This window comes from Xyrauchen texanus, chromosome 2, assembly GCF_025860055.1.
Source record: "Xyrauchen texanus isolate HMW12.3.18 chromosome 2, RBS_HiC_50CHRs, whole genome shotgun sequence".
Taxonomy (NCBI): Eukaryota; Metazoa; Chordata; class Actinopteri; order Cypriniformes; family Catostomidae; genus Xyrauchen; species Xyrauchen texanus.
Genome location: NC_068277.1, coordinates 10017286 through 10078233, shown reverse-complemented (window position 1 = coordinate 10078233; position 60948 = coordinate 10017286). Strand labels below are relative to the sequence as shown.

At 39.9% G+C, this 60948-nt stretch overlaps 2 protein-coding genes across 2 annotated transcripts; one reads left to right on the top strand and one right to left on the bottom strand.

Annotated features, from left to right (window-relative positions):
- The first annotated feature begins 975 nt into the window (after nt 1-975).
- Nucleotides 976-15997, top strand: LOC127660136 (RNA polymerase-associated protein CTR9 homolog). The gene is made up of 23 exons (XM_052150232.1): nt 976-1124; nt 1633-1731; nt 2426-2665; nt 2779-2896; nt 3395-3484; nt 3579-3835; nt 3918-4025; nt 7598-7834; nt 7921-8010; nt 8103-8231; nt 8502-8685; nt 8774-8862; nt 8945-9130; nt 9213-9300; nt 9494-9642; nt 9874-9990; nt 10574-10719; nt 10822-10893; nt 11145-11424; nt 14676-14824; nt 14954-15044; nt 15132-15244; nt 15324-15997. The coding sequence occupies exons 1-23, from the start codon at nt 1080-1082 to the stop codon at nt 15727-15729; spliced, it is 3483 nt and encodes a 1160-aa protein (XP_052006192.1). The 5' UTR covers nt 976-1079; the 3' UTR covers nt 15730-15997.
- A 192-nt stretch (nt 15998-16189) lies between these two features.
- LOC127660229 (eukaryotic translation initiation factor 4 gamma 2-like) lies at nt 16190-40145 on the bottom strand. Its single transcript, XM_052150359.1, has 19 exons — nt 40038-40145; nt 30760-30885; nt 30542-30644; nt 30285-30416; nt 30112-30178; nt 29873-30024; nt 28978-29088; nt 28714-28896; nt 24602-24740; nt 24365-24501; nt 24170-24277; nt 23420-23545; nt 23215-23319; nt 22920-23135; nt 22568-22826; nt 20535-20739; nt 19576-19784; nt 17944-18065; nt 16190-17851 (listed from the first exon to the last, which is right to left on the bottom strand). The coding sequence occupies exons 6-19, from the start codon at nt 29954-29956 to the stop codon at nt 17786-17788; spliced, it is 2070 nt and encodes a 689-aa protein (XP_052006319.1). The 5' UTR covers nt 29957-30024; nt 30112-30178; nt 30285-30416; nt 30542-30644; nt 30760-30885; nt 40038-40145; the 3' UTR covers nt 16190-17785.
- Nucleotides 40146-60948: the final 20803 nt, after the last annotated feature.

Genomic DNA, 60948 nt, shown 5'->3' with positions numbered 1-60948 from the left:
TGTGGCAATGTACATCTGTGGTGAGTTGATGATAATGACAAAGCAACCTGATAAAAATACAAATAAAGCATTCAGGAAAACATGATATCATGACTTCACCTTTACTGCACTCAAGCATCTGGCAAGGCTCCACATAGTAGGTTCCAGAATCCACTTCAAGTCTCGGGACTCTGCATCCATGATGTTGTGATATAAAGTGGAGATGGAGCTCAGTGTCCTCCTCTGACTCTGATGACTGAAGAGATTACTTTGCATTTTATTGTCATTTGTTTCATTTAATATTTAGTCCTTTCAGATGGAAAACATTTATACATATAAATGATGCGATTCAAAGTGCATTTGAACAGCGTTGAAACACTTTCATATGATGTGTTACATTCATAGGAGCAGTTTCATAGAGCAAATTTAGTTCAAAGTAAATCTGAAGTAAATTTGGAGCAGAAGGAATAGAAATAAACCTTGTGTAAATTATCAGCTTTACGCTAAGCTAAAATGCTATTTCTAGCCATTTTACATTTACATTTTACTAGGCACGCTCATTTTTTTTTTATCAAGAAAATTCACGTTAGATCATAATACATTTTTTCTTGTAAGATCTTTGATATTAGGGCAAATATTATAATTTTTTTTTTAATTTATTTATAATTTACAATTTATAATTGTTCTATAGTCTACAGTATTTAACACAATTAAATCAGAAGTAACAGTAATTAAATGACTGAAAAATGAAGAGTAATCCCTTACTTTACTCTTTTCAAGGCAAAGGTAATTTAATTACAGTAATTAATTACTTAGCAATGCATTACACAAATCACTGACAGGGAATTAATATGATTGTGGAAAATATTTAATTTGTACTGTCACCAATAAACACCGTCCTCAATTTGACGTCACAATACATTTATGTGACACCTCTACGGTGCAGTTTTTAGGACTTTTAATTTGAAGCCCTGCGAAGTGTATGTTGTTGTTCATGTTCAGTGTGTGTGAGGCAGATGCTGCTTTTGAACATCGTCACTGGACACCAGCTAATACAAACGAAAAACTGCGACATTGGATTTGAGGTTTGAGTCGCCACCATGTCTCGGGGCTCCATTGAAATCCCACTGCGGGACACAGATGAGGTACCGGCTCGTTTTGTCTGTGTGTGGTGCTCAGTATGGTTTTACAGTTTCTAGCTAACGTCTGCTAACATGCTATCACTCGCGCGGTATTGATACGTATACATAAAACAAACTAAACGAAAGTGAGTGACAGAAATGCTTCTGTGAACCATGAACAACCCAGTTAAATCACAAAGGGAATCTCTCTAAACATGGTTCACGTGATAAACTAGCGTGGAATTAGTTTTGTTGATGTCAGCTCACCTGTCCTGCCAAGAAACATCACACACGTTTCTCATTTGTCGCCTGCTGTCAAAGTGAATTTATGAAATGCACAGCAATACAGCATGCAGCAGCAATTGCTGGCAATATAGAGGAGGCAAATGCAATGCATATAGTCTGTATGAGAATAATTTTTTATTTGCTATTTAACAAGATCCTTCTATTGAACTTTTTAGCCAATGACTGGCTTTGCATTTTGGCTCATTTCTCATGGTTTGTACTTTCTCTGAATGTGCTTCTGTTTCAGGTTATCGAGCTTGATTTTGACCAGCTTCCTGAAGGAGATGAGGTCATCAGTATCCTCAAACAGGAACATACACAGCTGCACATATGGATTGCACTGGCTGTAAGTGATATATAAACTTGTGCATAGTAATATTCAGAGTCCAAAATTAACTCGTTGCCACATCCTCCAGTGGATTTTTTTCTTCCCTGACGGCACAGGCATAATCCAGGACGTCAGTGCCAAGATTCTTCGGGCTCAAATTGTGAAAGAGTGGTTTAGGTTGCACGAGGAATCATTTTCACACATGAATTGGCCACCACAGATTCCTGACCCTTAACCCCATTGAAGTCTTTGGGATGTGCTGGAGAAGACTTTACAGAGCGGTTCGACTCAATGCCGTCAATACCACGTCATGCCATTGTTTCGACAACCTCAAGCAACGTCACAACATTTATTTCCATCCAGAGTTGCATTTATTTTTGGTCAAGATGTTGTATTGATGAAGGGAGAGTCGAACAGCTCCGTAAGGTCCTCTCCAGCACATCCCAAAGACTTTCAATGGGGTTAAGGGTCAGGACTCTGTGGTGGACAATTTGTGTGTGTAAATGATTCCTCATGCAACCTAAACCACTCTTTCTCAATTTGAGCCCGATGAATCTTGGCATTGTCGTCCTGGAATATGCCCGTGCCGTCAGGGAAGAAAACATCCATTGATGGGATAACCTGGTCATTCAGTACATTCATGTAATATTTGAGCTAATTATTTGTTTCTTATGCACAAAAATCTTAAGTATTTGATAATGTTTCTTTTCAGTTGGAGTACTACAAACAAGGAAAGACAGAAGATTTTGTCAAATTGCTGGAGGCGGCACGTATCGATGGAAACCTGGATTACAGAGATCACGAGAAGGACCAGATGACCTGTCTGGACACTCTAGCTGCTTACTATGTCCAGCAGGCTCGTAAAGAGAAGAACAAAGATGCAAAGAAGGACCTCATCAACCAGTCCACACTCCTGTACACCATGGCAGACAAGATCATCATGTATGATCAGGTAAATGACTATTAGAGTTTGTAATGCCTCAAAAATATAACTTCAAACTCTACTCACAGAGATCTTTTTAACTGACTGATGTTCCCTATTATGATTATTTCAAATTTTCACAGAACCATCTGCTGGGAAGAGCTTGCTTTTGTCTCCTGGAAGGAGATAAGATGGATCAAGCAGATGCTCAGTTCCAGTTTGTACTTAACCAGTCAACAAACAACATACCTGCACTCTTGGGTAAACAAAATGAGACATCACTTAGTACAACTTATTTAAAGTCAATGTGAAATCAAAATGGACACCCAGTCACTTTTACTCTCTACTTTCTCTACTTGTTGAACAAAGTCATCAAGTATGGAGCATATGGAAGTGAACGAGAACAATTCATTCAAAAAGACTGATTTGTTTATGAACAAAACATCACTACTGCCCACAGTGTAGAAAGCTCACAGCTGACTGGGGCTAGCAAGTGTTACGCTGCGTGAAGAATATTAATGGACCATATGACATTTCAGCAGCGGCGCTCATCATTTAGCAGGTGCGACACTGCTGATTATGTCAGGAGAACACTGAAGTGTTTGTCATTGGTTTATGTCACAATGCTCTTGAGGAACTTGACATTTAGCATGTACTGTGCATCCTGGTTCTCAGACCTTTTATGTTGACTTTTCAGACCTATATATTAATGGATATTGTCTTTAATGTTTGACTTATTATGTCCATGCTGCACAACAGGTAAAGCGTGTATCTCTTTCAACAAAAAGGATTACAGAGGGGCTCTGGCTTACTACAAAAAAGCCCTTCGCACTAACCCTGGCTGTCCAGGTGAGCTTGCCCAATGTGTTGAAAATAGTTAATTTTTTCCTTTCATTAATGAAGACTTGCTGAGCTAATTTCTGTGTAAATGTTCTCATTGTAGCTGAGGTGAGACTTGGCATGGGCCACTGCTTTGTAAAACTCAACAAACTGGAGAAAGCTCGCTTGGCTTTTGGCCGAGCCCTGGAGCTGAATTCCAAATGTGTGGGAGCGTTGGTGGGATTGGCTGTGCTAGAACTTAACAATAAAGAAGCGGACTCCATCAAGAATGGAGTGCAGCTGCTGTCCAGAGCCTACACCATTGACCCTAGCAACCCTATGGTGCTCAATCATCTCGCCAATCATTTTTTCTTCAAAAAGGTAAATCTAGATCCAAATTCTGATTAAGAGCCACTATTTAGAATTGGAGCCCTTGTTCTTTATCTATATATTTGTTTTTCAGGACTATAGCAAAGTGCAGCATCTGGCTCTTCATGCTTTTCACAACACAGAGGTGGAAGCTATGCAAGCGGAGAGCTGCTATCAGTTAGCTCGTTCCTTCCATGTCCAGGTAAGAGAGAGAGATATCTCTTGGTTGAAACAGTTGTCTCAATGGCTGATGCTGATATCTAGAGCTGTGGTTCTCAACTTGGTTTGCTTCGGGACCCAGATTTTGCATTGGACATCAAGTGGTGACCCAACATAATCAAAAAAGTAATTTGTATTTAATGTAGCATGGGTCACTTTTTTTGTTTTATAATGATTTTATTAAAAAAAAATTAAGTATAAGGGCATATGTCAAGTGACATAATTTTTTTGTTGATGTCATAAGTCTTTGAGGTCCACACTTTAAAGCCATACATATATTTACAGTGCAATCACAATTATGCATACATGTCTCCTCATTACCGCAGTTAGGTCAGTGTAGGCAGTCTTTCTAAAAAATATTAATAATTTATAGTATTTGGTATGAAAAAATTGTAGCCTAAACACATTTAGAAACTTAACCTACAACTACCACAGTTAAAATACCACAGTTACTGTTACTACTGTACAATCTGGTTACATTTTAGCAAGGAGGATGATGATGATGATGTGTGATTTTGTAAAACATTTATGCACATGGCACAATGTTGTATCTTTTCCTCAGTGCTATTTAACATGTATGGCCTGTCTACTTTTTATGAGGTTTGACTTCCTCCATTGGGCTTAAAACTAGAATATTCTTTCTAGAATTCAAATGGGTCGCGTCACTTTTGTGATCTGTACTGCAACGTCGAGGGAAGCCTGGTTGATGACGCGCAAGAGATATAGTGGGTTAGAGTAGATCGGATCTTTAATGTGAGTGGTTCTTTGATGGTTTGTGCTGTACACTCTCAAAAACAGGCTTCAATTGCACCATGAAAATATTGTGTTCAGATGAAAACATGTAAAGCCCTGAGAGCAAGGTTACAATTAAATATGACCTGGTGGCCCGAAATTTCGCTTTGGCGACTGCCAAGTTGTTTTGATGGAGGGACCACACTGTCATTGTTCTTTCCTTACTGTCCCACCAGTTTAGAAACTATGATCTAGAGAGTATGGTGGCCGATATAAGAGTGATATATATATATATATATATATATATATATATATATATATATAAAATATGTGGTTGAGGAATGATGTACATTTAGGCATTTACATTTAGTCATTTATCAGACAATTTTATCCAAAGCAACTTACAAATGAGACATATAGCAAGCTATTTTTCATGCAAAGTTTAACAACATCTACAGTATAGGAATGCCAAGTTCTCACAGTGGCTGGAGTAGTAAAGATGCCAGCACAGAAGAAAGAGACAGACAAGGATTTTTTTAAAAACATTTTTTTACGTTAAGTGCAATTTAGTGTGGGTTGGTTAAGTGCTCATGGAACCGATGTTTTTTTCAGCTGGTTCTTGAATGTTGAGAAGGTAACAGCAGATTGTGCGGAGGTTGGAAGTTCATTCCACTACAGAGGAGCAGAGAAAGTGAACGATCATGAAATAGACTCTGTGATGGGACCACCAGGCATTGCTCATTCATAGATTGCATAGAGCGAGTTGGAGCATAGACCTAAAGAATTGAATTGAAGTAAGAGGGTGCGGTTACATTGGCTGTCCTGAAAGCCAGAGTCAAAGCTTTAAATTTTATGCGGGCAGCTACAGGTAGCCAGTAAAGTGAAATCAGGGGTGGGGTGACATGAGCTTTTTTGTTTGATTTGAAGACCAGATGCGCTGCTGCATTCTGGATTATCTGCGGTGGCTTAATTGTTTTGGCTGGAAGGCCAGCCAACAGAGCATTACAATAGTCCAGTCTTGAAATGACCAGAGCTTGGACCAGGAGCTGTGTAGCATATTCAGACAGGAAAGGTCTGATTTTCCTGATGTTGTAAAGCACAAATCTTCAAGACCGGGCGATTGATGAGATTTATGCAGTGAAATTATTCTGGTCATCTACCAACACTCCCAGGTTCTGGGCGGTTCTGGTTGGTGTCAGTGCGTTTGAACCAAGATGAAAAAGGGAGGTTGTGGTTACCGATGGGTTGGCTGGGATAAGGAGGAGTTCTGTCTTCGCAAGTTTGAGCAGAAGGTGTCGTTCCTTCATCCAGATACGAGCTGAAACGGTAGGGTCATCAGGCTGGAACCACAGGTTAAGCTGTGTATCATCTGCGTAGCATTGGTAGGAAAAGCCATGTGCCTCAATGACTGGTCCGAGGGATGATGTGTAGATCGAGAAGTGGAGGGGTCCAAGCACTGATACTTGAGGAACCCCAGTTGTCAGCTGGTGTGTCTTGAACATCTCTCCTCTCCAGGAGACCTTGAACTATCTGCCAGTGAGATATTGACTCAGACAATCCAAGCTCAGTTACTGTGATGCCAAGGTCAGAGAGGGTGGACAGGAGGATCTTGTGGTTCACTGTGTCAAAGGCAGCAGACAAGTCAAGGAGGATGAGGATGGATGATTTGGAGATTTGGAAGAGAGTAGCTGTGGGTGTTAGGTGCAGAGAACTGGCTGTTGATGCTCACTACCTTTCAGTAAAAAACGTGGCAAAGTCATCAGCAGTCAGAGAATAATTAGAATGTGGTGGAGGAGGATGGAGAAGAGATGAGAGTTGAAAATTGTTTTCATGAATCTGAAGTGTTACTGATCTTGTTCTGATAGTAATCAATTTTAGCACCAGAAACTCGAGTGGATAAAGAGGAGAGAAGTGATTGATACTTACACAGGTCAGTGCCACTTTCTCTCTGCAGCCCACAGCATGGTTTGGTGATCACAATGTGTCTCCGAAGTCAGGGGCTTGAGGGTGTGGAATGTGCTGGCCTGGAGGTTAGAGGACGGACACTATCAAGGCAAGAATTGAATGTTGAGAAAAGAGCATTTGTAGCTTCATTTAAATCAAGTGTAGAAAAATGGTTAGTGGAGGGAAGGGATGCAGAGACTATGGAAGAGAAGTGAGCGGGTTAGAGAGAGCGATGGTTGTGGCGGAAGGAGACCATAGGTGTAGTAAGGGGTACAGAAGAAGGGAGAGTAACAGAAAACGGGATGAAGAAATGGTCAGAGATTTGTAGCGGGGTAATAAGGGGATTATTGGTGATACAATTACATGTAAGGAGGAGATCTAGCTGTTTCCATGCTCTGAGTTGCTGGGGTGTGCATTCTTGTAAGGTCAAATGAGGTCAGAAGAGCTTTAAAGTCAGCCGGCAGTTCCACTGACTGGCAGAGCCACAGTCCAACAGAGATGGAGAGGCAGTGCTATGTGACCTAAAGTGCTCTGGAGTGCATAGTCTACAGCGTGTGCATGTAGATTTTCACCTACATGAAACAACAGGAATGCACTGAAAACATATTACTAAAATAAATAGGCATGAAATATTCCAGAGAGCTGCATAATATGTAAGATATTAAGTATATAACAAATAGAATTTCGTGATGGCATACAAGATTTACACACAATTTATTTATTCAATAAGATATTGATGATATATTTGATGATAGCCAAAGTGGACTTAGACGAAGCATAGGCCGAATCGACCTGGCTGATATATTGTTCATTATATTGAAATTCCCTGTACTCCGTGTAATTCCAATATCAATAACCAGCACATGTCGCTTTGTTTAGGAGGACTACGACCAAGCCTTCCAGTACTACTATCAGGCCACTCAGTTTGCCTCATCTACTTTTGTACTGCCCTTTTTTGGTCTGGGCCAGATGTATGTGTATCGTAGAGACAAGGAGAATGCTGCACAGTGCTTTGAAAAGGTCCTGAAAGCATATCCTAATAATTATGAAACCATGAAAATCCTTGGGTCACTTTATGCCACATCGGATGACCAGGAGAAGAGAGACATTGCTAAAGTAAGACATAGTAAATAAAAAATTTCAGATAGGATTTTTATTTTTTTACATTGATTACATTGTGGATTGATGTTTTGATGTCATAGGAACATCTGAAAAAAGTCACAGTACAGTATTCTGATGATGTGGAAGCCTGGATTGAGCTTGCCCAAATTTTGGAACAAACAGACATTCAGGTAACAGTGGCGTTTCAGCATATGCCTCTTTGAGACAATGTTGGAGGTGTTTTGATTTGCACAGCTAACCCCAACGCCCATGTCTCCTGCAGGGTGCTCTGTCTGCATATGGCACCGCCACTCGCATCCTCCAGGAGAAGGTTCAAGCTGATGTTCCTCCTGAGATCCTCAATAATTTAGGGGCTTTACACTTCAGATTGGGAAACCTAGGCGAGGCAAAGGTACAGTGGAATTATTAAAGACAACCAAGCAAAATTGGGCCATATTTACTTTCTTCATTCACTTTTCTGGTGTTTCTTCAAAGTTGTATCATTGCTGTGCCTCTGAAACAGCTTTCCTTTTTGGCTGGTGTCACCTTGGCTGTTAAATAGTGAAATAAGTCACATTATGGACAAAGTGTGTTGTGAATGTAGGGTTTTCTCTCAAATTTAATGGAACTGAATGTATTTGTTAATTAATCATTTACATACACATCATCCTTTTCCTTGTAGAAATACTTCCTGGCTTCTTTGGAGAGGGCCAAAGCTGAGGGCGAGCATGATGAGCACTACTACAACGCCATCTCTGTCACAACCTCCTATAACCTGGCTAGACTATATGAGGCCATGTGCGAGTTCCATGAGGCTGAGAAACTCTACAAGAACATCCTGAGAGAGCATCCCAATTATGTGGACTGTATGCATCATCAGGATATTAATTTTGTGGTTATGTGGACTTTTGCCTAGAAACGTTGTTAATTTGCTTTTATATTAATTGGTTACAGGTTATTTGCGTCTTGGTGCAATGGCACGTGACAAGGGAAATTTTTATGAAGCTTCTGATTGGTTTAAAGAAGCCCTTCAGATCAATCAGGTGGATAGTTCTTGCATCACAGCTATCTTAACATTTATTTTAATTCTCCTAGAGCCTTTTTAATAAAATATGTGTTTTATAGGATCACCCTGATGCCTGGTCACTGATTGGTAACCTCCATCTGGCCAAGCAAGAATGGGGTCCCGGCCAGAAGAAGTTTGAACGCATCCTTAAGCAGCCCTCCACTCAAAATGACACCTACTCTATGCTGGCGCTCGGTAACGTGTGGCTTCAAACGCTGCATCAGCCAACTAGAGATCGCGAAAAGGTTAGTTGAAAAAAGCAATGTTGATAGTGTGACACACTATGCTCAGAATTGGTTGTCTGATCTGTTCTTTTGCTTTTTGCAGGAAAAGCGGCACCAGGATCGAGCACTGGCGATCTACAAACAAGTCCTGAGGAATGATGCCAAAAATCTATATGCTGCCAATGGCATAGGTGCCTAACCTACTGATTAACTAGTCTCTCTTAGTCAGACTCTCATAGTCTTAACCCAAGAATAAACTCTTGCCATTTTTGTGTGCAATATGCATCATATGCATAATCGGAGGCCAGTAGTACTGATTGTCTATCACAATGGTTCGGATAAATTTTTTAGAACATCTCCATTTCTCTCTTCTGTCCGCCACAGGTGCTGTATTGGCACATAAGGGCTATTTCCGAGAGGCAAGAGATGTCTTTGCTCAGGTCAGAGAGGCCACAGCAGAGATCAGTGATGTATGGCTGAACCTTGCACATATCTATGTGGAGCAGAAGCAGTACATCAGTGCTGTGCAGATGGTGAGACATTGAACAAACATAAAAAGTCCAACTTTATATTAGGTGTCTTTAGGTACTATGTACTAATATTAAACTACATACAATACATGTTGTTCGGCAAAATGTTCACAAGATGTCGCACATTTGCTGCCACTGAGGTTGAAGTTTAGGTGTAGGATTAGGGTTTCCACTGAACATGCAAGGTTTTGTGTTGGATCACAACTCACGTTAGTTTATTCTGTGTCTCTCCAGTATGAAAACTGCTTGAAAAAATTCTACAAACATCAGAACACAGAGGTGCTGTTGTATCTGGCCCGAGCACTCTTTAAATGTGGCAAGCTACAGGATTGTAAACAGACTCTTCTGAGGGTGAGTACATTTTAATGCAACTGTCGTGTTTTTTGTCTGCGGACGGAAACGCCTTGTTGATGAGAGAGGTCAACGGAGAATGGTCAGACTGGTTCGAACTGACAGAAAGGCTACAGTAACTGAGATAACCCGCCTGTACAATTGTATTGAGCAGAGTAGCATCTCAAAATGCACATCACGTCAAACCTTGAGGCGTATGGGTTGCAACAGCGGAAGATCACTTGGGGTTTTGGTGAGCCTTTGCCCATTGCAGCCTCAGCTTTTTGTTCTTAGCTGACAGAAATGGAACCCGACGTGGTCTTCTAATGTTGTCCAGTAGAAAATAAGGGGTCTTGCAGAGTCCATTCCTCTGTGGGTTGGCGCTTTTTTGGCGGCACGAGGAGGACGTGCTATGGGAGTACCATTTTAGGCAGGTGGTCATAATGCTCATAAGTGTATACATATACACATATATACAAATGTCAGAAAATTATTATCCATGATATTTATTTTAGTCTGTTGACAGCCTAAATTATAAATGTTTAAGCCTGTTTCACATTCTCTGATGATTTTCTTTTCTTTTGGTCTCTTCGTGAATTCTCAGGCTCGTCATGTAGCTCCCAGTGACACAGTGCTGATGTTTAATGTGGCACTTGTGCTGCAGAGGTTGGCCACACTTGTTTTGAAGGATGAAAAGAGTAATCTGAAGGCTGTACTTAGTGCAGTGAAAGAGCTGGAGTTGGCTCACAGGTGAGTGAGCTTCGTGACCCTACTGTTGACATAGAGCCTATAAAGCACAGGCCCTGAAGCTCTCAAATGTGTCTTTTATAACTTCATGTTATTGCTTTGCAGGTCTTTCAGCTACCTCAGTAAGGCTGGAGACAAAATGAGATTTGACCTTGCACTGGCCGCAAGTGAAGCCAGGTTAGTAATCTCAAGATATGTAATCTTCATTCTGAAGTTTCCTTTTAAAGTGTGTCCTTACCATTGCCATGTGTGATGTAACAGGAAACTTGTCACGAATAATCTTTCAATCCACACTGAAAATGAAAAAGCTGTGCGAAAGAACTGCACTTCTCAAGCCTGTTCACGTGGTCTTTAAGCAGCAGTCCTGCACACATAATGCATAATTGTAGAAATACAGTAAACTCATCTGTACATGTTTGCTTTCTCAGGCAGTGCTCTGACTTGCTAAGCCAGGCTCAGTACCATGTGGCCCGAGCTCGTAAACAAGACGAGGAGGAGAAGGAGAACCGTGCTAAACAGGAGCAGGAGAGAGACATTTTGCGACAGCAGATGAGGAAAGAACAAGAGGAGAAGAAGAACAGGGAGGCTGAGGAGCAGAAGAAGCTTCTCGAGCAGAGAGCTCAGTATGTGGAGAAGACCAAGAACCTTCTCTCCTTTGCAGAAGGAATGAAAGAATCAAAGGAGAAGAAGAAAGGAGGCAGTGGAAGAGTGAGTCTGAGATTACATTTGAATGTCACTGAGCTCCAGAATACAGGCTGTTTTAATAATTTCATTTAAAACTGGTGTAATTTCTGCACCACTAGCATCACCAAATGGAATTGCGACAATTATTTTTTTTATTTATTTTTTTTTTAACCGTTTCCTAAATCCATCTGCCATTGGTTGTTCAAATGGATAGTACCAAGTGAGTCCCAAACTCACACCATTGGTTAAGCAAATTTGCTGTTTTGGGCTAGTCCGGATGCTCAAACAGAGCAGTGTTTTGATAGTGCCAGTGTTGACACTTTTCAGGGGAATCTGCATGTTAAACTTGGATAGGAGAAGGTATTTTAACCCCCTCTAGAAGATAGAATCATGCAATAAGTTTATGCATAAATTGTAAAAGTCCCCAGATACATTAGTCACTATTTGGTACCATTTGAACTTTTCAAAGAATACCATAACATTTCTATTACTTAAAATAACAAAATAAAGCCTTAAAAATGTTGTGGTGCAAATGAGCGCCACCTAGAGGTGTTGAGAAATGTGTATTTCACATAGAATAAATAGGCAAGTCATATATCAAATGAAAGCTCTCATTCTCATGAATGTGACTGTATTTTGTCGCCCTAACACCACAGTTTGAATTATCATATTTTGATTATCAAAAGAATCTGATCTATGAAATATGATCTCTGTAAGACCACAATGTCAAATGTCTCATCTCTGCTCCGATCACCTGCTTCTGTAAACCCCAAAGTAGCCAAAACTCCATATCAGCTCTTACCTTCAGTTGTTTTCTAAAAAAGTAAGCCATTTTGTACTTGTCTGTGAGCCTGTTTGGTCAAATAATCCAATGTTATATTTCAGATGTCCAGAAAAAATTGCAGTCCACCAGAAAAAGCATGATAAACAAATTATCTGCAAAATATGTTATCAACTAATGAAAAATAATTTGTCAATGCAAAGCTAAGGATCTTGGCTTTCCAACGACCCCTAGATTCAGCTTCTAGTCCATTCAGAGGCTGAGATATTCTATGAAACAATGGGGAACATGTACAGGTGAAACTCGAAAAATTAGAATATCGTGCAAAAGTTCATTAATTTCAGTAATTCAACCTAAAAGGTGAAACTAATATATTATATAGACTCATTACAAGCAAAGTAAGATATTTCAAGCCTTTATTTGATATCATTTTGATGATTATGGCTTACAGCTTATGAAAACCCCAAATTCAGAATCTCAGAAAATTAGAATATTGTGAAAAGGTTCAGTATTGTAGGCTCAAAGTGTCACACTCTAATCAGCTAATTAATCCAAAACACCTGCAAAGGGTTCCTGAGCCTTTAAATGGTCTCTCAGTCTGGTTCAGTTGAATTCACAATCACGGGGAAGACTGCTGACCTGACAGTTGTGCAGAAAACCATCATTGACACCCTCCACAAGGAGGGAAAGCCTCAAAAGGTAATTGCAAAAGAAGTTGGATGTTCTCAAAGTGCTGTATCAAAGTGTGGAAGAAAAAGGTGCACAAGCAGCAGGGATGACCGTAGCCTGGAGAGGATTGTCAGGAAAAGGCCATTCAAATGTGTGGGGGAGCTTCACAAGGAGTGGACTGAGGCTGGAGTTACTGCATCAAGAGCCACCACACACAGACGGGTCCTGGACATGGGCTTCAAATGTCAAACGTCTTACCTGGGCTAAAGAAAAAAAGAACTGGTCTGTTGCTCAGTGGTCCAAAGTCCTCTTTTCTGATGAGAGCAAATTTTGCATCTCATTTGGAAACCAAGGTCCCAGAGTCTGGAGGAAGAATGGAGAGGCACACAATCCAAGATGCTTGAAGTCCAGTGTGAAGTTTCCACAGTCTGTGTTGGTTTGGGGAGCCATGTCATCGGCTGGTGTTGGTCCACTGTGCTATTAAGTCCAGAGTCAACGCAGCCGTCTACCGGGACATTTTAGAGCACTTCATGCTTCCTTCAGCAGACAAGCTTTATGGAGATGCTGACTTCATTTTCCAGCAGGACTTGGCACCTGCCCACACTGCCAAAAGTACCAAAACCTGGTTTAATGACCATGGTATTACTGTGCTTGATTGGCCAGCAAACTCGCCTGACCTGAACCCCATAGAGAATCTATGGGGGCATTGCCAAGAGAAAGATGAGAGACATGAGACCAAACAATGCAGAAGAGCTGAAGGCCGCTATTGAAGCATCTTGGTCTTCCATAACACCTCAGCAGTGCCACAGGCTGATAGCATCCATGCCACGCCGCATTGAGGCAGTAATTAATGCAAAGGGGGCCCAAACCAAGTACTGAGTACATATGCATGATTATACTTTTCAGAGGGCCGAAATTTCTGTATTTAAAATCCTTTTTTTTTATTGATGTCATGTAATATTCTAATTTTCTGAGATTCTGAATTTGGGGTTTTCATAAGCTGTAAGCCATAATCATTAAAATTATATCAAATAAAGGCTTGAAATATCTTACTTTGCTTGTAATGAGTCTATATAATATATTAGTTTCGCCTTTTAAGTTGAATTACTGAAATTAATGAACTTTTGCACGATCTTCTAATTTTTCGAGTTTCACCTGTATGTTATTCAAAATTGACTGGATGTCTATGGTGTGAGTGCTCAGCTGCGTTAGAGCACCACATACATTTCCTATGATTCCTAGTACTTGCTGCCATCTAGTAGAATTAAATAAAACTTTTTATAGGGAGATACAGCAAACAGAACCTGAATTACATGCTTACAAATTTAGGACAAGAGATTTTTATTTTATGAATTTGTTTTGTTCATCAAAGGATTGTAAACGTATACAGTATTATCTATGATATTTATTTTGTATGTAATAGTCCTCTGTATATGTGTAAGGTGAGCTTTTGAACTTGGGAGTGAAAAATTGCAGGTGGCAGCCAAAAAAAAGCACCTGAGTTGGGGCAGTGGTGGCTCAGTGGTTGAGGCTCAGGGTTACTGACCAGAAGGTTGGGGGTTCAAGCCCCAGCACCACCAAGATGCCACTGTTGGGCCCTTGAGCAAGGCTCTTAATTCCAGGTTGCTCCGGGGGGGATTGTCCCTGTAATAAGTGCACTGTAAGTCGCTTTGGATAAAAGCGTCTGCCAAATGCATAAATGTAAATGTAAATGAGTTAAAGAGATTAACTTTGAAAAAATTAAACTTACCATTATTATTTTTTATGCAGATGTATGTTTAAAAAGGTGTATTACATTTCATATTTTAATTCATTGTTTTACTAGCGCAAGAAAGGTGGCGACTTTGATGACTTTGTCAATGATGACTCTGATGAGGATCTGCCACTCAAGAAGAAGAAGAAGAAGAAAGCTGGGAGCGGCAGTGAAGTTGAGGATGAAGGGGGAGAGGAGAAATCCCGCAAGAAACGAAGAAGGTAAACAGTTCTAAGAACATATCTTTTGAATTATTAAAAAGCGTACACAAAAAAAGTAAAGCTAACCCTTGTTGAAAGGGATCTGGTTAAAACCTGATTTCAATCTGTTCCTCTTTGTTGTTTCCTCAGACCAGCTAAAAGAGATGATGAGGGTTCAGATGATGGAGGCTCAAGGCCCAAGAAACAACGAAAACCCAGAGAGCGCAAGAAGTTTGAGAGGGTACTGATGTTTTGAGCACAGAACTCATTTTCTTGGAGAGATTACCTTGACGATTGCTGATTGTAATTACATTTCTCTTTTTTTCAGCCTAAGCCAGAGCGCATGCCACCGTCTCTTAAAGGAAAGATCAAATCAAAAGCTATCATTTCATCCTCTGATTCCTCCTCTGATGAGGATGGCCTAAAAATAGCAGATGACCGGTAAGACATGACTCTTGAGATTGCTTGCTTTTATTTAGGTGTTTGATGTTCTTGCTAACGTTGTCATTTTTATGTCCAGAAACCCACGGGACAGCGGCTCGGGCTCTGACAATGACGAAGGCCACAGTAAACGCATTGCTTCCGACAGCGATTCCAATGAGGGGCGGAACCAGTCAGGCAGTGAGGCCGGCAGCCCTCGGCGCTCTGGAAACTCAGACGACGATGAGTCTGGCAGTGAACGACCGATGAAAAGGAGGAGACCGCAGCAGCAATCCGACTCGGAACAGTCGGATAATGAGAGCAAAAAGAGCCGCTCTGAGGAATCTGACAATGATTCACCGGCTGGATCTCCAGCCGGATCTCCAGCCGCTGTGTCAGACCGGGGGTCAGACAACGAGCGGTCTCCACAGAGGTCTGATAATGATTCTGAGCCCGAGGGGTCCAATAATGAAGCTTCTAACAGAGGCTCTGATGATAGTGACTGAATTGACTAAATCGCCTGTCTGTCATATCTGTTGAGGAAAGAAGCCTTCGTACTTTGTCATCGCATAAATAGTTATGTGTCTTCATGCATATGTTTCTCAGATTCTCCAGAATTTTTTTTTTTAATGTTTGGTCTTTTGAGTATGAAATGTTCAAAGCCTCTTTTGCTCAAGTTTTTGTTGACGACATATATTGAGCGCTGTAGCCTTAAGGGACTATCACAAGCTGTCATGAGTTGATGTACATTATAAAATACCTTTGAATAAAAAGTATTTTGAAAAAGTTCTCTTCTGGAGTATGTACCGAATCCTCGCCTGTTTATGTGCTTTACGCTTTAGCGTTTTTTTTTTCCAGCTCTTCATATGAACATTGTTGAATGCTTTTAGTAGTGTTCTCAAACAGTTTAAAATATTACTAAACATCGGTGATCCTCAAAGAAATTCCTTAACAATAGGTTTGTGGACAGAACATCACACCTTATTTCCCTTTATTTGGAAATTTTGCATGGCATGAACAATACAATAAATAGCCAACCTTCAATGGAAAGGTCCAAATACAAATAAAAACACAATTAGATGTAAATATTGAGACATCCCATGGCTTGAGTAAATTGACAAACATTTTTCTTTACAAAGAATAGTTTGTTCATTGGTGAATGTAAGGAACATTTTATTATAAGTATATTATTGGTTAATATTACAAAGTCCAGATTATGGTTGTCAATTTATTGCTAGCCAGTTTACTTTAAACAAAACAAAAACAAATTTTAAGTTGCAACTTAAATACAAGTAACATATGAATGCACTTAATGGCTTGTTTTAAACATTAAGACCAGTTTAAAAAGATGCATTTTGACCATCAAAACCATTTGATTGAAATTATAAAAAAATAAAATTGCACAACATTAACAATGCACTAATACTGTTAATACGCTTTTCAAAATTGTTTAATGTTCAATTAGACTGATACAGGTTGTCATTTTGCACATTATCATCCAATAAAAAAAATGGCCAAGTTAAATTTCATTCATTTTGTAAATTTAAAAAAGGTACTAGAAAATAAAACAAGCACTGTTCATTCTTCAAGGTTCAAAATCTAAATTGGTAGAGAATCATCTGGCAATAAATACATAAATGTTTACTAATTACTAATACTCCCCATATATGCATGCCCAAGCACACATTAAATAAAGGCCAAATAAATGCTGGTGTGTAACTTTATTGAAAGCAACAGTGGTACACTGAACATTCGGCGCTCTTACACCTTTACAGTAACACTTTTAAATAGCAAGTCATGGTACAGGATGCCACACGAGTGAGTCACCATTTGTCCTAGCCATTGATAAAGCGCTGTTTTCCCCTCATGATTCAATAAATATCTAGAATATCCATATTAGACATAATGGGAAAGCACACTGTTAGGTTAATAAAAAGGATCTGTAAATTGAACATCCATACCAATTTTTCATCATGTTTCAACTTTATTTTACCAATTAAAAATGTAAAAAAAAAAAATTCTGTTTGGATCAAATCGTTGCATCTAAACAGGCCATGTTTGCCATTCCCTGAACATGCTGTAAAGAAAATAAAATTCAAGTATCAGCTCATCAAATCAAGGTGTGGGACATACACGGGTTGCAAAAGGCAGCATCATTTCATCTCTCCCACATGTCTTTGTTCATCGTTACAAAAAGACAGGAGGGAAATTTTAAAATACTGAATTTAGAGCATGAAGTCTTACAATCAGATAATGAGCGGAAAAGTAAACAATTTTTTCCCTGTTTCACAGACTCGAGCACCTCTGGAGTAGTCGTTTTGAAGGACCCGATTACACTACTACTGCAACAGTGAGATATAAACAAAAGCAACAACTAAAAATGTAAATGGTAACCAATGATTACAATTGAGGATTCTCTGTAACAAACAAAAATATTTTGCAGCAACTTAATGACACGGAGCAAAAAGTGCATTTCTATAGTTTTGTGCTGAAATGAACAGCAAAAGGAAAGGCCCTTGCAAATACATGTTGTTAAAAGCAAAATATATATATATTGGTTCTTTAGTCGGCTTCTTCCTCAGACTCCTCCTCTTCTGCCGTCTCAAGCCAGGTGAGCCACTGGTTGACCTAAATAATGAACAACAAAATTCTCACGTAAATGGCTTGTCTTCCAAGGAATCTCTGTTTACTGCATTAAAACGCATCACTGTGCATATTACCTGGAACAAGGCTTTTCCTTTCCCTGGAAATTCCTGGGTAATGTCTTCTTTCCATGCTAGGAAGGCCTCCTCTTCAATTATCTCCATATCGTAAAAGTGAACAAAGTAGCGTAGTAACATTCCTAAAGGGAATATTAAAAAAGGAAAACAAGCATTTTCTCCAATTAATTCCATTTTTTCCTCAGTAAACAAACTTCAGGGTTCCCACATCCTTTGACTTTTCTGTGACTTCTCCAAAAATTACAAAAGACTGGAAAAGGACTTAAATACATTTTAATGAGATTGCACTCACAAAAGAGAACTTTCTAGCAAATGAAATAGTCTTTAGGAGGTATTTAAGAGCATTACTAGAAAAACATGCACTATAGAAATGTCCAAGACCAAATATCTTATTAACCCTTTAAGGTCAGATTGGCAGAGATCAAAATATGAATAACTACAGTCTTGACAAAACACAAAATAGGTATAGTTTGGAAGCTTAGAAGCTCAAATTACAATGCATGTAGGCATTTTGACAATTTGAAGACAAATAAAAAAGTGTTCCATTTTGATTATTAATAACTTTGAACTGTACATATTATTGTAATCGGTAAACTCAAACTCAAAAAGCCACGTGTCATATTGTTGGAAAGCTCTCAAAGAGTAGAATGGAATACAACCAGCCTATTTGTTTTATTCACAGACAAAAATATAACAAGTAATAACCAGGTATATGTCTTTTATATTGTTTCATGTGAACACATGTTGCTTATATGCCGCATTTCCACTTATAACATAATGAAAAATAAACGGAACAAAAGATCACATTCCATTACTTAAAGGCGGAAATTAGCTTTCAAATGTGCCCAAACAAGCTATTAGGATGCAAAGATCATTAGATAATTCACACAAAGCACAATGTGCACACAGCATCTGGTAATATGGCTGAAAACACGTTAGCCTTCCGGGATCAGATGACATCAACGGAAATATAGCATTATAGAATGCTATACCAAATGGATTGGGTTCAGATTGGTGCAAAAAGTCATCCATATTTGGGCAGAGAGACGTGATTGATGACTGTATATATATCCACCATGGTGTCAAGATGGCTCCAACTACATAACACAGACTCAAATGATGACTTGAATGGCACAGAATTAATCTAATTCTAAGAGATCTCATTACTAAAATAATGTCTACATGATATGCAATCCCTAAGTCTCAGAAGTTATCATAATCTATCATTATTTAATTTTTATACTTTTTCTTGAAAATATACCAAACATTTGACCCTTTTTGTTGTTGTTTTGAAACAAGGCTTAAAAGTTTGTGTATGTCACTGAAACATAAAATCTTTAAAAACTCTGAGCTTAATTGGTTAATTTCCATGACTTTTACAAGCCTGGAGAGAAAAAAAAAAAAAAAAAACACAATTTTAAAATTCCCTTCTTAGTAACTAAAACTCTAGCATTCACATCCCTTTTGAACAATGACTTTCCATAATTGATCTCTTATTTTTGGGAGAAGGACTTTTTAGATCATTTTACAGATAATGAACACCGATGTTGATATTAACATCTTTTCCATGACTGTGGGAACCCAGAAGCTCAGATAGGATTCGTCATTGTTACTGCAATTTTTTAGACATACCTTTGGGAAAATCATGGGCATTGCAATGGACTTGCAGCGCATACAGCGAACTGACTTGCAGTTCCACGTGATCATGCAGGAACTTTTGCATCACCGGTTTGAAGGCGAGCAGCAACTGATTCTCCTGGTCGAGCTGTTCTTTCGTTGGCGCAGATAATTGGTCTTCTTCCTCAGTGGAATACATCTCTTGGAAAATGTACTGCAAAAAGCTACAATTGTTTGGGAGAAATGGTGTAGGTTAGAAGGAATGTGTATATCTTTCATCTGCAAAAAACTATGTTGTTTTGTTTTTTTTTTTAGAATATCTCAGCTCTGTAAGCCCAAACAATGCAAGTGAATAGTGATCTCAACTTTTAATATAAAAAGCATAATAATAATCCATATGACTCCAGTGGTTCAATCCATGCCTTCTGAAGAAATCCAGTTGGTTTTGGGTGAGAATAGACCAAAATGTAACAAATGTTTTGTTGTACATCTTGCATTGCAGTCTCTAGCACAATCATGATTTCAAGCTCGATTACACGATTCTTGGTGATTGACGCATGCGCAAAGTGGCTCTAGGAAATGTAATAGAGCTTGAAATCTGGCCATTGCAGTCTCCAGTCTCGATCATGATTTCTAGTAATAAATTAGTTACTTTTTGGGCTGTTCTCACCCAAAACCCAATTGGATCGCTTCAGAAGACATGGATTAAACCACTGGAGTCATATGGACTTCTTTAAACCTCTAAAAAGCCCATAAAAGGCAGCATAAATGTTTGTCACCATTCACTTGCATTGTATGGACATACAGAACTGAGATATTCTTCTAACAATCTTTGTTCGAAAAAGTCACATATCTGGGATGGAATGACGGTACGTAAATGAGAGAATTTAAAATTGGTTTAACTATTCCTTTATGAGTTGGACATGTGAAAGCACTTGTTTTGAATGTTGCAGACAGCCGTTCCACAACCATACCTGGTTACCAGGATGTTAACAAAACCCTTATCGGTGTGCAGTTTTGGAGAAATGTTGTCCTTGATCCACTTGTAGATGGTTTGTGGGGCTGGATCAGCTTTAATCTGCTTCAGCAGTTCCTTCTCCAGCTTCATAAGGGGAAATAAAAAGCTCAGGCCCTTCCCCTCCAGAATCTCCAACATGCGGTCCTTATTCTGATCAATTTCTGTGGGCAAAAGGCAGGGATATGGCAAGTGAACATTTGTCCATACATAAATAATATTAAAAAAAAAAATTAACACCTGATAGCAACTTTTCCTACAGGTTATTGCATTTAGATTTAACAATACACATTTATTCTAAATGCATTAAATAAAATTCTAAATACAAAACAAATATCCTTTATTATGAAGATGCCTTTTTGGCCATGCCCCAGTCCCATTTCCATCTTCTCTTTAGTGTATTAGCATATTATGTACATTGATTAAATTAAATAACTTGAGAAGCCCCCAGGTTCTGAATCAACTTGGTTACCGCTCTATATAGAGTTCAACAGTCTAGTTCCAGACGTAAAAATCCCATTAACTTTTTCCATATACAAATGTATTTAAACACAAACCTAACGCTGAAAAGTGAGTAGTTTGCATCCCTGCTGACACAAAGTTGGACAACATCAGGTGAAAATATTAATGATGCATCAGCAAACCCTTCAGTTGATGCCACAAGCGTAGGAGCAAGACGCCATGGCAGTGAAAACAGTGTGTCGCTGCCATGGAGGTTTAAGCTTTCCGGAACCCAATCCACGACTACAGCGCGTTGAATTCTGCACACTGGCATAAGCAGTCTGCGATATTCCCGTTTTACGTGACCGCATTGAGAAGCTTCTCATTTCAGAATCACATTAAACCAGCCTTGCATTGCCATCTTGTAGTGAGGACACCAGGATTATGTCAATCTCAAATTGTAGAAAAACGCCGGACATATTTGACCACTTCGGCAGCAAAATGATTTTGTGCTATGACAGAGAAAAATAGTCATAAAGACCCAGGAAATTAGCCAAGGTGAGAAATTATAGGACATAACCTAAAGATGTTATTTTTATATATAAACAAAAATGTGTGTCAAACCGCAGTTCATTTGACTAATGTCACTATTAGCCTATATTGCATTAATACGCATAGTCCACCGCTTTTACAACGCTAACTAAACAAATGATGAACAGATTTCTTCCAAAATGTCCAACAAACCTTTACATTTCTTAGCGGAAACTCTGATGCCTGTGATTTCCATTCATTCGTTAACGTTAGCAACTTTCTATCTGTGGATACATGTAATATTTGCAACACTCTTTGCTCTGTAATAATTATCCATTTCACTGACAATGTTTTTACTATGAGTGTGATGAAACATTTTGAGTTGCTGCCTTTGACAGTGGTCTAGAGTTTGTTAGAACAATATTGTGATGGGACAAAATATTTAAACTGGTTGCATGAAGTACTTTGTAAAGCAAAATACTGTGTATAGGCTACTTGAAACGCTATTTCCATCTCTATAAATTATGCTTTCATATGTTTGAGTGTAAGGTGTGTTCGACATGAGATACACACAAAGACAAAGATCCCCCATTTAGCAGGGGCAAGTGCTGTTAGCGAGCACCTATGAAGGCCGGAACGGTACACGAGGGGGTGGGTGGCCAGCACCACGCCCAACCGCCTTTGTCTCCCCAGTGGCGATGTTTTACAGACCGCACCGGGTACTCATTTTAGGCCGAGTCAACCTAGGGGAGGCCCGGGACCAGTTCAGATAATCATCACTGAAGTTGGCCAGGAGCAGGAATCGAACTCAGGTCACTACACTACCGCTCCCCTGTTTGTTAGGAGAGTACAATGTTAAATGTCAACCCTGTTACCATAATTTTGTATCATACACCATGGATAAAAATGTGAAAATTAAACAGCTCTCAAATAGGCATCTTGTGGTTTCATAACTTTATTAAAGTTGTAAAATTCAACTACACCAGTTCTTTTTATTTATTTATAATTCTGACAAAATACCTGGAAGCATCTTCTGCATGTTGACCGTGCTCTGTTGGAACAGGTCAGTCAACCACTCCCGATCTTTCAGTTTGGCCATTTGCTGCAAGCAGAGGAGGAAAAGAGGGAAGTGGGTGCCGTTCTCCAGCGGGTGGGCCAACTCTGCCATGCTCACTAGGTCAGCGATGATCGCCTGGGCAGCAAACTGAGCCAGGTAGGACTTCACCAAGGGAATGTCCACCTCGATCTTGGGACACTGGTCCAGAACATTAAGGAAAGCCTGTGAAATGGGTAATACGAGAAGATTTGATGAGTCCCGATTTGAGCAAAGATGCAGCAGGGTGAATTTCTCCGAGCCAAAACGTGCAAGCACCTGCATGTAGTTTTCCCCAGTGACCAGTCCCTCTATACGGAGCATGTTGATCAGTGCGCTGACATGCTCGTGGTCATCATCTGGACTCACGAGTGAGCACATGATCATCTTACTCAACATCTCAGGCAGGAAGTGTTTAGGAGCTCTCATCTCCCTCACTCCATTCACAGCATCATTCATGTTCTTGCTGCTCAGGTAAGTCGTCACAACAGTTTCCTAAAAAGACAATTCTTGATGAGCGCCAAGTCACTCCAACACAAATAATGGACTTTATGAAACACTGAGTGGTACGCACAGTCATCTTAAGTAGTTCCTCTTTAGCTGGAGGTGGTTTCTTACTAGTCTTCTGTGGCTTCTCCTGGATGGGAGGCGGGTTGGTTTTCAGGCCAAGCTGCGGTGGCTGCACAGAAATAGTAGTATAAAATGGCATTTCAAACTAAAAGAAAGCTTCTAGAGGAAAGCTTCTTATGTTCCTATATGCAAAATATAGTAGTGTTTACCTGTCCCAGTGGTGGAGTGGATGTGCGTGGAGGCTGAGCACTGGGAGGAATCATGGTAGGAATCTGTGGCTGCAACTTTGGCATTTGGTTTTTGTTCAGAATAAACTGAGCTGGTCTCAGGCTTATCTGAAAGATGAAGGGAGAATTTTTGTTATTCTGGCAACTTCAAGTTAATAATCCCTTTCCCCCCTCCAATATTTAATTTGGTGGTCATGTGTTAATGCATTTCTGATGCTTTTGTAGTTTTTATTCAACAAATGCCCCATTCCCTTTTAAATATGAAAGTTGTGAGCTTTTAAATTTAGATTATTTTAGGCAAAAAAGGGATAAAACAAAAATCACTAATTTTATGTGCGTTGACAGAGAAACACAACAGCTGTGCTCTGCAATTGGTTAAAAAGCAATCAAAAGGCGGTGTCGGTTAATAATGATCCGATGGATGAACTCGCACCTCATTTGGACTCGTTCAACAACGCAGCATCAATTGTGAGACGAAATGCCGGTGTTATGGACATCACAATCATTGATATTTACATGGTCAATGTCACTATGGTTTCAGATGTTAGACTTTGAGCTTGACATCGGTCATTCGTTCATACAGACAGTATTCAAGCCGCTACTGTAAACTGTTGTATGAACAGGACATTTCAAGACTCACACCTGTAAGTAAATGCGGTTGTCAATCCCAAACACTGACTGTGTGAACGTAGCGCAAATATGTTCAGTATGCGAACTGAAAACCGTTTATACCTCATCAGCATTGAGCTGTCCTTTCTTAATAAAACGTGGCGGCATGTCCTTGGACTGAGCTTGCTGTTGAGATGAATGAGTCTGGTTCTGGAAAAGCAGATTCTGCCCCTTTTAAAAAACGATACACATCAATCTATGTAATTCAGGTAAATTCAATGGCTTAAAAAGTAAAATTCTCAGGCAGTTGGTATTTACCTGGTTAGATTTCATGAAAGGCTGGGGTGCAGGGACCATGTGCCCACCATGCCCATTAAAAAGCGGGTTTGTGCGGCGGCCCATTGTAGGGGAATATCTGTCCTGAATGACCCCAGGGCCAGTTCCAATCCCACCACCTGCAACGAAACAAGAATTTGTACAGCTGGCAATGAACCATATGGCAATTTAAGTCATGCACCACCTGTTCTACAAATGTCAATGCACTTCAGGACATACCTGGCATCTGACCAAACATATCTGATAGTCCCCCAAGAGTCTCTCGATCAGGTTTAATTCTTGTTGGCAAGAAAGGGTTCTCTTGAAAAAAGTCGGTCCTCATTCCTTGAGTCATTGGTGGAATAAAAACACCCAAATCCTGCAAAGAAAGAAAATGCAGATGAACGTTTATGGGGGTTAGGGATAAACAAAATTAAGGAAAAAAGCGCCAATTAAGATTGTTCACCCAACCACAATCAGATGACTTTATTATGGGGGAATGTTTTGTAATCGCCCCCTTGGGAAAAGCTACACAGCGCACAAAACAGAATTCAGGGGTCTTGACACGTTCTATAAGTTTGACTTTATCTTTAAGGGGCTGTTCATAACAAAGGCATATTGCATCCGTCTGCATGTCTATGGCTTAGCGTGTGCTACGGAGCTCCTTTGGCCCATTTAAAGTTAATTACAAATGCAAATATTTTTTCCCCTCCTTTAAAATAATTTTTCCATAATTCCATGTTTTAAAGTTTCATTTAATTTCATCATCAAAATGGTGTCCATTCAAGAAAATTCTAAACTTTCAAAAACGTAAATATATATATTTTTTTTTTACTTTAACATACCATTAAACATACCATTGCATAAAAAAACGATAATCTTATCACTCTTGCTTGATATATTGCTTAATTTGTATCATTAATTATTTAATATTATTGTTCTTATTAGCCTTTTACTACAGTGCATTACTTTTACTATACAGTTGTAAAAACATACGTCACAATTTCTTCAATTTCATGTGTAGCTTTTATTTTGAATCTTGCTTATATTTTGACACGTGGTTTTGATGGAAGCTTCACTACTTCTGATAGATACAGTTCACTACATGGACCAGTGTGATCTTTTAAGCGCCAATACTGTGATTTAACTACATAAATATAGTCTACATGCACTGCGAGGTTCAGTGGATTAGTGCTCCGCTTTGGAAACTCCGAAGACATTGAGAATAATTTGTGTTGTATGAAATAACACAAATTATTCTCCATGTCTTCGGAGTTTCCAGTGTATGAGCGGTCTACTTCACACATTAAATTTAAGCACACAGCTCATGCAGACAAAGACAGCAGCATTTGTTTCATAATTACACTAGGACATATCACAATTTTTTTTGATCAAGGTATTGATAAAACAAGAAATTTAAGTATGTAACAGATGTATCATAACTCATACTTAAGAGAAAAAGACCAACAAATACAAATAAAAAAGAACCAACAACAGCCAGCCAGTCAAAAGAATACTCCATAGATAACCATGCACAATGTGCTGGTAAAAAAAACAAGTTTAAATACATACACATGTACATCGCATACATTCAGTCTAGTTCTTCAGCTTCCATATTTTCCACAAAAATTAAAAAGGCTTGCCAAGTGGATTCTTTCATGGAATATCGGATTTTCTCCAACTGTACATGATACGTAACATCCTTATCCAGTGTCCATATGTTGGAGGGGAAGAGTCTTTCATTTACATAAAATTAACCTTCTGGTAAAGAAGTTCATGTATTTTTAATTATAAACCGTTTTACCTCACTTTTATGCTCAAGAACAGAATCTATGAGATTTTGGGTAGGGCAAGAGGGGAAAGCAAGTGGAATGAGATGTCACAAAGCTTCGAAGTTGTAAATATCTATAGAAGTATGTCTTAGGGATTGCAAATTTCTGAACCAACTGTTCAAAAGAGGCAAAAAGTTCCTTCCATACAGAGTTCATATAGTGATGTGATGCTGTTTTAGACCATATATCAAATGCAGCATCTATTATGGATGGGGTGAACATATAGAAGGTTATGTGCAAAATGATGCCTGAATTGGTACAAGATCTTGTGCAACACAACTGGACAGGATGTGAAACTAGACACAGAATGTACCAATAGCAGTTTAGTACAGAATACTGATAAGGGGTTGAACTGAATGGATGTTGAACAGAATACTATACTTTTATCCAGTATAGTATTGCCCTAATATTTGCTGACTAGTAAAAAGTGCCATACCCCCAAATTTGCAAGGTCTTTTTCATATTCTGTTCATAACCCTGGGTGCATTTTTCCCCCAGACAAAATTTGTAATCTATGCATTTAGATAAAAAAATAAAAATAAAAAAAAAAAAGACTGGAAGACACTAGAAAATATATGAAAATGTGGGCAGAACAGTCATCTTGTGTTAATCCTTCAGCCTAAGGAGAGACACAAGCAGTCCCATCATTCAAAATTCTGTTTTATAAAAGAGATAGAAGAGGCTGGTATTTAGTTTTTTTTAAAGATCTTTGTAATTGTGTGTAATCCAAACCCCCAAATAAGAAGCAAAAAGAAGTGGGGATAAAAAGGACATCCCTGTCTTGTGCAACACTGTAATTCAAAGAAGGGCGATATGTTATTGCTGGTACAAACAGCAGCCATTTGGGATGAGTAGAGGATTTTAATCCATGCTATAAATTTAGGACCAAAACAGAAAATCCCATTTGACCCGATCAAATGCTTTTTCAGCATCTAGTGATAGGATCACTTCTGAGGTACTGGATGCAGAAGAGCCATAAAAAGGACATTTGCAAGACGTGTTGATGACCAATGCAAGGATTCCCTCCATTCACAGAGTCAGGAATTTGCTAGGATTTTAGCATCAGTATTCAAAAGTGAGATCGGGCGATATGAGCTACATTCAAGAGGATCTTTGTGCTTTTTATTTTTTTTAAAGAGATGACGCATGCTTGACGCATAGTGTGAGGTAAAGTGTCAGATAGAAGAGATTCTTCAAAAGAATCCGGAGGGGTAATGATAGGACAACTGATAGGAAACCTAGATTCACTTGGTTTCAAATCACAGATTAATTTGAGACAAAATATTTACTTAGTCTTATTGCTAACTTGGAAATCTTCTGTCCGCTTAAAATAGTTCGTTTTATGTCCTAACCTCAATACAGTCCTGATAGTAGTGCAGCTTTGATACAATTACACTTGGTTTACCTTCAGGGGTCCTTGGCCTTAGGCTGCAATGCAAGCGGTCCACAATAATGTCTTTATCCAATTTAAGCACCTCTGAAAGCAGCCTATAAAATTGACTCCAGGACACACTGCGACCCCAATATCTGAATATTGAATCTCTGCATCCTTCCATGTCCTCACATTTATCTCGTAGCTCCTTTTGCTCAACCTTCAAGGTGGTCACGGTAGTTTGCATTTCTGCTACTTTTTCCGTCCATGTTGACATGCCGCTCTCCATGTCCTGAATTGTAGCCTTCATTTGATCAATACCAGTCCGCGTTAGCGCCACTTTATTGGCTAGCTCCGTTCTGACTGCCTGGAGCTCTCTTTTTAGGTAGTTCAAATCTTTTCGGAGGGAATTCTTAAGTTCTGTCCTTATAAGAAAGATGTCTGTTTTTAAGGCCAATGGGATCTGGGACTTTAAATCTTCCATATCCATTTCACCTGGGTCCGTGTTGGGAGGAGTCAGTGTGCGGGCCCGGTCAACAGTAGAATTCTACATCGAGGAGGTTTTGGGCCTGGAGTTAGAAGATCCGCTGTATTTGTATTTTCGAAGAAGCAATTACTCTAAATGAAAATGGCCATCACTTTTGCTGGGTGTATTTGAGTATATTTTGTATTTTATCATATATAGAGATGTTCGGAGATTCAATAACTAAATAAAATAGATATTAGGCAGGCACTCAACCGAACACGTTCTACTCAATCGCGCCCCTAAACCGACATATCACGATTTTAATTAGATTAATTCCACATTTAAAAAGGAGTAACAGAGAACACACATGAGCATTTGAAAGCAGTCGCGTGCAAGTCTAGCAGGATTCGGGTATCGGATGTAGTCTGTGCTCGGTACTACCGGTTCTGCAGAAATGCTGGTATAGTAAAATTTTTTTGTTGAACCAACTTGGTATTGAAGTACCTGTTCTTTTGACAACACTACTACAGCTGTAGTGTCAGTGCTTTAAAGGGGAATAAAATAATTTTACAGTGCAATCTAACAGCCAATGGAGAAGGAAAACAAAAAAACAAAGACAAACTTGTCCGCCTCACTAATCGAATAGTTGACCGTTGTGACCCATTTATATTGGGGGTCTAACCTTTACTGCATCCTGACGTATCTGGTTGATGGTCTTCGGTCCATTATCAATAAAAGCTTTCCGAGGCACCCAGTTGTTCTCGCGCAACTCCACGGTATCCTGAAGCAGGAAACGAATCCTAGCAGGCAATTCCTTGTTGTTCATTAAGGATCGCATACGGCCAAAGTACTGATCCATTAAAGACTGCAAAAGAAGGGGGTGTTAGGAAATACCATTGTGCCTAAACGCATTTAAAATCCCAATAGCAGTCTTCAAACTGCTTACCTTGGCTTTCTCATGATCAAGTCTCGGCCCCACAGTTCTCATTATCTGACAGAGGCACTCCAAATCCTCCCCCATATCCTTGAGTTGTACTCTTTTCTTCTTTTCCAGAAGCTTTAACAATTAAACATTAGGATGACCATTGAGTAATTTCCATAAAGAAAATATTTTAATGCAAGATGTAGGCCTGAGCGGTATAACAGAGTATACACGCACCAGTAAAAAGCAACCTGTAGAGATTGTTATACTGCTTATGTGGCATATGTATTTACACATTTATAAGTGAACAGATCGATCAGATTTGATCATCGTTTAGTTGGTTTCTAGTCTTAAATCAACCGTTACATTGTGAAAGTTTTTTTTCTTTTTTCCTCCCCAATTTGGAATGCCCAATTCCCTCTAATTCCTCGTGGTGGCGTAGTGACTCGCCTCAACCCAGGTGTCGGAAGACAATCTCAGTTGCCTCCGCATCAGAGACAGTCAACTTGGACATCTTATCACATGGATTGTTGAGCGAGTTATCGCGGAGACTCAGCGCATGTGGAGGTTTTCTGACATCCACGCATAACTCGCCACGTGCCCACAGAGAGTGAACCACATTATAGCGACCATGAGGAGGTTACCCCATGTGACTCTACCATCCCTAGCAACCGGGCCAATTTGGTTGCTTAGGAGACCTGGCTGGAGTCACTCAGCACACCCTGGATTCGAACTCACGACTCCAGGGGTCGTATTCAGCGTCATTACCTACTGAGCTACACAGACAAATGTGAAACCGTTTTAAGCTGATGCCAGACTTCATATGAATAATATAGAATAACTACTGCAATATAAAATTATCCATTCTGTATACGATTTTGGTCATACCACCCTCCCGTAGTGGGATGTAATAACTTACTGTTTTGATGCATTTATGAAGAATAGACTCGTGAATGAGATCAAGTTTGCCGAGTTCTCCAATGAATTTGATGTTGCCCAGCATTTTGATCTTAGCAATGGCACATTGCTCTTCCTCCTCAGAAGTGAGAGGGCTGTCATTTTTATCATAGACTAATAAAAAGAGAAACGCACACAAGTAAACATCTAGCAATTTGTTACAAGCAAATTAATTACATTCGTTTATTTCAGTCTACTTACGGTCAACATTTCTGGTGCGATTTTCAAATTCATCTTGAAGCTTGGATATCAGAAGTCTCCTGAATGTCTGTAAGAATAAGATACAAGAGCAAGTTAAATCTACCGACACCAAATATTGTATAATCAAGCTTTTTGTGAATGAACAACTGGAAAACTCTTAGTTGCAATCTTACAGTGCTCTGCTTTTGTGATAATTGGATCTCTGTTGATGGGCCGTCAAAGTTTGGAGCATCCTCTGCCAAACGCAGACATAGCTGAGCATATAGCGAGCTATACTTTGGCTCTTCAAGGGCTTTGTCTACAATCTGGTTAAAGACAAAGTGTGCATGGTAAAAAAAAATTAAAAAGTAATATTTGACACACCGAAAAGTGTTTTTCTAAGAGTAAGCAGCAAGCAAATGTCTGCATGAATACCGAACAAAATCCTCACCAGCAAGATGATTCCTTTAAGGACGAGCTTTGAATCTACGCCCACATTCAGGAGCTCAAGGCATAGCTTGTCAAACTTCTCAGGGGTCAGTTTATTCAGTATGCTAGACACACAAAAAAAAACAAATAGCTTCTATTTTCAGTCTTATTTTCACTAAAATCCCAAACCACAAAATTTAACTACCAAGTTAAATTAACTAGTTAGCTTAAGGACCTTACCCTCTCACTTTCCTGAAGATTGCATCGTGTCGTTCTTTTTCATTGGAGGAGTTGACATCTCGTCTAGTGCTTCGTGAAGGAACCCATCTCTGAATGCTAGGCCCTGTGGTTTTCCCCAGGAACTCGCTATAAAAAATAAAATAAAAAGCAACATTAGAGACACTATGTATAGGCCTTTAGTAGGTCACAATGTCAGTGACCAATGAGAGTTCACCCCAAAATGGTTACTTAAATATTGATCCGTTTCTCACCCACACCCATCTTATTGATTCTGAAGATATGGATATGACCACTGGAGTCATATGTATTACTGTTATGATGCCATTGTGCATTTCAGACATTCAAAGTTCTTGCCACCATTCACTTGAATAAGGACCTACGGAGCGGATACATTATTCTCCAAATAATGAAGAAAGCGGTGCATCTGGGATGGCATAAATGAGAAAAAAATCCTTTTGGGTTAACTATCCCTTTAAATATTTTAATATCGTGTTTTATTAAGTGACTTGACAAAAAAAACAAAAAAACAACAAGAACAAAATGGATCTCACTCACTTTTTGTTTTTATGGGGATTCCAGGTCTTCATAAAAGAGTTGAAAACCTCTCATTTTAGGATGACGTGATCAATCCCTTACTTCACAACACCATCTGATACAAATCTTGTATGTAACACCCGCTTTTATCAATTCTTTATCAAATTATAAAAAGTCAATTAGTCAAGACTATCATTAATATGGGTGAATTACATCTGTTAATATTAACATTTGTGCATCAACACCCCATCTTCCCAAAACAGTATCCGAGATTAGAATAAGGGGGTCGTGTTCAGAATGGTATACTATCATATCTCTGGCATGCATCGATATTACAAAAGCAGTAAGAGTAGTATGCCTTTCAAAACTCGCCTAGGGTGTTCCAAATCAAAGTATTTTGAAATAAGTGTCCCAAAGTTGCCTGGATGGTCTACCATTTCCAGCAGATTTTCAAAGTGTGGATCAGCGAACACTTTTTCAGCTAATATTGGCAACAATCCCTTACTTGACGAAGAGTAGTTTGAGGTTTGCTTCAGAACTACAACTGTCATACGTGTAAAACTACAAACAAGGCAGTGAGACATCAGTTCGTCATGATTTATGCAACATAAAATGTTACACAAGTTTGGTTGAATACTGTTAAGAGCAAGTTCTTTGTTCCCGCTGTAGGACAAAGATGCTGACTGCTCATTAAAAAAAAGCTACAAGAGATTAATAATCCTCATTTTACATGGGTATAGTTTATATTGTGCTTTCCCTACTGTTCTTCCAGAAATATTAAATTCTTGTTGATGGGCTCCATCCCATGACTTTTGTTATCCGGCCTGTTCACGCACATGCGCACTTCAACAACCTGTCAGAACAGCGCTCGTTTCCATGGCCAGATATGCCGCGTTCTCCAGAAGAAATCTAGGTGTTAAACTGCTTTCTCTTAATGCATTATACGGCATAATGAAACCAGCATTCTTGTTAGCAAAAACCCTGGAATAAATGGTTAAGCACTTTTAAACCCAGTCAATTATAAATAAAAAAAATTTACTTTAGGGTGTTCACACTTGAGTCCTCCTTTTAAAGACCAACTCTTATACTAGCAGTAAAGCTTGTCAAAAGGAATAATTTACTAGTTTGTAAATTTTTACACCTTGTTTATTAACATGCAAGCTGCTGTTAAATTAAATAAACAAATCATCTTTAAAACTGATTTCTAAGCAGTGGCAACATTGATATTTGTTGTTCTCCAAATCGTACAAACCTGCAAGTAGGTTAATCAATTACAAGTATGACATGTGAAATGCATTTATTGCTTTGCACTCACCCAGGGCTTAGAAACTAATGCTGACTGTATTAGGGTAAAGCACATACCGGTATATAAACTCTTCACATTTTATACATTCACTTATTTTAGAAAAACAAGTGGTGAAAGGTGACTTTCACCACTTGAAAGTAAAAAAACTTGCTCTTCTAGCATTCAGAGATTTGACACACATACTGGTGAGTTTCTTGTACTGCTTCACATTTTCTTTCCACAATCAAAGCAGACACTCATTTGCTGAATTGCATGACTCAAACAAGAAACACATCAAGAATCAAAATATTACAAATATAGCTAGTGCTACACTAGGCTTTGCTTTCAAAAGCACAGATGACATAATTACTTCTCTCACCAAACACCAAAACACATCCACAGCACCCCCCTGTGGACTTAATTGTAACTGCCAGATTTGGTGAGATTCAGAGGGAAAGAACAAAACTTCCACACAGAAAATCTATTTGTAATTGAGTAGTGTTTTTTAATAGTCTAATAGCTCAGAACTCAAACTTGATTAGTCGATTACCCGTGCAAATCCCTACAAGTAATTAAAAAAGATATACAGTATCTCACAAGTGAGTACACCCCTCACATTTTTGTAAATATTTCGTCACTGAAGAAATGACACTTTGCTACAATGTAAAGTAGTGAGTGTACAGCTTGTATAACAGTGTAAATTTGCTGTCCCCTCAAAATAACAACACACAGCCATTAATGTCTAAACCGCTGGCAACAAAAGTGAGTACACCCCTAAGTGAAAATGTCCAAATTGGGTCCAATTAGCCATTTTCCCTCCTCTGTGTCATGTGACTCGTTAGTGTTACAAGGTCTCAGGTGTGAATGGGGAGCAGGTGTGTTAAATTTGGTGTCATCGCCCTCACACTCCCTCAAACTGGTCACTGGAAGTTCAACATTGCACTCATGGCAAAGAACTCTGAGGATAAAACATAAAAACATCTCTACATAAAGATGGCCTAGGCTATAAGAAGATTGCCAAAACCCTGACACTGAGCTGCAGCATGGTGGCCAAGACCATACAGCAGTTTAACAGGACAGGTTCCACTCAGAACAGGCCTCGCCATGGTCGACCAAAGAAGTTGAGTGCACGTGCTCAGCATCATATCCAGAGGTTGTCTTTGGGGAATAAACTTATTGTGCTGCAGAGGTTGAAAGGGGGGTCAGCCTGTCAGTGCTCAGACCATATGCCGCACACTGCATCAAATTGGTCTGCATGGCTGTCGTCCCAGAAGGAAGCCTCTTCTAAAGATGATGCACAAGAAAGCCTGCAAACAGTTTGCTGAAGACAAACAGACTAAGGACATGGATTACTGGAACCATGTCCTGTGGTCTGATGAGACCAAGATAAACTTATTTGGTTCAGATGGTATCAAGCGTGTGTGGCGGAAACCAGGTGAGTACAAAGACAAGTTTGTCTTGCCTACAGTCAAGAGTGTCATGGTCTGGGGCTGCATGAGTGCTGCTGGCACTAGGGAGCTACAGTTAATTGAGGGAACCATGAATGCCAACATGTACTGTGACATACTGAAGCAGAGCATGATCCCCTCCCTTCAGAGACTGGGCCGCAGGGCAGTATTCCAGCATGAGAACGACCCCAAACACACCTCCAAGATGACCACCTTGCTAAAGAAGCTGAGGGTGAAGTTGATGGACTGGCCAACCATGTCTCCAGACCTAAACCCTATTAAGCATCTGTGGGGCATCCTCAAATAGAAGGTGGAGGAGTACAAGGTCTCTAACATCCACCAGCTCAGTGATGTCATCATGGCGGAGTGGAAGAGGACTCCAGTGGCAACCTGTTAAGCTCTGGTGAACTCCATGCCCAAGAGAGTTAAAGCAGTGCTGGAAAATAATGGTGGCCACACAAAATGGCTGGGTGTTGAGTTATTTTGAGGGAACAGCAAATTTACACTGTTATACAAGCTGTACACTCACTACTTTACATTGTAGCAAAGTGTCATTTCTTCAGTGTTGTCACATGAAAAGATATAATCCAATATTTACAAAAATTAGGGTTGTACTCGCTTTTGTGAGATACTGTATGAATATCCTGAAGTGACTTAGCAAAAGTGATTTAGCAAAAAAATCCCAATAATTATTTTAACCATAGTCGTGTAGCCCTAGTGTGACAAACACAGAACATCAAAAACCCTTCCAAATAATCAAGTACTCTCGGAACATACCTGTTGACGACAGACTTGGGATAGTGCTGAGGTGCACCCCGACCTCCTCCTCTGCCCGAAGAAGCACTACAAAAACCCCAAAAAGTTGAGGTTACATAAGTGGTCGACCAATATAGTCGCCACGGCCAAGAAATCAGCCTATATTTTCTATGCTAAAGTTTACCATTTGGATGATTATTTTAGACATTTGCGCCACCACCTAGAATCATTTGTTTGCATGTGATGGAGCCGTTAGTTTCTATGTGCCATTGTGTTACAACAATAGATCGCCGTGCAACAGTCTTTTTTAAACCATAATATTGGCTCAGGAGACATGCACAAGCTTGTGATGGTAAGTGTGCTAGCTTTCATTCTCCCCCCATCTCCTTATTAGTTCCCTATAACTTAACTGTTTTGCCCAATGACAAAAAGGCTAATAATAATAAAACTTGTATCGCATACAGTCTACAAATATGCAGATTTTATATAGACAAATTTAATTCACAAACCTTACAAAACTTGCACAAACCCAGCGATTTCTTCCAGTGGAGCACCCCTAGACCTTTCTCTGAAACATGCATTACATCAGCCTAGAACAAAACTGTGTCCCTCCGATTTACAAATTTGCATTACGGTCAGTACGTGACAAAAGCATGCCATGATCCGGGCTGTGTGAACTGGAAACTGTTCGTTGCAGTCGCTGAAACCGCATGAGAAAGCAACTTTAAAATCAAAGTGTTTCAAATGTGCTATTTGTAAATGGCTGCTATGGGTCATATTTAAGGCTGAACGACTAATCAAAATCGATGACATATTAATTGCAATTATTAAACTGCAAGGGCTGCGATTTAATTATATTAATAAATACTCTGCACGTGCTGCATTTACTGAACGTGTGCAGATCGGTTCTCTGTAGTGTATTACACATTCTGAGCATACATGAGGCTCATGATATTGTTTTAAAAGCAGTTCTGAGCTTAAAAACAAATTCCTTCTCATGCTCAGTTAACGGAAGTGCTGGATTTCAGTAAATACAGTGCTTATAATTGAACATTTGCATAACTCAAAATATGCTTGGTCACTAAAAGTAACCATCCAAATCTAAAACCCGTAACACCAGTTTTTGTGGATAGAAGAATGAATGAGAATTTCACTACATTAAAAGTCCATTTGTCAACTCGGCTACAAACAGAAACTCAAATATTTCCCTCAGTTTTTAGAAAAAGGCCTGAGTTTGCCCGGACTGCATAGCAATGCAATTGTCATCATTGTATAAAAGGCTGTGAAAATAAAATGATTATAGGTCAAATTTAAGATAAAAAAAAAAAAAAAAACACACATATTACAAAGAGCATTCAAATTTTGGATGTGTGCCAAGTACTGATGACAACTTGATTCTTAGGCTAAAACAGACACAGTATAACGAATAAAAAAGAACGTGGGAGTCTCGAGTCTTATTTTAAAGGCACAGTCCAAAAATAAAAAAATAAAAAAAACAGCGAGACATAGCGCAAAGGTCAAAGACATCCATCTAGTTCATACATGCATATAAAGACGTACGCGTTTGAAGTGAACAAGAAATATTTAGCTGGCTGCAGGCCAAACTACAAAAAGGGGCGTGATCTCCAAACCACCAGCAAAGATATACTTGAATATATACTGAACTGCAATGCATGTCGGTTAGAAATTGTCCAACTTGAACCGGCGCCACCATTATGTATGCCATCGAAGTACCACAATAGCGATTCAATAGCAGCCTTTAAAGTTGCTCCAGGAGCTGCACAAGCTCTGATGACGACACAAATATTCACGATTGGCCAGACTCACAACGTGAAAACAGTTACACTTTACATACTACTCACTACTTCTGCCATGTCAGTCTATGGCAGAAATAGGAGTACAATATTAGCATGCAATTACCGTTTATTCTAACACCTCCAATGCGGCAAAAACTCAACCCTTACATCATGTTTATATCATGCTCTATTATGTTTATCATAAGCAAAATGACTCATTTACTGGTATTAAAAAATAAAGGCTTTAATTGTACTTCTTGCACACACAACAGGCACTGAACATTTCAAATGAATAATGTTTGATTATTTTATATAAAATTCAAGCACCTGTCCATCTGAATGACATTTCATCAGCAAACATCACATGATCTTCTCTGACTGATGTAGGTTCAGAAAACGATGAATCAACAGTTTTGGCGATAACCAAGTGTATTCAATAATTACTACATTCTCACTAAAAATGGAATCAAAACTTGGAAAAGTGAAGGAAAAAAAAAAAATAAAATAAAAAAAAATATGCACAAATTGCGGGCAGTTGACTGTTGATGAGATTTAGCTTTCGCGTCTGACTAAAGTATACTTTGGGCATCAACATGTGTGGACGTGTCGGACCCTTTGAGTTGGCCAAACCCCCTTCTGGAGTTACCACACCCTCTTTTGTAATTGTCACTCCTGCTTTGAGATCTCAGGGCTGCAGCAATACCTACTTGGAGTGAACGGCCCCCAGAGGTGGAGGTTTTGTCTTTGGTGGTTGGGTCTTTACTACGCCTTGCTGTTATCAGAACATTTAATAAAAATGTTTTTTTAAAAACACCAGTATTATGAAGCTTGGGTCTGTGGTAGTACATTGGTAACATTATTGGCTAATGTGTTAGCCTAAGTTAACATAGAACATCTGGTAAAGTGTTTTCTAGTTTATCTTTTGAAAGAAGACACTTTGGGCTTCAGAATTAATATATGTAGTTATTTTTTGAAGTTAGAGAAGGTGAAGTTTATATTAAATGGAAATATTTTATGCTGAACATGTTTTTATAATCGAAAAAAAAAAGGTTCCTGCAAGCTTTTTTTGTCTGTAAAATCGCTGGAAGCATACAGAGTAAAACTACTCTGTAAATCGTTTTGTTTACGAGACTCCAATACATAAGATAATATTCAGATTTACAACATGAATACTGCTCAGATTGCATAGTTTGTTGAAGAACGATGTTAAAGTTTGTTGTTAAAACTTTCAGGCGAGATCTCATGTAAACAATGGAGAATATATCAATATTTCTCAGATTTATCACTTTTATAGACAAAGTGCTATTGAATGTTTTTCAATGAACGTTTTCATGGACAATTGACCAAAGTGTGGCGAACTGGATTCATCTGGCGATCGTGTAATCATAACAAAGTATGAAGTCCCGTTTTTATATTACATGTTTTCATTTGTACTCCTGGCACAAATAAACAAATTGCTGTTTCTGGAGCATTGCTATCGTGAAACAGAGATCGGATATCAATGTTGAACTCATAAACCTTTGAAAATATGCATCATTTGTTAACATTCATTACATTTATAGACGGTAAATTATACATAAAATGTAAGCAGAGTGACGTCACCACCGCGTACGGGCGATTGTATATCAAGAGGTTAATGTAAGAATATAAACTCATTTTACACACATGTTAATAGCCTGATATGTTCTTTGCAGTAGACAAATCGCTACACTATGCTGATTGGTTTATATTGATGTTACACCCTCTTGTGAATGTAGGACACTACGTAGATTTAAAAATCAGTCTTTTCCACCCCATCAGAAATAGCATGTTTAAAATTTCATATTTAGATAATAATATTTCAGCATAACATTTTTGGCAGTCCTAGATTGGTTTAGGTCTTCATGTGAGAAAATGTGACTGCGCACATACCGTCTGTGGAGACTGGATTACTGTGCAGTTGTTTTTGCCTTCTTCCCTTTATGTTGTAACAATTTCTTCATGTGTATGCGATGACTAAACAGAAACCAAGAGAAGCTGCTATCAAACTATCTTAAGCACACAAACTTTAAAATAATTAAATTATTTTAAAGTTCGTGAAATGTAGTAAATATTATGCCAAAAAGTAAATTTGTTAGCAATCATATGTACATGTAAATTACTGTGTGTAATATACATCAGCATTGGCCATTGAAAAACATATATCGGTTGATCACTAGTTTACATTAGGTTGGGATTTTGATGGTTGAAATAACAGAAACACCTTTTTAAGATATATCCCACATATGCACGTGTTTGTAAAAACACCAAACCTGAATCTGCAATAAGTGTTATTTCAGACTAGGGCTGGGCGATATGTCGAATATTAACGATATATAAGAAAACAGTACATTATTAAGAATATCATGACTTTAATGTGCTTTCATTTGGGCATTAAGTTTAATAAAGGGCACATCAGTAAACTAATATCATGATAATTCAGGGCAGAAAAATTAAACAAAATAATATCAAAATGGCAAGTTGGTCATACGTGATTATTAATCCACAAAAGGCTGTGATTAAAAGACAGATAAACATGGCCCATGTATGATTCATAACAAACCAGTGAGTGACATGCTGATCTGTGCACAAACATGACAGCGCTCTCAGCTCAGTCCACATGCATTGTGAAATCATATTAATGCAGGTTCAACAGTTACAATTTATTATACAAATCTACAAACGCAGCACAGAATAAACAGAAGAGGAAGAGATTACGGCATTTCAGGAAATGCAGAACATTGTAAATACACATTGCCTTTTCTGTCACAATATAAGCTCCTTGTGAAGGTGAAGTAAACAGGACAGAAAAGTATTACTTCTGTATAAAGCAAATCTAATAATCAGATTAATAATGATAATTCAGCATTATATTATAATAATCAACCTGACGTGTCCCACAGTAATAATTTTGTATTATGCAACGTTCAACTGGGGTTTAAAAGTAGATTTGCACAGTAAAATCATTTGAAGGTAAAAAAGCTTTTTATTAAGCTACAATGTATCATTGTGTACGAAATAGAATTGTAGAGTGCATATCAATGGAAATGATTGGATTTCATTCTCATTTGTGTTTATTTAATGAAAATCAAATTATTACATTTGTATTAATGTCTTTAAAATATTGAATCTACTCCGCTACAATGGCTGTTTGGATGAAATGATGGTTCCTCTGATTAAAAACGAACACTTGAGACATTTTAGAGCAAATACATAACTATCGAGATGTCAAATGTATTGTCAATAGGCTTGAACAATATCAAGATAATTTTTTAAGACATATCGCCCAGCCCCATTTCAGACCAACACCTAATTTGACAAAGCCATTAAAAAGACTCACAAATGTATTTGCACCTCAACTGAACATGCCGACATCCTCAAATGGCCTAAGGTCCAGCAAAACTGTGTTTGGTAAATGCGTAAATAAAATCAGTAGTATACCTGAAACGAGAAGCACCCCCCTCTGCAATCACACTCTCCACTTTGGCGGCTTGACAATGAAAGATCCTCGAAAAGAATGAGACTGAAAGGGTGGGGGGTGTAGAAAATCGGCCTAAAGGAAGAAAAGAAAGACATAACAGATGTTAGTCATCTCACATGCATATTAAAAAGCACATTTGGCTTAAAGTTATCTTTACTTCCTTACATGTATATGGAAAGCCTATCAGGAGGACTGCTATCAAATCTGAACAAAGCACAAGGCCTCTCTGCCTTTAGCTCGGATTTAACAAGAGCCTTGGTTTATTTAAAAACAAACAATGTGGTATGGCATTATAATTCATTTATTTTAAGGTTTAGAGTAAAATGATAGGAGTCAGAGACTACACAGTCTCAAAAGCTGTACATTTAGGCAAAATAATGAGCAAAAATAACACACACTCAGTTGTTGTCATAGAGCTCTTGCCATGCATTGGCATTCGGGCTAATTATCTGACACAGGAACACAGCAACAATCTGGACATTTAACATTTTGACTCAACTAACTAAGAAAGTAGAACACAAAATCATAACGTATTACTTGTCGTAAGATTGTGCCATTTACCGGCAGGGTGCCGCGACCGAACAGCTGATCTAATAACCAGACGCCATTTTCTCATAAGGAGAATAAAGCGAGTCAGTCCATCCACATATAAACCACACAATATCTCAGAATCAGTATCGATCTTCTGGGTTTAACACTATAAGGCCCGTCAACACAACAGGATAACGGACTATAAGATGTTATGGACTTAGTAAACAGCACAACGCAAGAAAATGTTAGCAATTGGGGCCATTTTACAGAAGTCCACGGTCTAATGCAAGTCAGATAAGAATAATCTTACCTTTTCTAAAAGAACTTCAGCTTTGGTTGTGTTTTGGTACCACAGAAGAAAAGAAAAAGACGAGAAAAGTACGCGATTTTTCGGAGAATGTTGTTAATAATGATGTGATTGAAGAACAGTGCGCCTTAAGGTTTTCACTGGCCGCACCGGTAAGGAGGAGAACTCTGATCTGACGTCACGGCCAGCCGCTTCTTTATTCGCTGGAAACTCCAAACCTGCTGGGTGTGACGTCATCATCAAGTTTCAACGCACTTGCACTGGAGAGAGAGAATTAAAAAAATCTTTTATGGCCATTGCATCTATGAGATCACCTGGAAGACACTGGCCATCACAAAGGGTCATGCAAATTTTAGTTTTCTTTTAACAAATGATGGTTTGGGGTGAACCTGGGTAGCTCACCAAGTATTGATGCTGACCACCACCCCTGGAGTCACAAGTTCAAATCCAGGGCGTGCTGAGTGACTATATAAATTTGCAAGATTTTAAAAACGATTAGATCAAATGAACTCTAAATCAAACTTTATACATTGCATGCAATGATCTCATGGATCAGGAATATTTTGTAGTGTAGTGCCATACTACAAAGTTACACTAGCATCAGAATAGCATTCAAAACAGATTTAAGTGTAACAAGAATAATTATGATTTTTTTACTGGTTAAGTGCTCTTGGAAAAGATGCGTTTTTCGAAGACAGAGAGTGAGTCAGCTTCACGGATGGAGTTGGGAAGGTCATTCCACCAACGTGGTATGATGAAACTGATAGTCCGGGAAAGAGTTTTGGTGCCTCTGTTGTGTTGGTACAACAAGGCAACGTTCCTTAGCCGACCGCAGGCTTCTGGCAGGAATGTAGATCTGCATAAATGATTTTAGGTATGCTGGAGCAGACCCAGTGACTGTTTTGTATGTCAGCATCAGAGCCTTGAATTTAATACGTGCATCAACCGGCAGCCAGTAGAGAGAGACAAAAAGGGGTGTAACATGTGCTCTCTTTGGTTCATTAAAGACCAGACGTGCTGCTGCATTCTGGATCATTTGCAGAGGTCTAGTTGCACATGCAGGAAGGCCTGCAATGAGAGAGTTACAGTAGTCCAGTCTCGTTATGACAAGTGACTGAGCAAGCAGTTGCGTGGCATGTTCAGAGAGAAAAGGTCTTATTTTCCTGATATTGTAGAGTGATACATGATCTTGCAGTCTTTGAGATGTGGTCTGTGAAATTTAGCTTGTTATCGATGGTTACCCCTAGATTTCTGACCATTTTGGAAGTCGATATTGTAGTTGAACCCAGATGCACTGTGATGTTGTGTTCAACAGCAGGGTTGGCTGGAAAGACAAGGAGTTCAGTCTTGGCTGGGTTGAGTTGCAGGTGGAGTTCCTTCATCCAGACAGGCAGCAATTCGAGCAGTCACTGTGGTGTCGTTGGGCTGAAAAGACAAGTAGAGTTGCGTGTCGTCAGCGTAGCAGTGGTAAGAATCAGAACGGATGATCTGGATTCAGCTTTCGCCTGTCTCAGCGACTCAGCAGGACAGCAGGGCAGTCTCGGTGGAGTGTCCAATTTTGATGCCTGATTGATTGTCATCCAGCAGCTTTTTCTGTGAGAGATCTGATTGAAAACTGCCCTTTCAAATGTTTTTGCCATGAATGGGATGAGAGAGACTGGTCTGTAGTGTTCTATCTATGTGGGGATAAGTGCAGTTTTTTCAGCAGTGGAGTTACTCGAGCCTGTTTAAATGTAGTGGGAAAAGTGCCTGTAAGTAGAGATGTGTTAATTATGTGTGTAAGTGCAGGTAGGATGGACGGAGAGATGGCCTGGAGAAGGTGTGATGGAATGGGGTCAAGGGAACAGGTGGTGGGGTGGATGGAGAGGAGTTGTTTATAGACATCTGTGTCAGTCAAAGGAGAGAACATACAGAAAGAATAGTTGCATACAGGAGCCAGGTGTTTGACAGGGTGTGGTGCTGAGAATGTAGCCAAACCAGGCAGTTTTGCAGCTGCTCACGATGCTCTCAATAGTCCCTCTATAGAAATGTAGTGAGGATGGGGGGTGGGAGATGTGCTTTCCTCAGCCTTCAAAGAAAGTGGAGACACTGCTGGGCTTTCTTGGTAATAGAGCTGGTGTTGAGGGACCAGGTGAGGTTCTCCGTCAGGTGAACACCAAGGAATTTGGTGCTCTTGACGATCTCCACAGAGGAGCCGTCGATGTTCAGTGGAGAGTGGTCACTCTGTGCTCTCCTAAAGTCAACAACCATCTCTTTTGTTTTGTCAACATTCAGAGACAGGTTGTTGGCTCTACACCAGTCCGTTAGCCACTGCACCTCCTCTCTGTATGCTGACTCGTCATTCTTGCTGATGAGACCCACCACGGTCGTGTCATCTGCGAACTTGATGATGTGATTCGAGCTGTGCATTGCTGCACAGTCGTGAGTCAGCAGAGTGAACAGTAGTGGACTGAGCACACAGCCCTGTGGGGCCCCAGTGCTCCGTGTGGTGGTGGTGGAGATGCTGTTCCCAATCCAGACTGACTGATGACTCCCAGTCAGGGAGTCCAGGATCCAGTTGTAGAGGGAGGTGTCCAGGCCCAGCAGGTTCAGCTTTTCAATCAGGTGCTGGGGAATGATTGTGTTGAATGCTGAGCTGAAGTATATGAACAGCATTCGAACGTACGAGTCCTTTTTATCTAGGTGGGTGAGGGCCAGATGGAGGATGGTGGCAGTGGCTATGGCATTGTCTGTTGAACGGTTTGGACAATAACCAAACTGCAGTGGGTCTAGTGAGGGGGGCAGCTGGGTCTTAATGTGCCCCATGACGAGCCTCTCGAAGCACTTCATGATGATGGGTGTGAGTGCGACGGTAGTCATTGAGATAGGACACTGAAGACTTATTTGGCATTGGGACAATAGTGGTGGCCTTGAAGCACTTTGGAACAATGGCGCTGCTCAGAGTGATGTTGAAGATGTCTGTAAGAACATCTGCCAGCTGGTCTGCACATCCTCTGAGCACTCTGCCAGGAATGTTGTCTGGTCCAGCAGCCTTCTGTGGGTTGACTCTACGTAGAGTTTCTTCACATCAGACGTGGTAAGACAGAGCACCTGGTCGTTGGGAGGAGGGGTGGTCTTCTTCACCACCACGTCATTCTGCACTTCAAAACAAGCGTAGAAATCATTCAGTGCATCTGGAAGGGAGGCATCTTTGTCACAGGCAACTGATGTTGTCCTGTAGTTGGTGATGGACTGGATGCCCTGCCACATGCGCCTCGTGTCACCGCTGTCCTGGAAGTGACTGTGGATTCTCTGGGCGTGTGTGCACTTTACCTCTCTGATGGCCCGGGACAGTTTGGCCTTCTCTGTTCTTAGGGCTGCCTTGTCGCCTGCTCTGAAGGCGGAGTCTCGGGTCCTCAGCAGCGCGCACATCTTCACAGTCATCCACGGCTTCTGGTTGGAGCATGTGGTGATGGTCTCCGAGAAAGTGACATCATCAATGCACTTGCTGATGTAGCTGGTCACTGATGCTGTGTATTCCTCCAAGTTGGTAGAGTCACCATATGTTGCAGCCTCCCTGAACACTTGCCAGTCAGTACACTCAAAACAGTCTTGAAGAGCAGAGATGGCTCCTGCTGGCCAGGTTTTCACCTGCTTCTGCAGCGGTTTTGTGCGTCTGATGAGCGGTCTGTATGCTGGAATTAGCATAACAGAGATGTGATCTGAGCAGCCGAGGTGGGGGCGGGGCTCTGCCCGGTACGTACCTGGGATGTTTGCATAAACAAGATCAAGCGCGTTCACAAAGTCCACATACTGATGGAATTTAGGGAGCATTGTCTTGAGATTCGCATGGTTGAAATCTCCAGCGACAATAAACAGTCCGTCAGGGTGAGCGTTCTGTAGTTCGCTCATAGCCCCATACAGTTCACAGAGCGCTTCCTTAGCGTTAGCTGGGGGGAATGTAAACTCCGTTTATGATAACAGTGGTGAATTCCCGTGGTAAATAAAAAGGTCTGCATCTAACAGTCACAAGCTCCACCAGCGATGAGCAGTAGCTAGAGACTAGCATAGAGTTCTTGCACCATTCTGTGTTGATGTAAACACACAAGCCACCACTGTGAGTCATATTGCACAGAGCTGCATTTCTGTCAGCAGGAAACGAGGCGAGCCAAGTCTAGCTGAATGGCGGCGTCCGGAACTTTGTCGCTGAGCCACGTCTCCATGAAAACAATTATGCAGCAGTCTCTAAACTCACGTTTGCATAGCCTGCTGGAGTCGGCTGTAGTCCAGTTTATTGTCCAGGGAGCAAACATTTGAGAGCAGGATAGATGGGAGAGCCGGCCGGCTAGGGTTTGTTTTTAGCCTAGCATGGACCCCCGCCCTCTTGCCACGCTTCCGCTTCCTCGCACACCGCTTATGACATCCTCTCCCCCGGCCACTGGCATCAAGCGATGCCGAGGACTGGAGGCCTGGTCTCCGCAGCAAGCAGAGTTCGTGTAGTGCCTCCTGTAGGTCATCATGCAGCTTGGTTGTTGCATGAATCCTATATTTGAGCAGTGTCTGGCGATGGTAAACACGAACACCGGTTGCTCCGATGTCCATGTGCCGCAAAAGTCGGGTTATTTAACAAAATAGCACCATTTTGGATCCGGAGTGCCCGCTGCATGCTACTGTGGCGTTACTAGGTACGAAAGATTTGAAATTACACTTTAATTTATATCCGACTACGCCACCCTGGTGGAGAGCCAGGGAAATACTCAAAGGAAGGACACACAGGTAAGTATTACCCACTGTGGGCAAAGATATAAGCCAGTGAGACAGGGGTAACGATACAAAATCTACTTTATTTTGTTAAAACAGACACATCACTAAAAAACACACCATAGAAAAATACTTCTCCAGGGCAGGCCTCGCAGGAACAAGGCAGGCCGGGCGCACTCAGAGGTCGTCCAAACCCACTTAAATTCACCCCAAAATCAGACAGCAAGGCACTGCAAGGCAATTGTGTTAATACACATCACACACTGTGAAGCACACACACCTCTAAAGAAAGGCAGCCGGCCTCCCCCGTTCCACCTCGAACCCCTACCGGCTCCTGGAGACACAAGAAGAGAATCAAATAATAATTAACTGAGAAATTATACTAAAACCCCCCAACCCAAATGAAATGTACAACCGCAATGATTGGCACATCAAAGGCGCCCCAGCTGCCTGTCAAAAAGGCAGTGCCTGAGTGATTATCACGGAATCCAACTCCAAAACGGTTACAATGAGTTGTACAAAAGAAAACCATAAATTAATATGTACCAATATAAAAAAAGTAAATAACACAAAAACCATAAAGAAACCAATAACAAATAATCCACACGCAGTAATTACAAGAAAAATCCAACAAGTCAGAACACAGGTAAAGACAACTGAAATCCCACAAACACAAAAAAATATAAAAGGTACACACTTAACCAGTCAAGTCAATCATACATCGCACAAGCAGTAACACAGAGCGTGGGTTGGTTGACCCAAAAGAACCGACCTGCTAAGCGATAAACTCAGCACAGCGGTGCAAACAATCAAACGAAAATAAGAAATTTAATCTGATAAGCAAAACAGCAGCGGCATCTCCTGTAGCTTCCTCGCACTGGATAAAGTTTACCGATGGTGAAGTCCCCTTTCCCTTTAACACCAGAAACACCAGATATTAAACAAAGTCTATAAAATCCCAAACCAAAAAAAGAACGAAATACTTACAGCGTCTCCAAGTGAACACCAACCGCCTGTTATGTGGCTACTCAAAGCGCCACAGCCTGGTTTATTTTAAATGAACAACATCCACCGGTCCGTTGTATGATTGCTCCAAGCGCCGCAGCCCAATCCGTCAGCCCGGGGCAGGAATCAGCAAAACACTTCAACTGACGTCAAAATAAAGGTCCTTAAATACTAAAGGTGCTACCACCTCATTGGTCTTCCACCCATCCACTAATAAACCAATAACCTAGCTCCTTTATCCTGTCACACTACCGCGCTGCCATTTTGGACCAAACTCCAATAGGGGATCACTGCTCTCTGTCAGAAAGGAGGTTTCCATTTGACAAAATGGATCAGCAACAGCCGCAATGTTTTGCAGTCAGTTTCTGAGGAGCACAGAGCTAAGGATATACAGCAGCTAGATCTGGATTGAGATAAATTGACTGTTGAAACAGTTTTAGATCTTCAATGGAGTGTGGAGACCAACACCTTTCAATTTAAGATTACTTTGAAAAATCAACCATGTACAAGGAGGGGTATTGTATCTGTAGTAAGCTCTGTCTATGATCCTATGGGATTTTTAGCTCTGCTTATTCTGCCTGTTAAAGTGCTTTTGCAGGAGTTGTGCAGACAGAAATTGGGCTGGGATGATGCCATACCATCAGTCCTCCAGAAGCAATGGAAACATTGGATTTTCAAATTGGACAAAGTTGCAGAGTTCCAGGTGAGCAGAGGTTTTAAACACATGGATTTTGGACTACCCACTCATGCTTGTCTACATCACTTTGTTGACGCTTGCGATGTTGGATATGGTACATTCACCTATCTTAATTTGTAAAATAGTGCAAGCATGGTACATGTAGCTTTCTTGTTGGGATAGGGTAGAGTAACACTGTCGAAACCGGTGACCATAACTCGTTTGGAACTAACAGCAGCTGTCTTGGCAGTCAAGGTTGACATCATGTTGAAGAAGGAGTTGAAACTCCCATTGGAAGATACAGTCTTTTGGACTGACAGCTCGACTGTCCTTAACTACATTAGGAACAAGAGCAAACGGTTTCATAAATTTGTTGCTAATAGAGTATCATTCAAAGGAGACATGACACAACCTCAACAGTGGAGATATGTTCCTACTAAAGAAAACCCAGCAGACGATGCATCTCGTGGATTAAAGGTGGAACATTTTCTGAATAATAATTGATGGGTTGATGGTTCTAGCTTTCTCTGGAAGCCAATCGAAACATTGTTTCTCACAAGTAATCTGACTTTGAATGATGATGACCCAGAGGTTAAAAAGAAGTTGAAGGTAAATGCTAAGATCTTGCAGAATGGACAGAATGCCACAAGTCAACTTATCAATTACTTCTCAGAATGGAAACATCTAAAGGTTGCAGTTGCCTGGTACCTGAATCTGCAAAAACATCATAAGTCATAAAAGAAAGGAGATATCTTTAGAGCAGATTAACAATGTTGCTGTAGATGCAAGATTACAGGAATTTAAATCATCTTTGGGCAGACAAGGTTTGTCTGAAGAGGATCTGTCTTAGGCTGAGATTGGCCTCATTTGTTTCAGTCAACAGGAACAATTCCAAGAGGAAATTGTTTACTGTTTACAGTTTGGATCCTGTATTACATGATAGATTGTTAGTAGTTGGCGGAAGACTTGAAAAGTCAGCCATGCCCATTGAAACAAAACATCCCATCTTGTTATATAAAGATCAGTATGTGTCATCTCTCATACTTAGAGACATTCATGAACAATTGGGTCATGGTAGCAGAAACCAGATGCTTTCCAAACTCTGGTACAAGTATTGGATTTCAAATGCTAATTCTGTTGCAAGAAAGATAATTTCCAAGTGTGTTATTTGTAACTGCTATAATGGGAAACTGGGTGAACAAAAGATGACCTTCCATGGGAAATGATTAACCCTGATCTACCACCTTTTACCAATGTAGGAGTGCTACATTTGATCAATCTACTTTGATCCCATTGAAGTAAAAAAGGAAGGAGTAAAGTGAAACGCTATGTAATGATATTTACTTGTATGGCAAGTAGAGCAGTCCATTTGGAAATGGCGTACTCACTAGATACAGATTCATGTTTTAATGCTTTACGCAGATTTGTCTGTCGTCATGGACAGGTGTCTCATATGAGGTCGAAATATGGAACAAATATCATTACTGCTGAGCGGGAGTTAAAGGAGGCTCTCATTGGATTAAACAACAAAAAGATTCAAATGGCCTTACTGCAGAAGGGAGTTCAGTGGAGCGTTAACCCTCCTACAGGTTCTCATTATGGAGTATGGGAGCGTATGGTGAGACAAATTCTATGTGCAGTCCTTTGACAACAAACATTGGACGATGAAGCATTACAAACTGTCTTGTGCACAGCAGTGGCTATTTTGAATGATAGACTTATTTCTAAACTATCCAATGATCCTAGTGATCTGGAAGCCCTCACTCCAAAACACATCCTGCTTATGAGAGGATATCCTGCATTGCCAACTGGCTTGTTTGAAAGATCCGATCTTTATGCCAAAAGGAGGTGGAAACAGGTGCAATACATTTCCGATCTCTTCTGGAAAAGATGGGTACGAGAATACCTACCCTTGTTGCAAAAATGACAAAAGTGGAACAAGGAATGTGGAAGCTTTAATCCTGGAGACATCATGATTATTGCTGATTCTATGGCACCACATGGCTCATGGCTACTTGGAAGAGTTGTGGAGACTTACCCAGACAACAAAGGCTTAGTACGTTCAGTAAAGGCTCAAACCAAATGTAACATTTTGGAAAGTCCAATTAACAAATTTTGCCATCTATTAGAAGCAACAGATTAAACTAGGTTATACAGTATTTTGTTTGGTGTTTGAATGTACTGTTTCCTATATACATTTGTACAACATTCTGAATGGGTATGTATGGCTCCAATTTGTATGATTTTGTAGTTATGTCACTGTGCCATAAGCAATTAAGGGGCTGAAGTGCAGGATCCATTTTTCTGTAATACTGTGGTTAATCTTTGGGTGGCAGTATATTGAAATGTGTAAATAGGTACACATGGGATAGAAGGGCAGGTGTTTCTGGGAATGGAGGAAGCACACAGTTTTTGACCATGCTTGTAAACATGAACAGGAGTGAAACGTGCTTGAACATGTGCTTTACCATGTGTGACCATGAATGTGAACTTAAGCGTGAATGAATTTCACCGTGTTTGATTTGGATTGTATTCTACTTGATTGTATTCAATGATGTAATGTTTGGATTTGGCTTGAACATATTGGAATTGTGGAACTAACAAATTACGAATTCAAACTACTAGTGAGATACATTTTAAACTGTTCCTTTGTACAAATAAAAGACAAACAAAGAGTAATGAAGAGAACATTTGCTTTATTGAGACAAGTCACTTGCTCACTCCTTGAACCCAATTCACCTCTGGCTTTAATGGAAAACTACTACAACCACCAATGCCAAGACAGAACTAATAACAAGATAACAAAACTAATGAATATGATCCAATGAAAAGACAACACTAATAAACAAAGAACCAATAAGAACAAGACACATAAAACATGAGGGAAACAGGAAACCACATGACCAGAAACAGGAGGTAAACTTATTTCAAAATAAAAGACATAGAATCAAATATATTTCAAATATTTAAAACATGAACAAAACACATAAACGTGACACTGTATGCAAATCACAATCTGTGCACATGCTGCGAATAAATGTCTTTTTCAGATCCAGTCAGTATTTATACTTGCTAATAATTTTAATGGAATTATCCCTCCTAATCTAATGCAGTTTTACTCCTCTATATTCATTTAAATTGCACATGTATTTGCCAATACAGCTGACTGTAATTATTGCAGTAATAACACTGATTTGAATTGACTGAAATGTACTGTGGATAGAAAGATGTGGGCAGCACATCCAAAAGCATAGGGGACATAATTTTAATAAGAGACGGTCCATGGATAATTTCCTCGCTGATGGCCCTTGCCTGGCAGATTCACAGATCACATCTGCTAAGCTTTAAAGTTTCTCCCTTTGATGTGATATCACTTCTCTATTGTGTCATGATAGTCTACTCAATAAAAGCATAACGATGCCCATTGCATTGCATTAATATTTGGATTCAGTGCAGACCGATTAGATGTGCGCTTGAAATGAAAAGAGTTTCAGAGTACATTTCTGCTATATCTATTAAAAGGAAATACACAGGAGCCATATGTTTTACCAAAGCTAATGCCTTGGAATTGTTTTCAGATCAAATGAAGCTAGAGCAGTAATGTCCAGACTCTTGTTTTTTGTTGTTTTGTTTCCTGTCACAGTTTTGAGTTTTATCACCCACCTTATGCTGATGAGAAGCTGTGAAACATTTGTGATGCGTTACTTGGCTGCCTCTGTTCTGCTTTAAGTGCTGTAATGAGGTGTTTGGGGAACAGCTTACTTTCAGATTTGCAACTTTTAATTTGACACTTGTTAGTGGTGAATGGAAATAATATCAGATGCTGCAATATAAAGTAATATATTCAAATTACTTTGATGTTAGCAAATTATTTGACCTACTGTGGTTGTTTGCCACATTGTGATGTTGCACTTTGGTAGACATTTGCTTCTGACCACCTCCACAACAACATTTCAATGCCTACTTTACATTTAATCACTTCCGCAGCCCACCCAGCATCGGTGAGCAGTGAGCAGTGAGATAGAAAATAGAGAGAGCAGGTTTGTCAAGATTAGAGATCCAGAACAGTGGCCGTTTACGGTCAAGTCTTAAAGGAGAATGAGGGTGGAAAATGATCAAGTTTTATGAACATATTTTTGTACAAAAAACATAACTAACAGTATAAGTGTACCTCAAGGAACATATTTATATAATAAAAAAAGGCATGTCATGACAACCTTATCGTGGTAAATTTCACAAATGTGCTTATTTTACCTGGAAAATGTGCAGAATATTATATTAACATTACATACAAATCCTAAATCGCCACTGGGGGGTGGTGGTGGCATAGTGGGCTAAAGCACATCACTGTTAATCAGAAGGTCGCTGGTTCGATCCACACAGCCACCACCATTGTGTCCTTGAGCAAGGCACTTAACTCCAGGTTGCTCTGGGGGAATTGTCCCTGTAATAAGTGCACTGTAAGTCGCTTTGGATAAAAGCGTCTGCTAAATGCATAAATGTAAATGTAAATCTTTGTTTATTTCCAGGTTTAAATTAGATTTGAACTCTATAAGAATGATATGCTTGAACCCTGCTGTATATATGTAGTCCATATCTGTCCTAAGAGCTGAACTGATAGCGGTAGTATCATACTTAACCAGCAGATGGGGTAAGTAACATTCAAAAATTAGCTGCTCTTTTTTTTTGATCAAATAAGGAGAAAAATCTAAATGAGTTATATTAAGATGCTTTTAGAGAATCATTGTCAAGTTTATCAGTCATCCTTATTTGGGCAAAAAAAACAAAAACTGAAGACAATCTAAATACATAGTTTTTCTAAATGTAATTTGTATGATTGACACTGTAACTGTTTGAGTCCGAATATCAGTATAATGGAAGCTTGAGTTTCATTTAGAATTTCCATTGTGGCCTTTAAGATTTTCAAGGGCTTTTGATTGATGGATAGCTAGCATTCAGAGAGATGGGCCATCTATATTTACAGTAATGCTCTGTCAACAAGCTTACAAAGTGACCCTCCCTTTAATTCAAGGCTGAAAGAGGCTATTACAAGCCCATATATACAATTAGAGACTAGGGTTTATTGGTTTTGTGTCACAGCAGCGGACAAAAGAGCTCATTTCCAGTTAAATTAGTCTTGGTGGAGAATCGATGGAAACAGTTAAGCATTACAGTAAATCTGTTATTATTTTCCTATGCAAACATAAACTGTACTGTAAACGGCTTGAAAGAATTATACTCACCTCAAATGCTTGCTATCATGAATACTTCATCTTCAGCTGTATGGATAAAACACTAAACTCCATACTTATTCAAATATGAATTCCAATGACCTGACAAATTAGTAAACAGAGCTCTATGCCAAAAGATCCACAATACACAGTTTGCCAGTACATAGACGTTGACTTCTGAAAAACATCAAAAAATCATAACACACAGAGAGAGAAAAAAACTTTGGTTTTCGGTGGTCGGCCATGACCCCTCCATTCCCTGGCAGACTGCCGCAGCTCCCTGGAAGATGGCAGCGACGAGGACTCAGTGACAGTGTATTCCTCCTCCATCCTGGGTTTCAGCACCACTGTAACAGTGTAACACTGTAAAGGACAGGCAAGGAGGAGGCGGGAAAAAGTTTCATGTAAAACCCAACATAAAAAAACACACACACAGGCAGCACATCTCTCTCTCTGGCATCTCCGGCTCCCCTTAATCTCGCTCTCCTGCTGATCATCTGACTCAACACTGGCCTGGCACCCTCACGACCCGGCCATGCCCTCTTTCTTGACACACATCTATTTTATACTAAAGGGAAATAAGAAATGGGCAGTAAATGGGACATTATTTTATGATACGTTTTAAAAGGGAAAACCACTTTGAAATAAGCATAATATGAACTATGTAGGAAACTAGAGTCAATCATGAAAAATGAGGAGCTAATGCAAAAACACAGGGAGTGTAAAATCAATATAACTGAAAATTACTCTTGGCTCTGAGAAAATACAATAAATCTGTGTATCAAGGGTGCCAAGAAATACCAAAATTGATGGCAGCACAGTACAGTTTTAAAACTAATAGCTGCCCTGCCTTTATCATATTTTGTTCTGTTCGCCCCACAAATGGATTTTGCTTATATGTGTTGATATGTGCATTGGTGCCTAGCTGCACAAAATCTAAAATATCATGCAATTATCATTTGCATTCATTTAATTATACAGAAAAGAGTACTAACGCTAGCTATCTGAGACAAACAAGTTTTTGCCACCATACTGCAGGGGTCATGAAGCAGTGCTAGATCAATGTCGGCCACAGACTGCATATTATAGCTGAAGCCATAATTGCTGTTATTGACTGAGGGGGGCTAGCTGTGGAACGAATACTGAGTTGAGGTCTGTGAGTCATATATTGTAACTTAACCTACACTATTTTGGAAAAGTATTTTGGTGTCTGCATTAGAGGGTCTAATATCAGTTTATTTGATGGAAACATTATAGGAAAGATGCATATTCTTCATCAAATTAGCAACTTAAAATTCTTGTGCCTATTAAGCCAAACAAAGCAAAATAGCCTGTATTTTGGCAAGACTTTCATTAATATGTCATGAGACATTATTAAAAGTGATAGTTCACTTAAAAATTTAAATTCAGTCATTGTATACTGCAGAGCTATGTTCCCACCAGAAGCCTGCAGTCAGCTAATGAGCAGCGCCTTGTTGTACCAACACAAGGAGGCACCAAAATACTTTCCCGTACTTTCGGTTTCACTGTACCTTGTTGATGGAATGAATTTCCAAACTCCATCCGTGAAGCAGACTCAATCTCTGTCTTAATTTTTTTTTCTAAAAACACATTTTCCATGAGCACTTAACGACGCAAAAACACATTATATAAATTCAGCAAAAAAGAAGCGTCCCTTTTTCAGGACACTGTATTTTAAAGATAATTTAGTAAAAATCCAAATAACTTTACAGATTTTTATTGTAAAGGGATTAAACAATGTTTTCCATGCCCGTTCAATGAACCATAACAATTAATGAACAAGCACCTGTGGAACGGTCGTTAAGACACTAACGGCTTACAGACGGTTGGCAGTTATGGTCACAGTTATAAAAACTTAGGACACTAAAGTGACCTTTCTACTGACTCTGAAAAACAATAATATTAAGATGCCTGTGGTCCCTGCTCATCTGCGTAAACAAGCATAGAGGCATGAGGACTGCAGATGTGGCGAGGGGTAATGGTAAATGGTCTGCACTTATATAGCGCCTTTTTAACCTTAACGGTATTCAAAGCAGTTTACACAGTGACTCCTTCACCCATTCACACACACATTCATACACCAATGCAAGGCACTAGCCTGCCATTGGGAGCAACTTGGGGTTCAGTGTCTTGCCCAAGGACGCTTCGGCATGTGGAGTCGTGTCGAACCACCAACCCTGCAATTAGTGGCCAACCTGCTCTACCACCTGAGCCACAGCCACCCCTAAATCGCAATAAATTGCAATGTCTGTACTGTGAGACGCCTAAGGCCGCGCTACAGGGAGACCATGTGTAACAACACCTTCCGAATATCACACCTGCGGGACAGGTACATGATGGCAACAACAACTGCCCAAGTTACACCAGGACAGCAAAATCCCTCCATCAGTGCTCAGACTGTCCTCAATAGGCTGAGAGAGGCTGGACTGAGGGCTTGTAGGCCTATTGTAAGGCAGGTTTTTACCAGACATCACTGGCAACAACGTTGCCTGTGAGCACAAACCCACCTTCGCTGGTCCAGACAGGACTGGCAAAAAGTGCTCTTCACCGACGAGTCGCAGTTTTGTCTCACCAGGGGTGAGTTTATTGCGTTTATTGTCAAAGGAATGAGCGTTACACCTAGGCCTGTACTCTGGAGCAGCATCGATTTGGAGGTGGAGGGTTCTTCATGGTCTGAGGCGGTGTGTATCATCGGACTGAGCTTGTTGTCATTGCAGGCAATCTCAACGCTGTGCGTTACTCCCTCACGTGGTACACGTCCTGACCAACACATTCTCACCCCAACTCGTCACATATGGACGCTTGGGCAGTTGCGTATACCTTTGGCGTCATTTTTCAACGTGCAGGGTAGTCCGATAGACTTCTATATATCTCTGAACCGGAGCATGTAGCGTTGAAATATCACGTCTTGGGTAAGCTCACACTGCGAATGAGACTGCAATAAATAAAAATAAAAAGGAATAGGCTACAATGGCCCTCCAACTGTTTATGTTTAAAAACCCTCACAATCTGATATCAAAGTGCCCCCTCAGCAAGGACACGTTGTAAAATGACGCCAAAGGTATACCCAGTGCATCAATAAGTGACGCCAAGGGGTCCTGGCCAAGCGTCCATATGTGACGAGTTGGGGTGTGAGAATGTGTTGGTCCTGACATGACCCTCCAGCATGACAATGCCACCAGCCATACTGCTCGTTCTGTGCAAGACAGGAATGTCAGTGTTCTGCCATGGCCAGCGAAGAGCCCAGATCTCAATCCCATTGAGCACATCTGGGACCTGTTGGATCGGAGGGTGAGGGCTAGGGCCATTCCCCCCAGAAATGTCTGGGAACTTGCAAGTGCCTTGGTGGAAGAGTGGGGTAACATCTCACATCAAGAACTGGCAAATATGGTTCCTCTTTTGTAAGTCACTTTGGATAAATGCATCTACCAAATAAATAAATGTAAATGTTTACTCACCCCTGTGTTGTCATAACACAATGTGAATTTCTTTCTTTTTCTTAAAACAAAAGGTAGAAACTCTGAAAACATTTTGTTCTCAGTGATGTCATAAAATGACAGTTTCAAAAGAACACAAAGGTATAATTCAGAAGTCTAATACATTATTCCATGAGACTCGTGATTGTTATGAAAGCATATGATAAGGTTTGGGGAGAAACAAGCCTGGTGAGCCTTCTTCACAACGGCCTCAGTGTGGACGGACCATGTGAGTTCCTCAGTAATGTGGACACCGAGGAACTTGAAGCTGCTGACTCTCTCCACCAGTGCTCCATTAATGGTGATGGGGCTGTGTTCTCTGTCTTTCTTCCTGAAGTCCACTACAAGCTCCTTGGTTTTACTGACGTTGAGGGAAAGGTTGTGCTCCTGACACCAGCGTGTCAAGAGTGCGCACCTCCTCTCTGTAGAATGTTTCATCATTGTCAGTGATCAGACCTACCACCGCCGTATCGTCCGCAAACTTAATGATGGCATTGGAGCTATGTGTAGCCACACAGTCATGTGTGTACAGGGAATACAGGATTGGGCTGAGAACACAGCCCTGCGGGGCTCCAGTGTTGAAGGTCAGTGATGAGGAGATGTTGCTGCCCATTCTAACCACCTGACGTCTGCCTGACAGGAAGTCCATGATCCAGCTGCACAGCAAGCTGTTTAAGCCTAGAGCCCGGAGTTTCACATCGAGCTTGGAGTTTAATGCTGAGCTGTAGTCTACAAACAGCATTCTCACATATGTGTTCCTTTTTTCCAGATGGGAGAGAGCAGTGTGTATTGTAGATGCAATGGCATCATCAGTGGAGTGGTTGTTGCAGTAGGCAAGCTGCAGTCAGTTGAATGAGGTGGGCAGCACAGAGCAGATGTAATCTCTGATTAGGCTCTCGAAGCATTTGCTGATGATGGGGGTCAGAGCAACAGGACGCCAGTCATTTAAGCAAGTGATTTTTGATTGCTTTTGTACAGGCACAATGGTGGATATTTTGAAGCATATGGGGACTACAGACAGGGAGAGGGACAGGTTGAAAATGTCCATGAAAACACGGAGTTTGTTGGCGCATGCTCTGATGACGCGGCCCGGAATGCCGTCTGGACCCGCGGCTTTATGGATGTTCACCCGTCGGAAGGATCTGGTTACATCCACAACAGAGACGGAGAGTGAACCAACTTCTGTAGCGTCAGCTGCGAGTGCTCTCTCCACGAGGATGGTGTGGTTGTCCTCGAAACGAGCTTAAAATGTATTAAGCTCATCCGGGATAGAGGTAGCGGTGTTCACGGCGGAGTTTTTATTCCCTTTGTAGTCCATGATGATATTAATTCCCTGCCACATACTTCTAGAGTCAGTGGTGTTGAACTGTCCTTCAATTTTGTGCCTGTACTGGTGTTTGGCTGCTCTGATAGAGTTACGGAGGGCGTAACTGACTTGTTTATGCTCCTCCGCATTCCCGGAATTAAAAGCTGAAATGTATGTATCGCCTATACGACTTTCTCAGTCAAGTGAGTATTCTAATCAAAAGGTAGCCAAGGATATGGCTTGTAAAACCAATAAAATCACACCATGTTATTTGAAGTACATGATTGTATTAAACTATCCAATTACAATCCCCTATCAATAGACATCCAGTTAGTGAACTGATTGAAGAGCCTCTACTTTGCATTTATCTGCGCCTATATAAGGATACGTAAATTTCATTTTTACTGGGAGGGGGCTGTCCCGTTTCCCACAAGCAGGAATCTGGTCACCCTAGGCTTTAAAGGCAGAAATGTGTAGCTTCTAATTTGATAAAAGCACTAACATTAATTATTTTGTTAAAACTCATTTATTATTTGAGTTATACATTTTGTTTGAATTATTTTTTATAGTCATATTAGGGTTTGTTGACATTACATTGTCATGGCAACGAAGTTGTAAAATTGGATGTAACTTTACACAGAAAAAGTAAGCGATTTTATCACACCAATAGCTCATTAAAACACATATTGTTTATTTCTACAGTGAGTATTTTAATGTGAGGAGTCAAAATCATTTTTAGTAGTAAAAAATAAATAAAGTGAATTGATGCAAAAATATCTGTAAGGAGATGACGTTTGTCAGTAATTTGGCAGAAGGGGGTTGGTGTCAGGATACTTTAAACCCCTGTCTTTCTTTAACTTTCTAGCAAGCAATTAAACTGAGCCACCTGGCACTCCAAAGCTGTCATGTTTCTATTACTATGACACAGGAGAACACCTGCATTGGGACACTTACCCTGGATTTCCATGATGCACCAGATACACTGCAGTTATATATATATATATATATATATATATATATATATATATATATATATATAAAAATGAGGACTGTGCATGCCTTATAGAGTGCCACCAACAAATCCTTGAAAAACTCTACATGCTGAGGTACTAGAACCATAAATGGGTGCTTGTCTCACAGCCAACACTTCAAAAGACATAATAACAGATTGGGTGATTTCACCTGAGCTATTGTTTTCTATTTCAAGGATCTAGATTTTATTACCAGCCTCTCAAACAAATTCCACATACCTGTATGTTGTTAGCACTCACTTAAACACTTGAGTTGGTTAGCGTTATGAATTGCTTACAAGTGCAGGCGGTATGCAGCCATCATCCTACTGTCGAGAGCACTTTATATATACTAGGAGGTACAGATTACTGAATCATGTTCTTGGTTTATAAAAATGTACAAAGATTGCCTACAAAAATTGTTTATGAAAATTGTGAGATGTAATCAGTAGAGGAGTGTGGTGCATAAACATTTTCATTTATTTTCTCTATTTTAGGGTAGGGGAATCCAAACCTTTTCTATTGGTGGCCAGATGCAAACAGAAATAAGGTGTTGCGGGCCGTATCATTGTAAAAAACAAAAATATTAGATGCAACTAGATTGCCAATATGGCATTATGTTTATATTCTATGCTTAACATTATGCAAGTTAATCACATTGTGTATTAATAAAGGTTATTTCTCCCACCAGTAACACTTGCGATAGAACAGTGGTGGAGGGTCAGAAATTAAGGGGGGCTCGGGACAAAAATACCCCCAAAAGTGTCAATTTTGGCACACAAAAAAAATGCCCTGGTTTCTGTTTATTATTATTATTATTTATACCATCAATAAAGTTCTTAAAATTCTACTTTAAGGGTAGCATTACACAATATGACCTAAAATATGTTTTTAATAAAAGAATGACAGTACATTGTTTTTTTATGTTTAGAAAAATAAATGCCCTCATAAACATAAAAAAATGCCCCTGAAAATGGAATCCAGTCTGCAAAAATTGGCCCCTTTATGGAAAAGTTAATTTGTGACAATGCAGTAATGTAACATTATTATGCAAAATATTATACTGGGTAATAGCCTGTTACTTTCAATGCACTTGGATTTTGTGTTTTTGTTTTTTAAAGCACATAGATCTGCTTCTGAGCAGTTTTGGTTGTGATGCACCATAATAAGAGTATTTCCCTGCAATGACTTAATTCAAGGAATTACTCTCTATATACACTCACCTAAAGGATTATTAGGAACACCAGTTCAATTTCTCATTAATGCAATTATCTAATCAACCAATCACATGGCAGTTGCTTCAATGCATTTAGGGGCGTGGTCCTGGTCAAGACAATCTCCTGAACTCCAAACTGAATGTCAGAATGGAAAAGAAAGGTGATTTAAGCAATTTTGAGCGTGGCATGGTTGATGGTGCCAGACGGGCCGGTCTGAGTATTTCACAATCTGCTCAGTTACTGGGATTTTCACACACAACCATTTCTAGGGTTTACAAAGAATGGTGTGAAAAGGGAAAAACATCCAGTATGCGGCAGTCCTGTGGGCGAAAATGCCTTGTTGATGCTAGAGGTCAGAGGAGAATGGGCCGACTGATTCAAGCTGATAGAAGAGCAACTTTGACTGAAATAACCACTCGTTACAACCGAGGTATGCAGCAAAGCATTTGTGAAGCCACAACACGCACAACCTTGAGGCGGATGGGCTACAACAGCAGAAGACCCCACCGGGTACCACTCATCTCCACTACAAATAGGAAAAAGAGGCTACAATTTGCAAGAGCTCACCAAAATTGGACAGTTGAAGACTGGAAAAATGTTGCCTGGTCTGATGAGTCTCGATTTCTGTTGAGACATTCAGATGGTAGAGTCAGAATTTGGCGTAAACAGAATGAGAACATGGATCCATCATGCCTTGTTACCACTGTGCAGGCTGGTGGTGGTGGTGTAATGGTGTGGGGGTTGTTTTCTTGGCACATTTTAGGCCCCTTAGTGCCAGTTGGGCATCGTTTAAATGCCACGGCCTACCTGAGCATTGTTTCTGACCATGTCCATCCCTTTATGGCCACCATGTACCCATCCTCTGATGGCTACTTCCAGCAGGATAATGCACCATGTCACAAAGCTCGAATCATTTCAAATTGGTTTCTTGAGCATGACAATGAGTTCACTGTACTAAAATGGCCCCCACAGTCACCAGATCTCAACCCAATAGAGCATCTTTGGGATGTGGTGGAACGGGAGCTTCGTGCCCTGGATGTGCATCCCACAAATCTCAATCAACTGCAAGATGCTATCCTATCAATATGGGCCAACATTTCTAAAGAATGCTTTCAGCACCTTGTTGAATCAATGCCACGTAGAATTAAGGCAGTGCTGAAGGCGAAAGGGGGTCAAACACAGTATTAGTATGGTGTTCCTAATAATCCTTTAGGTGAGTGTATTTGTAATTCAGTCATAGTTTCTTTTCTGTTGCTACTTCTGTTACAAATACAGTTTAAATGTTTTAATTTGAATTTTATCAAAATGATTGCACTTCCTTGAGCCTGTGCAGTACTGGGAGCGATGCTGG

Excerpts from the sequence above, each read along its gene's own strand:
- LOC127660136 (XM_052150232.1), top strand. The coding sequence starts at position 1,080 with ATGTCTCGGGGCTCCATTGAAATCCCACTGCGGGACACAGATGAG. Across the intron at positions 2,897-3,394 it reads CAACATACCTGCACTCTTGG|GTAAAGCGTGTATCTCTTTC; the intron begins GTAAACAAAATG and ends GCTGCACAACAG. Across the intron at positions 8,686-8,773 it reads GCATCCCAATTATGTGGACT|GTTATTTGCGTCTTGGTGCA; the intron begins GTATGCATCATC and ends AATTGGTTACAG.
- LOC127660229 (XM_052150359.1), bottom strand. The coding sequence starts at position 29,956 with ATGCTGGGCAACATCAAATTCATTGGAGAACTCGGCAAACTTGATCTC. Across the intron at positions 24,502-24,601 it reads TATGTTTGGTCAGATGCCAG|GTGGTGGGATTGGAACTGGC; the intron begins GTATGTCCTGAA and ends GTTTCGTTGCAG. Across the intron at positions 24,278-24,364 it reads CTTTCATGAAATCTAACCAG|GGGCAGAATCTGCTTTTCCA; the intron begins GTAAATACCAAC and ends GTTTTTTAAAAG.